The 59,537-nt window shown below is 38.1% G+C and overlaps 2 protein-coding genes across 4 annotated transcripts; one reads left to right on the forward strand and one right to left on the reverse strand.

Annotated features, from left to right (window-relative positions):
* Positions 1 to 5,671: 5,671 nt before the first annotated feature.
* LOC124211316 (ornithine decarboxylase 2-like) lies at positions 5,672 to 26,565 on the reverse strand. Of its 3 annotated transcripts, none has more exons than XM_046610266.2 (7): positions 26,225 to 26,556; positions 24,298 to 24,374; positions 22,273 to 22,445; positions 18,989 to 19,286; positions 16,658 to 16,897; positions 7,341 to 7,549; positions 5,672 to 7,255 (listed from the first exon to the last, which is right to left on the reverse strand). In XM_046610266.2, the coding sequence occupies exons 1-7, from the start codon at positions 26,397 to 26,399 to the stop codon at positions 7,141 to 7,143; spliced, it is 1,287 nt and encodes a 428-aa protein (XP_046466222.1). In that variant the 5' UTR covers positions 26,400 to 26,556; the 3' UTR covers positions 5,672 to 7,140. The 3 variants fall into 3 exon arrangements, with proteins under 3 accessions (XP_046466222.1, XP_068989424.1, XP_068989425.1); XM_069133323.1 differs by lacking the exons at positions 5,672 to 7,255; positions 7,341 to 7,549 and adding exons at positions 14,879 to 14,918; positions 15,002 to 15,055 and having other exon boundaries at positions 26,225 to 26,565; XM_069133324.1 differs by lacking the exons at positions 5,672 to 7,255; positions 7,341 to 7,549 and adding exons at positions 14,899 to 14,915; positions 15,002 to 15,055 and having other exon boundaries at positions 26,225 to 26,565.
* Positions 26,566 to 42,304: 15,739 nt separating this feature from the next.
* Positions 42,305 to 45,166, forward strand: LOC124212275 (uncharacterized). The gene has a single exon (XM_046612163.1). It carries the CDS (start codon positions 42,305 to 42,307, stop codon positions 45,164 to 45,166), a length of 2,862 nt encoding a protein of 953 aa, XP_046468119.1.
* Positions 45,167 to 59,537: the final 14,371 nt, after the last annotated feature.

Consider the following 59,537-nt stretch of genomic DNA (forward strand, 5'->3'; position numbering starts at 1 on the left):
ACGAGTGCCTTTTTTAGATGGTAGAATCGTATAAAAAATCACGGAACGAATCAAAACTGGTGAGGGGAAAAAAGGGGTAAATTTGACATGGAATGCCCCTTATATATCTCTACGGTTGTTGCGCACAAGACGGACCAACAATCCAGTTTCAAGGACGTGTCGAACGTACAGTCGGAACACAAACGTTCCCCAGTGAAGATTATCGAGTCGATATTTTAAATGCACTTTATACTTTTGAAAGTAGGTATCTTTTTAATTTTTACAACGTACAGTAATGTTCATCGATGCATGTACCGTGGCTAACTCTATTTTATCGAATTTTGTTTCCTTTCTACTCGTATTTCATGTGCCCATGGCCGGCGAAGCAGCTGACAGGAGAAGCTGAGAAACCATACATGTTATTGATTTTGTAATGATTTTTTTTGATCATTGCATTATCTTAATTGTTTTTAAAATAAAAGAACATACAATAAATTTTACAATTTGGTCACCTTATGGGTATTCATTTAATTATTTCTTTCTATAAGAAAAAAAAAATGACGTGTGACATTGACCGAGATAACATACATGATGTACCGTTATGAAATATCGGAGAATAATATAACGACGAAGAAATTAATATTTTAAATAGTGAATAAATAAATAGAATGCTTATTTTAACATCGTTGTATCATCGAGGTGCCGAAATATATTGATATTGATTGATGATATATACACACTGATCGACTGACTTGTTCAAGACGGCGTTAACGCGGCCTCGGCCGTCACACCACACCTGCACACATGAATAAACGTGCCAACGATATTCAAATTCTTAAAATTTGCAAAATCACGCGCACAGCCAACCAATAATGAAGAAGCAGTTCGTATCTTCGAAAATAACACGGTTTAAAAAGGACCAGTCATCAAAAATCATAGCAATTTATGTTCAACCATTTTTTAATTTAAATACTACCACCGTTCTTAAAATCGAATGTCATGAATATCTTACATCCAGTGAATTATAATCTAAAGGGAACGTGCGTTCCTACACGTTGGGAAAGGAATTCTTGAACCAACAAAGTAGATTTTGTTGGAGTCCATTCACTTCAATCTAATGCCCCTTATTTCAATTATTCAATTCAACAATTTCGATTCAGTTAGTTTGTTAAAATAATTTAGTCAAGCGAATTCCTTGATCCGAGAAAAGTCTTTCTTGTCGCGATCGAGTCAAGTATGGATTTGAGTGAACTTTTTGATGTAGATCCGAAACTGAGTCAACTAAATATCATTTCATTTGAAGTTTATGTATTGTTCCTCCAAGTCACATGTTCATTGACAGAAATAATTACGTACTTCAAATAAAGTAAGTACATGAATCTAGCCAATAAAAAAATGACATCGATCGAATACCATATTTTGTTGATATAACCGGAGCTTGCTTGACGTAACTGGTTGAATCAGTTCCATGAATTTGTTTACAACGTAAAAGAAACGTTATATGCTTTGAAATAAGTACAGAATATATTCATCGTGAACATCAGTATGCTAATACTATAAACGGCCACTAAGCGGTAAACTTTCTCGCTACGAAACTAGCTTCAGAGACTTATAAATACGGATAGTCGACTGGAAGTCAGATATGGATGACGTAAGATGAATTTTCCATCAGACATCAGCATAATTCTTCAAAGAATAATAACAAGTTCTTAATATATAACACTATATAATAATAACTTCATTTTCATCAAAGCATAATAACAAGTTTCGATACATCGAATTTGATATCGACAACATATCGCCGGGTCAGTGGAATACAGAGACACGTCGTTTTCATTTTCGAAAAAGAGACACGCAGATTTAGAGGTTCAAGAAAGTGACATGTCGGTTTTCAGCCTCAAAAACGTGACACCTCGGGTTTAAAGTGAAAAACAGGACAACTCGCTTTTAAAGTTGTAAAGGGGACACGCCGTTTGGATTTTCAAAAACAGGAAATGTCGTAGTTTTTCTGATAAATTCATTTTTTATTTCAAATTATAATTTCTTTGTTTGCTGAATTGTTTTTTAGAGTGAACAACTATTAATTTTGAAAATTTATAATGCAGGTGTATTATCATGCGAAATAAAAGTTGCAAAAAACGTACCATTATTTCCATCATAATTTCCATAGATAGCTTATTATTTATAGTCTTGTATATAATATTGTATGTATAGCATCAATCGCGTACATACTTTGCCTATGGTAGACGAAAATACTTCCTATTCATTTCATGCAGTTACCACTTTCAAAATAATAATAATTTTGTATTGAATAAAACTGACATAACTAAACATGTTTTACAAGTGATAAATAATGAACCTTATTTTTCAATATTGTACATAATGGATACAATTTTTCACGTAAAATACAATTAATAAATTATAATTAAAATTCGAGATTGAACTGCTCCGTTATAGAAAATAAAAAAGTTAATTATTTTGAATACGTTATTCAAAATTACGAAAAATAAATCTTATCAGAAAATAAGACGTAAAGTGGACACATATACATACAGTTAATGTTATATTTTAATTTTATATAATCTGCTGGAGCTTGGACTTATCAATGTAATAAATCGTAGTAATAATCATGGTACTCAAAAGGAATTAAACGCTTTTCGCAAAGATGCTCTTTTTTTTTTCTCAACGCACAGATCTAATTTCTTTTGATAATATTTGCGTGGATTGAATTGAATCTTTGGGGCTTTCAACGTTATTATAATATCAATATTATCTCCACCACACGAAGGAAAAAAATTATTTGAGACAAGCGATATTTGGTTGATTCAACTAAATGCTATCGTCAAATTTATAGTCAATATGATTGATTGATTGATGATAGGCTTGATTCAATTCTATATTAAGTTGTCCCAAGTTTTTTGTCCAACCAAAGTACTTCTTTGAATCAAGTAAGTATTGTGTTCGCTGCATTAGACTATAGCATTTAGTTAAATCAAAAAAAAATATCACTTGACTCAAATAATCCTTGCCCCCCGTGTATGAGCTGTGGCAGTAGCAAGTCGTGCCCACAGATGGAATATCATATAGGTATACTACGAGTGGTACTGACAGATAAATCGATACCTCTTAGACTTTTACATGCAGGTACCAGACGTGGTACACACAAAGATCGAGATTCCAATTTTTTTATTCAAACTTTGATGGAATTTTTCATTTGGGAGTCCAAGGACGGAGGTTTCAATTTGGGAAATAATTTTCTCATATCAAAGAATATATGCTGAAACATATTACCAGCTCATATTTGGCGGTACACCAATTGGAAACAGGCCACAGAATTCTTTTCGACAAAACTTCCTCGACTGCAAACTCAAAACAGTATTTTCCTCGGTAATATAGAGAAGCCTTTGAGATTCGTAAAAATCCTGATAATATTAATAGAAATATCCGGCAACAATCCCATCTCATTTGGAGCACTATCCTCATAGTTATTTTTCATTGGTCGGCGAATCATATTTTATTTATTGAGTGTTTTATTGAGGCAAATGGATATTTACAAGATAATACAGTTAATGATGAATTGGTTCACCAAGTATATGATTCATACTTGTAAAAACCAAAAATGTATACATGCAGAGCATGTAAGGTTAGAAGTAAATTGCATTAATTTAATATTTAGATTAACATATTAATGTTACTGAAAAAACGAACAAGATATACCAATTTACACGAATAGTGTTGTAGGTACAACAATTTGATTACTATGCACAATATACATTATTTGTTTATGCCTACCCTTGAGTGATTCATGTGGTATATTCCTTAGTAACACATTCGTATGATCAGATATTCTTTCAAAATTTCTAGTGGCCCAAGTTTTAATATAATTATGTATCATTTCTACATTTAATTCATCATGCATTTCGTGAATTGGCGCGAACATTCTAAAATTTTCTATCAACCTCAGAAATTTATTCTATAGAATTTATAATTTTTTGAAGTTTGACATGGACGTAAAACTTCAATCTGGGCAGACATAAGTAACTATTGACCTGACAATAGTTTTGTAAATATTAAGTTCATTGATTACACTTTGCTTGGATTTCCTATGCAATAATGGACAAAATGCTATTAGCATCCCACTGCCACGTTGTATTATTACATTAATATGGTTGATGAAAGTTAACTTAGGGTCCAAATTAACACCAAGATATTTAACAGTATTTGATCATTCAATTTAGCTACCTTTTATACAAATATTATTATTTATGTTTAGCTTGCACTTGCCAAAAATAATAGCTTTTATTTTTCCACTTTTCATTGCAATTTTCCATTTTTCGAATTATCTTACGTTTTTAACAGCTGCATTTTGCAATCTATTACAGATAGTATCAATTCTATACGAGTGGGTAAAAAGTTCTCTCTTGATATCCTTTAAGGAAGGTGGATTATTAATGTAGATAAAAAACAGAAATGGTTCAAGGATCGAGCCTTGGGATACGCCAATACAGATTCTATGTGTACAATCATATCTTCGTCCCTTAAGAACGAATTTACCATTAGTATCAAGTAATCGGGAGATCAAGTTAATCATTTTATAGACCAGTCCATCGTGCCAGACATTGTCGAATGCTTTAGCTAGGCCACGAAAAATTGTACCGGTGTATTTTATAGTATTATAATCGGTTGTGACATCGTTTATGAATCTGGCAAGTTGATCGACTGTGCTATGCTTACTACGAAAACCGCATGGTTCGTTCACAATAATATCCTTTTCCTAGAGGTGCTGGTTAGTTCTATTCTTGATAATTTATTCGGTAAGCTTACTCAAACAAGGTAGCAGACTTATAGGTCGATAGCTCGCTGGAAGGTTCTCCTTTTATTTGGTTTGGTACGACTTTGGCAACTTTCCATCCCGACGGGTAAGTGCCTGTTAGTAGAATACCATTGATAATTTTCGCAAGCATAATAATAGCTTTTCGGCTCAGATTTTTTAACACAATGCTAGTTAATCCGTCAAAACCATGAGCTTTCGTGTTTTTCAAGGTTACCAACTCGTCAGATACTGTCCGAGGGGTAGTCAATTTGACTGTTTATGTACTAATATTAGTGTTTTTAAAATAATTTTTGATAGTCTTGCCCACTAGTTTGATATGTGTAGCGTAATGACGAATATTATTAGAATTTGCCTTCGCGCCCAATTGATGTATGAATGCGTCGATCTTATCCTTGTCACAATAAGCAAAGTTACCGTTTACCATCAGAGGTGGAATAACCGTTGGTCTACGCCTATAACGTTTGACCAATTTCCAAAGCGAGCCCTCATTATCACTACATTTACTGATAGCATTATTCCATTTCTCATTATTCCACTCTCTTATTCTATTATTTACAATTTTCTGGATACTATCGAATTTTCTATCGTTACTTATACTACGGGGATTTTGTTTTTTTCTGCGAGATATAATTTTAACTGTCATTAGCGCTTTGATATCAGTCGGCAACTTTTGCTTGATCCCATTACTCCTTACAGGGATATGCAGCATAACAGTCCCCTGAATTATATCCGTAAATTCCTTAACTTTAGCTTCCCCGTCTGAGCTGCATTTGATACAAAATAGCAGGTTAATTTTGCTATACAGTAGAACCTGGATTATAGGTTGAGCCATCAATAAAATAACAACAAAAAAACAAGAAATTTCTACAAAATTTGACTTTAGTGATCTACACTGCCTCACCGGTGTGAGTTACAGTTAAGTCGTAATGGGCACTTTTGTAGAACGCTTAATCCTGAGTAATTTCCAAATTCGGGCGATATGATAGCACAAAATGCCGCCGAGTTATAGAAATTTAAAAAAAAAATTAAATTTTAAATGTAATTGAAATGAGACATCTTCTCAGGTTCTGGGAGAGTATTTAATATTAATATTAAGAGCTTAAATTTTGAGGGAATTTATATACGTGTGTGTGTGTGTGTATTTCAACGTTAACATGTATGCTAAATTTTAATACATATGTATGTACTGTTTTTATGTAAAAAGGTCTTGTTTATGATCTCGTCTCAAAAAACCCACGATTCGATTATCCGAACTTTTGATTATCCGAACCAGTCTCGGTCCCAATTGGTTTGAATAATCGAGGTTCTACTGTATAGATATGATCGAAAATTCCACCAAATGGTATTTTTAAAATCATTAATGGGTTTTTCATCCGTAATATCGATTTTTGTATTTGTAACCATGGAAACTGGATCGGAGGATAATGTGCTTTTGCCTACTGGCTACGAGTAAGTACAGAAGTTTTTAGTTAAATAGAAATCAATTACACAAGGGCGACCCTTTGTGGGATAGTGCGCAGGCACACCAGATGCTGTAACGGTGATGTATTAATCCAGGCAATAATTAACTAAGAATTTTTCTTTAGAGTTTTTCCGTTTTTTTTGTACAACAGACTATAATAAATATTTCGTTCTGGGGAGGGCCCCAACTCGGGTCGAGACGTAAACAAATATCACTTTATTCAATTTTTTGACCTTCATATCCAAGAATTACCAATTTATCATCATCCTGGGGTAAAGAATCACTACGCATATATTGAAAATCGCTGATCTATTCGCCAAATAAAATACGCACACAATAAAGAAATAGACAGTAGGGTTCGTAACGCTAGAAATCAAACGTAAGAAGATTTTTACCGAAGTAGCTCTACGAAGAGGTCTTGCGAAAATTACTTTGCAAGATGCGGCTGCCATGTTGTTGCAAGAAGTTGTAAGTGCTCTACGATAACCCGTTATGGTATTATTACCAAGGGTGAAATCACCCGTCTTACCCCCCTTTCTAATGATCTAGTAGCCATCAAAGATAAAAGAAGTTTGTAAACGTCTTATCTGTTGAAATTAATAAGGTTGCTGTGTCGACTAGAATTCTTGTAAAAACAGTCTTGTTTCAGACTTTAAACAAATAACACCGCGTTTAGCAATAAACATAATTTTCTCAACATTTTAATTTTCACTACTTATTTGTTACACAAGCTCAACTATCCACATTTTCTTTCGTAATTCTAGCGAGAGCTACAGTATATTACGAATGCACATTTGGATTGGCTACTGGCGGGCTAGTATAACGGTGTTTCGTTTCCATATAATCTACAGAGACTTGGCCTCCATCATTGGATTATTGTTACTGACGTACTTTTTGATTGTTGATCCCAGTGGTTCTCTTCAGTTCCGAAAAGAGATTTAATTTTCGGATGCATTTTTTGTTCCAAGTCTAACGATTTCCTGTGAAATCATATTTATTGAAATTAGTGCTTATCCTGGCGCTACGTGCTAATAGTTGTAATGGTATATTTGCAGACAAACTCACAACGCTTCCCTCTTGATGAAGGGAAATACAGCTGGTGGAAGGATTCCGTTAAAGGTTCCCGCCAAAGAAAGAGTGTAGGCACCCATGTTAGGCCATACTAACCAATCACCGATTTCAAGTTCGGGAAACCAATGATCACGAATAACGCAGTCATAAGGGTCGAGCGTTGGTCCCCAAATGGTTGACAGATACTTCTTTTCGCACACCGGCTATAAGGAAAAAAATACCATTAAACTTGTAAGAATTTGAATATCGTTGTGACATACATACTGTAACATTTTAATTATATTACGATACGGTAAGATAAGGTAAGGGCAATTAATCCGTTTCTTTATGGTGCAAGTTCGTTATGGCAAGAGAAATTGTAGCGTTAGGCGCCAGACACGACTGCGTCAATTTTTAGAAAAGAGAAGAGATCAGAGAAACGGTAAAACAAACCTTACGACGGTTCTGCACAACTAACTCAGACTACCAAGATACTGGTAGAGGGGTGGGGGGTAGCCAGAAAGAATACAAAAGAAAAGCAAGTATTACGTTAATAGTATCGAATCACTCAGAGAAGAAAAGTTGAATAATTCAGCAAGACAACATAATGAGACAAACAAAAGAACAGACATTAGTGCGATAATATTATTCGACAATCAACAATCAGCAGGCTTACGATAATCAACAATGAATGACTGGCATGCAATAAAAATCTGAGAAATTATTTATAATAGAGAAAATTAATACAACCAGCGAGAATTATTAAAGGTCAAAAAATTACAATTTCCACGGACGATAATTAAAAGAAAACGAGATTGATAACAGGTGTGATAAGTGATAAAGTTAAACTTAAACAGTACGTGTTATTTTATAACCATTCTATAATATAATTAATGAACGGAATAGTAAAAATGCCAGAATTCGGATAACAAATTAATTCTTGCGTAATTGACGATATTATTTTGATAGTCTAATTCAATTGTTGTTGAGGAAAGTTAACGGTATCAACGAGCATTCGCGAATACTTTTTGCGGCATGAATTGTGAGCTGAGAATTAAAATATTGGGTGATAAACGATGCGGTATGTCCTAGATCTAATAAACTTATTATTAACGACAATTTACTTTACATAGAAACCTATGTTGCGGTACTTTGGCGGTAGGGAATCGGCTTGTGCGATTATTCGAGAAGTAATTATAGAGAATTAACGATAGAATAGAAAATAAGCGCTAATATAGTTATTCTCTACGACATTTTTACAGAACGTCCACGGTTGCGATATTTAGGGTTTCCGATGTTCCAGGACTTGACCAACTCAATTATTATAGACAAGATATTAACGATAAATCAAGGTATTCACATTAAATACGGTATGATAAAGATAATTACGAAACACAAAAATACTATGTAACATAATTGTAAACAATGTAAGAGAGAAAATTGTAAGCGTGAGACACGTTAAGAAAAATTACGGCATTAGACAAGATAATGCGATATTGAGTAAGAAATTGCGATATTAGATATAGAGAGACTGACAAATCAGGCCGAAGAAATGCCATACAGATGAGAAAATAGAGATAAGGTAAGAGAAAATCACAAGATCAAGTGCTAAACTTACGAAGAAAAGGTAAGAAAATTAAGGTAACAATTCTTACTTAACTCTTTCATGCATACATTCTTCCTTACGTGCGATTCACTTCAAATTCTGTAAACATAGGCTTTTAGGGTCGCTGATTACGAATCTGAACTCGAAATTCGAAAATTCAAAATTGTGGAACCAATATGATGGACGTAAATTTAACAAGTCATTTGCTTTTGACAAAACTTAGGAGGAGAACCCGCCAATTATAATCACGGATTTGCACGACACTTCGCAGAGTGAAAGAGTGATGAAAATAAACGAACATGTATTTTGGCTTATCCGTAAACACTCGACCGTTTCCGAGAAAATAACGGTTAAAGTTTCGACGCCACTTCATGAGTCTGCTCGCACGCGCTGTGCTAAAGTGGCTCGAGTTTTTGCGCGTCGTGTCAAAGTCCCGACAAATTTTTTCTTTTTTTTTTTCATTTCTTCATCAAAGTATGCTTTACGAATGTTTCTCATTTTATTGATAGATACAAGGGCGGTATATTTGAACTACAGTTCATTATTTCGAAGCAATTGTCCGTTGTTCCAAAATATGCTGCTGGGTATTAGATTTAAAAATAATTGGAAATAACAAATGTATGATAGAAAGACGCTTAATCCTTGTGCTTATCATTACAATATTATAATTCAAGAGGATTCGGTGCATTCTTCGGGGTGATACCTATTACGAAAACATGCGAAAAATAAGAATTTTGTACATCATGAACAACGCACGAAGGCACTGTTGCCGCAGTCACATTTCTCGGTGTGAATGTTTTCTGTAAAAGCAACGTCACTGAAAAATGCAAAAAATTGCGCCATCCGTTGACAGTTTTTCAGCAAACCATGCATACCGAATCAGTTTCTCTAATGCTGCAATTGATTATGAATCAAGGCGTGTACTTGAATCACCTCACGTCTACTTGTAATGCAAGACATGTTGTCTTGTGTGTGAATGTTTCACACACCCAGAAATGTGTCTACGGCAAAAGTGCCTTGGTGCGTTCCTCACGATGTACAGAATTTTTATATGTCGAATGTTTTTATAATAGGTTTCACCCCAAGGAATGCACCGGATCCTCTTGAATTGTAATATTGTAACGATAAACACAAAGATTAAGTGTGCGAAACCTGTCGTGGCACGTGAGTGTGTGGAGCGTGTCTGATTGGTCGGTGCTATGTGTGCGAGCACTGCGCGTGCATCATTTTGTACGTGTCATGACTCCGACTCTGTACTACGAATTAGTTTGTGTCCCAAGCGTTAGCTGGCTGTCTGGAAATAAGCGGGTGGTCAGGTCCTCGATCTCCAGGGCACTCGTCCAGGGCCTGGAATCTGCCATAGGCCGACTGGTTCCCTGTTTAGTACTGCTTTCAACCACGGCAGGCCTTTTAGCACTACAGTCGCGGGAAATTCGCGATGCACTGGTGACTTTGCCGCCATCTTACATTTTGTTACATTTCACAAATGACAATGAATGTGGATTCAAGGCATTCGCACTGATAGGTCTGATATAAAAATTGATTTGAATTGTTTGTAAAAAAATATGGCTCTAAAAGCAAAGTGCTGTGTCTTAAATTATTCCGATGTAACATCTGTGCGGCATAGATTTCCAAAAAATGTAAAACATGTATTTCATACATGAAAACATTGAGCTCAATACCCGAAATTTAGCAAATTCGCGACAAACATATTGTCTATAGGACATCAAATATTTGTACACTAGTCTAATTGAATCATCTATTTAATTACCTTTTTACAGTAATAATTTTATAATACGTGAAAAAGTATTCCCTACTGTAAATTCGAATTTCAAGCTACCAATTCCTAGTTAACCTCTTTAGTACTGATTGCGACCACGGCAAGGTAAGTGACACTGACTGCACGAAAACTTGTCCCCACCTCGGAGCGCTGCGGATACGCTTCTATTTGTTTAATTCTAGGCAGCGCCGGCGCCATGCAAGGGCGGACTAGGCGGCTGCTCGGGGCCCTGTGGCTGCCTCGCCCGGCGTGTGAGCGAATGATCCCCATCACAATTTGAAAGTAGCAGCAAGTTAGATTTTGCAGATATTCTTCCAACTTTTGCAAACAAAAAATCTCGCACGCTTGCATTTTGAGTTTTGAATAGTCCAAAATTTTTGCAGGGGGCCTGATTTTCAAGGCTTGCACGGGGCCTGCCGTGACCTAGTGCCAGCGCTGATTCTAGGCACTCGTCGTCCACGAGGACAGATTGTCATCACAATGATAGTTTATGCTTCTGATTCATTCTTACGATGCAGTCCGCCAAAACAGTTTAACCTCACGTTGCTACCCGCTGACTATCTGCGTTGAGGTTCATAAAGTTATCACCCGAAGTCAATATAATCGACTGAAAGTAGTTTAGATCGTTTGCGCGTGATTTGAATATGAAAAATATCACTCGCTCTCGTTTGCGCGTTCACTCGTTTTTAAGAAAAATACAAATAAAGTTAGGTTGCTGAATTTCAGCACCCGGTTTTTGAAAATGGTATTGTGCGAAAGACTAATTGAATTTCAGACACATGTCGTGTCAATCGTTTGCGCGTCGTTTGCGCAATCAGCACCGTGAAGTAATTAGGCAAAAAATATCAAAATTACCAGTAAAAGAATTATTTTTTCTAATTTACAATGTTAGCCACCAGAATAAATTATTGCGCATGCGCCGAGAGCGGTTCAATTCCGTGTGTTCCAGATTGCAACCGGATAGACCTAAACCAATATTGTAAATAGCGGAAATAGTGCGTTTCAATCACTTAAAATCGTTCACGTGATTTGCGCATCGCCCAAACCAGAAAAATATCACAACAAGTTTTAAAAAACTAGAATGAACACCGGGTGCTGAAATTCAAAACCCTAACTTTATTTGCATTTTTCTTATAAACGAGTGAACGCGCAAACAATCTAAACTACTTTCAGTCGAGTATATTAACTTCGGGTGCTAAACTTATGAACCTTCTGCATCGCCAAGAAGTAGGTGGTTTAGTAGTCCGTTACCAAGCCGGTAAGTCTTCGGTGACAGGAGGCTGCTATGATGTTTTAACGCACGGCTGTACGCCATCACCTCGGCATCGAGCGACAGTGCGGTATGTTTTCGAAATTCTGCACCCGGCCGAGAAGTCTTCTGCCTTTGGATGTCGGGTCATGGTTTCAGACCCTGACACTGTACGCGGAGTCAAGAGAGGCATTTATTCTTCCATGGGATTGGTGTTCTATCCGCCAGGGCGACCGTTTGAGCCTCGGTGCTTTTTCGCACATGTCCCAGGTTCTACGGCGGAAATGCGCCTCGTCGTACCACGTGGCGGTAGTGATCTGCGTTGGTGACATGTTGTGGTAGTTGTTCTTATTGACGGTATTCGTTACTCGTGTCACAGCACGTTACATAGATAAGAGAGAAAAGAAGAGAAGTCCACTTAATTAATTAGCTTAGTTTAACGTAGGTTCTGAGTTGGTTTTCCGGGAAAATCAGAACACAAAACACACCAACGTGTGCGTTAAATAATCCTTATAACCGTTTCGCCGAAAAAAGTGTTACCATACATGCAGCGCTTGTGACGAGTGAAGCTGTGCTAACACCATGTCGAGAAGTCAGTCGTTTAGTATTTGTCGAAGAGTGAACACATAACTAGCTAGTGTACGACTCAGAACTAGAACGTATTGTTTGATATATTATTTTGTTACGACGTTGTTCATTCTTCTTTCTTTGAACCCTGTTGGCGAATTTATTTATAATCTATTCTGCTGATAATTGTAAATTTTGAAAACTGATTAATACGATTGCAAATACTGATGACTGTCACTAAACTTGAGACAATTCAACTGCAACAAACGACGCTTCTAAAAGATGAGCATATATTACGTTTCATTGTTAATTGTCCAAAATTTTGAATTCATAAATCAATATAATGTGTAGTAATATTTCGTCAACTGACAACTGTATATTCGGTGACGGACACTTTATTTAATGTGTCAACAAAATAAATCTATACATATAGCCGACCAATTATCCCGTTGAATGTATGCAATTATCTGTATGTTTATACCGGGACAATCTCTTGAAACTATACATATAATGCGCATGCGCGAGTTTTATCGGCTGCTCGGGCAGGTTAGCCACTCCGAGTTTCAGATGTCAAACTCTGTTTCTGGCGGCGTTGTAGTTCATACGAATTTTTGAGGTTAGAATCTCAAACAGTCGAGGTAGTGACTCGGAAAGTTGATGCTAATGCTCTTTGAAAATTGGCTTTATTCGACTAAAATGAGAAATCTGTTTAAATGTTGGGTGCTTGGAAGAAACGCAGCAGGTAGGTGCGAACACTTTATTTAATCATTTTTATTATTTCGTACATTAGAAATAACAATGGAATTTTTATCTATCAACAGGTGATACGGCTAAAATAATTACATCTCTGATATTCACTGTTATCTGCCCATTCAATTTGTCAGACGTACAAAGATCATCGCCACTTTCAAGCAACTAAGCAACTTTCTCACTCTTTTGTGATTTCAGGCGGTAATATTGAATTTTATCACTTTCGAAAATGAGACATTAAACCGAGCATTCAAGAAATTTAAATATCTCACTATCTGTAACGGAACTGTGAATCTTTTTTTTCTTGAAAATAGTTCAACAAAATTTACGAATAGTCGATAGTCAATGTATTTTTTCCGATTAACAAATTATTGCTACTACTATTTAAAATTTCCGAATGATGATCAGAATTTATTTCGCAAATTTTCAATGATGTTCGATTAAATAAATGAAGGGAACCTAATACTCAAATTGAAAATTCAAGTGATATTAGATTTATTAAAATGATTTCTGTATTTCATGTTAGTGCGGTTTGAAACAAAGAAAATCTAATCGAAAGCGTAGAACTCAGGAACGTAAATCACATCCTGTGACACAAATTGAAAATCAGGTTTCTCAAAATGCGCCTCGATGTCACAATTAGCTTCAAGGACAATCATGTTTTAGAGTGATGTCAATTTTAAAGTAATGTAAAGATTGTGTCCCTTGTTCCATCAAAATAAATGAATATCTAATTTTTAACAAAGTTTATGAAGATTTTTTTCCAAATAATGTAATCCGATACAATATCTTGTTCATAGTCCTCCGAACATCACCTTCTAACAAGGATATTTGGAAAGAGTCCCTTTGTTGCAGAAACCATTATAAAATTCTTGGTTTTCAATTCGTGCTATTGAATAACTCTGTGTTTCAGGTTCCATTTTCAATCTCAAAATGGGATTTTTTTTGCTCCAGATAATGCTAACATGAAATGCAGAAATAATTGCGGCACATGGAGATTCACAAGCTTTCAGTCTTAGCGTAGGACCCTATAAAGAGTGTAAAATTGAATTTGGTTTCAAGTTATCGTGCAACTAGCTAGCCAGATGACACCGTCAACTAAGATTAAATTTAAAGACATTTTTAACTGAACTTATTCAACAGTTCTAGATTTAGATTGATTCAGTTTGCCTAGCAAAATTCAACCCTACAATCTAATTGAGGACTTGAAAAACTATTTATCTGAATTCAATGCCAAAGAGAGTAAAAATAAATGGTATAAAGTTTGAAAAACAATGCTGGTCAATAATAATGCTTAAATTACAATGGTGCACAGAATGATTCCTCGGTAGAATGAATTGGCAACAACGGTTAAGTAACAAACTTAGCGCTATTGGCTCGATCAAAGTAAAATGATGGGATATTTAGCCATTATGATCTGTAGTATATCCCGCTCTTCAATTTTGCCTCAACTGATGTTAAGAAGGTGGCGATGGCCTGATAAAATTCACTCTGGCACCTGATGTCTGACGAAACAACCAGGTTCGATGGTTCTAATGATTGCACCGCTCGAGAAACCAGGATCCTTGCCACCTAAACGTTTTGACCATCAGGTAAGGCATAATTTTCCTCGTGTTAATTAAAGTTTAAACTTCGAGCCTGCTGAAAAAAAAACGAATTTTATCATTGAATCCATGTTAAAATATTGTCATTGTCAAAGATCACGTAATTGGAAATTTACTTACATGCTTCCATGCCTGACAAATTTAGTCCCGCTTTGACAATGAATTATTTCGTACCTGAAAATATTAGAAGCTATTATTATCAAACAGGATCTTTCGGTATTTTTGAAGGCAAAAAAAAGGCAGCACTTTTTGAAAGGCAACCAATGGCCAGACGAGGGGTGATCAGAAGAGTGGAGATTGGTCTCCCAGTGTTATCGGACGATTGTCTTGTAAGTTATTGTTTTGTTTCCTAATTTTTCATTAATAGCATGATTTACACTGTAATATTAACTGTTGTTCTTTTTCTCTTTTTATTCTTGGATATCTGGTGAACCCTCTTTGTTAACGGAACACTGATTGTTGTACAATGGAGCTGCAAAAACTTTGTCAACTAATCAATGATGTCGGCGAGGGTTTTTGTGAGTATTGTGTCGGGTACGTTTTCTGTTAATTGCTACTCTTTGTCCTCCTAAGCTTCGTGTTTAAGATGAATAATTTCTTTATTCCTTGTTGCTCATTTCTTTTATTAATTTCATGTTCATCGGCACTAATTACTGACTTCTGGAGCACTGCACCGTAACGAATCTACTCTGGAAATACCTTCTACTGGGTCTCAACCATTCATCTATTTTTAATTATATGTAAATAAAGAATCTGTTCACAATAAACATTGTTTTTACTTACCTACCTCTGTTTGTCCAGACTCCCACTTGTTAATGACATTTCACGTTGAATTTCAGATTTCTTCTTTCAATAAATAACACCCAATTTCTGTATCATTTGATATTTGCTTTTTCGTTAAATTCTTTATTGCGTCGGTTGAATATCTTCCGAAATCAACCACGGTATTGCTGAACGATACTATTCTTCTTAGACAATTCACGCTACGTAAAAATAAACAGCAGCATAACCTCAATCCACGGCTTTACGCGCGAGAGAATTACAGCTTTTGTTTCATTTTGGGTACGTTGGCGCCTTGCTCAGCAGATGAAAACATCACCGTGGCGCGATTTCACCGACCAATGAGATTAAATTATTTGGCGCATGCGCGTTATATGTATAGTTTCAAGAGATTGTCCCGGTATGTTCATATATGTGATAGTGCATCGAAATAAAGAAATACATTTTTTTATTTGGTAATAAACGACCCCCAAAAATGTGCACCCAACGGGGTGATTTCTTGATGCGTTTGATGGATTTGAATGCAACCAACACTGAAATGTTTCTATTAGTTCCCTCTAGACCGATTATTAACAAATAAAAAAATATACGTGTCTCTCAGTTTTCGATGCAGTAGAACGTATGTGAACTAGACCAAAATTGCAGGGGTCGACCTACCGAGGGTTCCTTGTTAGTAGTTCCGGGTAGGGATGAAGGGGGAAGTTTTTCTACGAATCTATCTTCACCAACTATGTACCTCCGGCCCGCAATCGAGACTTTTGCACTTGGCTCTATACATATAGCTTCGATCGCTCTTATGCTTCAAATGAAAAAAGTTTCATCTGAAGGTATACGAAATCCAATTTTATTCAAGTGCAGTTTTGCGACGTAGGAATAACAGACTGCTCGCGTCGCTTCGTAGGCATGTTGATCAAGACAAGCGTTTCAAGAGTATTAAACTACTCTCAGCATTGAGTTGAACAATAGGATTAAGCAAAACTCTGGCTAACAACAAACCTTATTCAAAGCAATCGGTGAGTAAGTCTTGATTGCCAACAGATGGTCGATGAATGATCCAAAGTTTCCATCGTTTATCCAATACATGTTCCGAATCTTGCCTTCCTCGGTAACGGTTTTCTTACCGAACACAAAAGAGGCGAGGGTGAATGCTGAGGCTACGTAATACCTCCCTGGCTCACTAATTACTCTTATCGACGGATCCACCCCTTCCAAGGCCTCGTTGATTATCTTGGCGATCTGTAACCAATTGTTTTCAATAGTGGTTAAACAGCTGGTAGTTGGTTTCAGTCACCCCAGCGAATGTGTATTTCAATACTTAAAAGAAATAGAAGAAAAATATTCATACGATGCTTGAAGAGTTTCGAAGGGCGCAGATTATATTATAGCGGATTGACTTGGGGATTGTGTCAACTCACAGATTTCGCGAATAACCCCCGGTCTTAGGCAGGGAACATGAGTGGATATGAGTGGCCGAATACTAAGTCGAAAACAAATCCCAGTGAACCAAAATGAATTGAAAACGAATTAAAAATAACCACGCCATATTTCTATCCTGTTTAACGAGGAAATTGAATTCATCAAGAATCACGTAGTTTTATTCCCTTTTTTACTAAAGTCTATTCACGGAACTCATTATCAATATTCATCTATACGAATGAATGCATGTATTCGGTCCAATTTGTGGTTCGGAACTAATTTTAAGTGCAAGACTTTAGATATTTATATTAAATATGCGTGGTATAAATTTGTATCGATTATAACAGAGAATCTATCAGCCTAATTTTTTCTTTTGTGGAACAAGTTCGAGATAATACGATTCTGGGTGAATTAGTTTGTGATGTCAATTCCCACTAATTCTACATATCAGATTCTTCGAGTTTGCAGTAGGTTCAGTTATAGATCACCAGGCGTAGAGAAGAGTTTTCACATTTTCACAAACGAAAGAGAACACTGTAAGCTTTTAGCTTCGGCTTTTTGAATTGCTAAAATCAATCGACTCCTGATTCCATAGCCGGGAGTCGGTAGATTTATGGTTACTCATGAAATATGTTTCATGCCTCTAGTTGCCTGCAATCAGACTGAGAGTTGCTAATTTGCATACTTGATAGGTTATATATCAGCAATTTCTGTACATTATTTCAGTTCAGAACAATCCGAAAGATAGAATACATTTATAAGGAGAGTATCAGCGTTCCGGATTATGGATTTCGCTGAAACTTATGAGATTGTTTCTTTGCGTTAAAATATGAAGTTTCTGATGTACAATTCCATCTGATTGGCATTTCTTCATTCGATAGAAAATTTCATATGTCATTTCACAATTATTCTTGATACTTTAGTACTCTTTAGAATGCGTGATCTTGTGTCACTTACTGAAGTCGACATGAAATACAATTGGTTTTTACAGGTGATACGTTATTTCTTTGAGAAAGTTGATGCCAGAGAGCTGGGAGATAGTATCAATTCAACATAAATTTTCAAAAGCGAAAAACCTGATATTATTGAAAAACTCAACAAATTTGTTCAAGACAGCTATGATTTAAACTGTAGAAATTCAACTTCGTTATCAATATACCATATTACATTTGGTAAAGAAAGGAGAAACAGTTATCTCGATTTTAGAGTGCACAGCTGGAAAAATTAAATCATTGCATAAGTTAGATTATATAACAATATTATTATCAGATTATTGGCAGATTCCAATTTAATGCCAATGATTTTCGTGAATGTTGCCCCGACCCTGATACTCTGTTCCATAGAATAGGAACCTGTCTTTGTCACCGAGAACAAGGAAAAAATATTTAAGTTGCATTAGTTGATTATTTATTATAATCAAAACTTTTTTATATCCATAACTAATCGAAACATCAGAAAGTATTAGAATAGCTGCATTCATAAACCTTGCTACTTGCAATAAGCGGTGTGAAACAAAATGTTTCGATTTTTTCTTTTTATTACTTTCTCTATACTTAGTAATCTCTGAGATATAACCACGCAATTTCTACAAGTTGAATTATAAACAGTAGCTGAACAAACTGATATATGGATATTCAGCTTGGCTTATGCCTTCTACACCTTAGGAGGACTTACACTCCTTCATAAAATTTGATGTAAGAAGGATTGAACAAATAAACTTACTCACTTACTAGTCACGGGCAGCATAATATTGTTAGAGTGGGAATGTTTTATGTAAGCCGAGACCTCGGAGATTATCATTATATGCAAATTGATAGAACGAGACTAGTTTGACTACCTACCGGGGCTGCGTCAAAGGAATAAGTAAATCGTCAAGGTTGGATGCAATTATTTTTAATTTTCAATGCGAACCTCATCGATGGACTTGTCGCCGCCGGGAAATCCTCCTCCAATATCAAGTAGCTTTACATTTTGGAAACCATGTGACTCCGCATACTTGAACAAATTTTGGGCGATACCGATTCCTCGGCCATAAGCCATAGGTTCGCCACAATCACTTCCCACGTGGAAACTGAACCCATGAAGATTGAGCCCAAGCTCTCTGGTTTTTTTTACTAGCTGTGGTGCTTCGATGATTGGATCGCAGCCACTTTTGGAACCCAGTTCTATCTGGGATACAGCCGCATCACACCGGAAACGGATAATAATGCTGCGGCGGGAGAAAAAAAAATACATTTTTCGAAACTGAATGTACAGAAATTACAATATTTTCTTCTTCCTTGGCTATGATCAATGTCCAGTGAGTTCAGTTCTCTCAATTTTTAACCTCAACAATATATTAAGACGGGTATTGCCCGATACGGGTGTAGCCAAGGAATAACACATTTTAACACCGAACAACGTTTATGACTAACAGAAAACCCTAGGTAGATCGCCTCCTCGACAGAACTGGACATTCTTGCCGAGTAGAAAAAATATTTACCGAGAAAGGTGAATTAAGGTACATCTGAGTTCCTCTTTTCCATGAACTATTCAATGCGATATATGTTATACTTTTCATCCCATCAATATGCAATATGTCATCAACATTAAGAATGCCAACATAATTTCTACAAAAATGGTGTACATTTAACTTACATCAATATGCAATATACATTAGTCATTGTAATCAACTATACCAGCTTGTGGTTCTTGTTATAATTAAAAATATTGTTACACCTATTGTGGTTAATTATTTACTGCAAAACATGATGGAATCTGCTTCTACATGATGTATTTGTATTGAAAGGACTATTATAACAACTGCTGGCGCAACAATTAACCTTTACTTTTCCCACACCGGAAGGAGGCATTTTTTCGTACAAACATTTGTTTTGTCAAAAAAAGATAACAATTAACCGCCAGACCACTCGTCAATCTTGGTACAAGTCCCGTCGATCAGGACAAATTTGGCCACTTGCACTCGGTCCCTATCAGTGTTGGGCATTCTTTTATTTAATTATATTCTAATCACAAATTAAAAGTGTCATTTGTAATTGAAGAAGAGAAGATCACTAATCACAATTTTAATTTGTAATTAGAAGAATAAAAAATACCAATGACAATTGTAATTTAAAAATTTCAATCACAAGTTACCAATGTAATTAGTATCGAATTTTCTAGTCACTACAAACGGCGGATGTAATTAGTGTCGCATATTCTTCTGATTACTAATTCCGAATGTAATTAGAAACAATTTTTCATCTAATTACAAATTATAAATGTAATAAGAATCGGTTTATCTCATAATTACGAATTACCAATCTAATTAGTGGTTGCGACGTGATTACTTGCCCAAAGTAATTAGTGGTACTCCATCTGATTGTCACTATTTCGTTGAAATCATGCCGGTTCTTCATTTTGGCGCGAAATACACATGATTTGGGGTCTGTCTATTCAGAATCGCTTATAGAATCGTGCTCTCATGCTCTTTTTTGAGCGAAAGGTTTGTAGGCTCAGATTTTAATCGACTTGAGTGCCACGTCCATATTTCACGTTTCAAATGGCGTAAAATTTAGTTAATATCAACTGATTTTATGCTTTTACGTAAACCTATTCTCTAACAATAAGAAAAATCCAAGGTTGCAGGCGCAAACGATTTGGATGCACCCTTTCGGAGATATTTAAAAAAATTCTGCAGGTCAGTAATTTCGACGAGGGCTCTCTCTTCAGTTAAATTTATCATATATGTACATGTTGAAGTTATGCAGTGTTCAATTGGTTGAACGATAGTCAGCATCGCAACAAGTGTGCTACTTGTGTTACGGTAGATACTTCGATTATAGTGACACACTACGTTTTTACGATAGTAGAAAAGAATTAAGGGAATGCCCTAGTCGATTTTGACGTTGTCGTATATATCACCAAATATCGAAATTCACGTATATCAAACGCAAAAAAGGTCTTAACAGCTCCATTTTATACGCAATTCCGAACAAAAATATTCCAATGTATTTTCATTTAACGCAGAAATAAAGAAATTGCATAAACTCTACGAATTTACTATTGCGATTTCATATAATCCGTGTCATTTCTTTATTTTCGCCTCAAATGAATATGTATTGGAAGATTGTTGTGAAAATTTGTATTGACGAATGTCCTCGTGATGTCAGCGGCTGGTTGTCGGCACGACTTTATCACCACATAATCTAATTTTTTAACTTCAATGGAGTCAAATTGTTATTCTTGGGGTTTCAAATTACTCATGTCACTTGAATTAATGAATTGTAACCATGTACTTGTTGTACTATCGATACGCGAAAAAACACGGCAAAAGGTCAGCTGTCAGCCTGGTTGATTTTTTTACACCAGACGGCGCATTGCAAAGTGAGAATCTCAATAGAATGGAGCTGTTAAGCTCTTTTTTTTGCGTTTGAGGTACACTTGGGGACAATGAATCTGAGACGGTTAATTTTTTACACTAGACAATTATTTTGGCAACATAGAGAGACCTACAGCGCCATAGTCGGCCGAGCGCGAAACAAACTCAATCCCAATAAACATAATATAACCCATGACCGTTAAATCGTCAAAAATGAAGTGTCAATCCAACAAATCATTATCCCCGCGGTATTCTAAGGTTAGATTCGACGATCATGGGTTATATTATGTTTATTGGGATTGAATTTGTTTCGCGCTCGGCCCACTGTGGTGTTGTAGGTTTCTCTGCGTTGCCAACATAATTGTGTAGTGTAAAAAATTAGTCGTCTCAAATTCATTGTCCTCAAGTGCACATAGACTTCGATATTTGGAGATACGTACATCAACGCTGAAATCGACCAGTGCACCCTCTTATGGGCGAGGGGGGTTACAGCTTGGACGGTCTAAGATCATACCTATGTTTAGGAGTTTTTTTGTTAAGAAAGTCAAAACGCTTGGATTTTTTATGATTTATAGTTTCAAGAAAATTTTACAATTTTTTTCATTGAAATCGATAACAAAGTGGCGGCATGTTGCAGGAGAAATTCTAAAATGTTCTTGAAACTATAAATAATAAAGCTCTCAAACGTAAATTGCTCTAAGTGTTTCCACTTTCTTAAAAAACAAACTCCAAAAAAGACGTATGATTTTGGACCACACAAGCCCCCCCCCCCCAAATACCGTCATTTTGGGTAAGGGATCTTATTGTTACGTTGGCCAATAATCCAGATACTTACTTTGCCTCGGGAAACAAGTTCTTCATTTTGTACAATTCCTCTTCGCTGTCGACGGTAAGATTGGTCACTCCTACCATCCTAGCGTACTTGATGTGCGAATGTTGTTTCATTGTATTGGCAAAGATGATGCGATCACCTGATACCCCAGCTGACAAAACCTGACTAATTTCTTCCTGCATCACATGTTAAACAGAAAAATACCTGATTACACATGAGTATTTTTACGTCGACTGTCGGATTATCGGATTGATGCGACGTAATACTACAGGTACATCATCGTAACAATCTTGCTACAGTTCCTGAGAGCATAAAGAGAATTCCGTTATAGGTAATATCTAAGAAATTATTGTTTAGATATCCGTCAAATTATTATCCTCAACTAGCGTTCATTGCCGGTGATGATTAGAAGAGATCAGAGAAAAGTGACCCCGCGAAGCAAAGTGATCCGGTTAAAATTTGTACCAATCGGTGATGAAATCAAGATTGCAGTTTTGCGTTTCGGTCGATGCGAAAAACCAATGTCCGTAAAACCAAGTGATCCTTCGTATGGAAGATGCGAAGCAGCGAATATTACTTGAAGCGAAAGCTGATCAAATACTAGTTGTCCTTCATAAAATTAAAAAAAATTATTGATAAAACAAGATTATTTCGTTTCACCACTCAAGGTAGACGTGGGGGAGACTTCTAAGCTTTCTAGGAATTAGCATTAAAGTTTCGAAAATTGTCAAAGTTTTTTGAACTTTCGGTAAATTGTATTTTATTTTACTTTTCCGTTTTTTATAGCCACTTAACGAAAAATAATTCTACTTTGTGACATGGAGGATATGTTGAGCACATTATTAATCTATTTTAGAAATACTAAGATTGTCCAAATGGGTGGGATATTTGAAAAACTGAAAATATCACTCTGACAGCGTTTACGAGTACTATATTGAGGTCAAGTACGATCATTTAGCATTGCTTTACGTTTTTGGGAATTTAAAACTAAACTTTCCAACCCGTAGGTGCTTGTCATTCATATCAAACATCAATGAGTCCTTGTAACTATTTGATTATGTACCGAGATTAGACAGTGAAACTTAAAAGGTTGATTAGGTGAGCGATATCGTGCCGCGGAAATATTTTGATCTAGCTAAGTGCAAATGTAATTTTGAAATTGTATTGATTGAACACCACAATTTGACTCTTCTAATTGCTGTTTGGGGGGGGGGGGGGATCATTGGAAGTCTCGATCCAGGTTTTCGACCCCATTTAACTTGTACTACACAAACAGACAATGTATTGGAAGTATATCGGACTTTATTCAAATTGTGTTCTTTGTTTTTTGTTCAGTGTTCAGATCGGTTTAATGATACCGAATAATTGTCAAGTATAATTGAATGTCATGTCATGTCATGTTATGTGCCGTCATATCCGGTCAGCTCATGTCATATAGCGTCATAGAGTTCAAGTCAGTGGTCCTTTAATGTCTTCTATTTATTGTACGCATTGCATACGTAAAGTTATAAGAAAGTTTTCTACCACATTTTATCATATTTAACTTTCATAATTCTTGCAGCATTTTTAGGTTAGGAAATAAATACGATAAATACGAAAAAAGCGTTTCTCTGTATACTTTCTCGTGATTGCACAAGTTGCAAAATAAAAATTTGCAACTGAAAGAGGTTACGTTCGAAAGAAAATATGGGGGTGCGGCTAAATCCGCTCAATGACTCTGTGCACACGTTACAATAGACTTTCCTAACAGCACCGTTCAATGCGGCAAACTCTCGCGTTAACTCGACACTGCTGCAGCAGTTTTTTTTTTTTTACATCAGATGCCCAGATCTGTATACAAGACCGTGCTGTGTATCGTTCGAATTGGTAAATAGTCCGAAGAAATCGGTTAACACAGAGACCATTAATTCAGCTCTCGGAGTTCGCGGTGATATACAACATAAGTGAACTGGAAATTGAAAGTAAGTAAATATAAAAATATTTTCTCCATTTTTTTATTCTAATTATATCTCTCCAAATCCGTCTTACCTTTGAAGCACAATCGAAACCAGCATTGAGGGCAGCCAATGTCTTTATCACCGTTCCATTAGGGTTGCATTTTATTGCTAAAATCAAATAAGTAGATTATAATTCCGATCAGCAGCGAGGCAATCAGGTTGAGGGATTCAGGAAACGGCAGTATGGAGGTTGTTTCAAATCAATTGAAGTGGTCAAATATCTCGGGAAAAATACGTTTCATAGTAAATTGTTTCGGGCAGAAATGTTAAGAGTTCAGAGGGGGATGTAAGGCGATGTTATCAACAATTTTCTTATTGCTAATGAATGTTGTAAAGAGACCAGTAGGTCATTTTAGATTTCTCGACCAATTGTTTTTATTACATAAGATCATAGCTGGCTTTTGAGCGAATCCGAAATAATATTTGGAAATGACTTGAAAAATTTCGTACCCATCGCCTCCTCAAGTTTGAAGAAATTTCAAACCTTGATCGCTGGTAGAGAGAAGAGGGAGGTGAGGTAGAGGAGGGGGGATGGAGTATTGGATAGATTGAATAATGTGAAATTTTCAGTTTGATGATTTATGTGACTAGAATCTAAAATGCGCAGAGTGCTTGATAAAGGCTTACAATCAAATTTCGTTTATTCGTAACAAAGAAATTTTCAGTTCATCGATAGAATACTGTTCAGCCCATTCTGTAGAACGAGCGAAGAAAAAGGGGCACTTAACTTTATTGCAGAAAATTCGAATATTTTTAGGTTCGAAATGATGAAATTACGAGCTTCAAAATAAAATAACAAGTACTGATAACACAGCTCTACAAAATAAATACTTTTTTTTGTTGCTCTGATTTTTTCTGTGAATCCTGGTGTTTGAGAACGTAAAACTTACGAATATAATTATGATTATATTAGATTGGCTCTGGTTTTTATGTTATTGTAGTATTGTATTCGAGATGACTCAATGTTTAAAGGCGAATTTCTCTTGAACGGTTAAAGTTCTATATCAGTAGTTTTTTATAGAGCGTGAAATTTCCTATAAGAATCTGTTAATACAGATAGTTTATTAGATGTACGTTTAGATGGTTTATATGTCAGACGTTTATGAGATATATTTTTTCCTAAATTTTTTTACCTGTTATTTAAATGGAAAATGGAAAAAAATCAATATTAAAAGCTCGTATTTGGCTGAGATATTCTATATAAGATGCTCTGCCGAAAGTTTGCTGCGTGTTTGAGAGAAATTTTTTAATTTTTTCTTTTTCGGAACACCCCAATACCCCCCCTTTCGAAGAAACTTGTTGTGCCCTCTTTTTCATGGCAAGAACAACAAAGTATTATATTTCTTATATTTTTTATACTTCTGCCCGAATAAAGTAAGCATAACTAAGGTTATTGATAGTATTTTTTTGATAAACTTTAGATATTAAAAAAAAGAAATCGAATTTTTCACCTAAACATTGCTTTTTTGAGTCATATATGAAAATGTCGATAAAATAAATAACTAGAGCCAATTTCGAAAAACTACGCTTACTCCTAAGGTCGTTGACATCGAATCTTTCTAAGACGACTCAAATATCAAGAGCAACAAAACCATTGTTGGCCAGTGTAATCGTATCAATATGTCGGTTCTCTTTTTTCATAGAAAAAGAGTGCGACAATTGGCTGGAGAACCACATTCACGTACATGTGTGCGTGTGCGTTCATGCCGTGGTGAGTTGAGTTGAGAGATTGGTTAATTTCGAACGACTGTAATTCGCAAAACGATAAATTTCCTATAAAAAGTAAGAAACGTTTTTAGTCGCAGATTTTCACGCGAAATACATTGATAGCCTATAGAGTGATAAACATGGGTCACCTTGTATCGAGCTGAATTGAAAATTTTAAAAAGGAAACTGTGGTATCATTTGAACTCCATGTAAATATAATATTGAATGAATTCTTGGAGTGAAATATTTACCGAAGTGAGGTTCCACCCTGGGTATTGTTGACAACCATTTTCGGTGCTGTTCTACGACATCCCCTACGTCTAATACGTAAAAGGCATCTTCCTGTTCGTTGCTTTTCGTGATTTCTGCGATGTAAGTGAAGTAGTCCTCGATATCGTCTATAACTCGAACTTCATTGAACGTCATTTTAAAAACTCGAATTGTCAATACGTGCGGGTTGAATGTGAATATTCCTTTATAAATATTGTAGTTTAAGTAATATACGCGCACAGTGTATCTATGTAGTTCAGACAATAACTATATCCGCTATGTTCGGCCAATACGGAACAAATAACTCGGTTTGCATCTGCCTATGGCCTAGCGGCGGCGAAGAAACTAACTTCCCTCACTCCATCCATAACGAGAATGTTGAAATTCATTTTTTCCGCCGTATCAGGAAGTCGTAGTAGTTAATTACGTAAAATCTCGACGAAAAAATCAAGTTTTGAGCAATATAGTCTATAAACTGGTTTCAGCTATTGATTTTTTATTGCGTATAGTCATTTCTGTACTCAGCTGTTTCTTCTCTTACTTATGGAGCATTCCACGCCAAATCGTCGATTATTGATCAATGTTCTATGCTGAATTCCGTAAAAACGGCTGATTCAATTTTGATGAGAAATGGGTCAAAAATCAAGTATAGGATAGATATGATACATGAAAATTTCCAAACTTCCAACACTTGCAGTTTTGGAAAAGTGAATTTGCGAACTTTTCAATAATTGTTTCGTGTCTATTAAATTACAGAGGAATGGGTAGAACGAAGTTTCTGGTGTTACAGAAAGTATTTGGCAGAAACGGATTGCGAACCCCTAAAACTTATCAAAGTTTTGAAACCTTTACTTACTCCGATTACGTATATCCCGGATCTCGAACGAACAGCTAAATCGATTCGAAAGAAACTTGCGAACAATCTTAACTATTTGATTAAGATACGACAATTTTTGATAATATTTCTCGACTTCCGATCACAAACTATTTGGAAAAATACCACAAACTTATGCAAACTAAAACTGCGAATGGAAATAATGCTCATAACATATCTGTAAACTTGCATACATTTGCATATATTTACTACTACGTGACTGCATTTTCCCCTGTTTTTATTGAGGACATCAAATTTAAATTCAGTATTCGCTAACATCAGCAACTGTAACCCAGGATTATGACTCATATACATAATTTAATAATTATTTGTTTCAAATTTTTTGTTCATAATTTAATTTTTCTCCATTCGCTTGATTTTATTTTGCTGACAAAATTGATGTGATAGATACAATGTTTGTGTTGTTTTTTGTACATCACGGGTACAATCGTTGATGCACCTTGAGAAATTACGTTACGGTCATGAAGGGTTTTATGGAATTGGTGCTTGTTTTATGCATTCTAGTTTATCGGTAAGATGTTGCATTCCCGTTCCCCTAATCTTGTACCCTAGATATTGGACTAAAAGTCCAGAACAAGTTACATGTTGAAAATTTAATAGGGAGCCCAGTTTCCTCAAAGCGTGACTGACACTACTTGCTGGACTTTGTCCATGTGCGTTTCGATATCTATCTATATTATTACATAACATATCCCTGACATTAAAGTACATATTACGTTGGAACGAGCTTAAGGTAGTGGGTGTGTCTTACGGTAATTGTTGATGACATTTGAATATAACAGGCGTTCGTGCATGTTAACTACGACCGGTTTTTGCGCGGCTATCGTCAATGATAACCGACAGTATACCCGCGACTAATCAAATTTTGAAAAGCAGATTTTCCTTTTGTTAGTAGGGTTTCAAGAACATCTCGCATTCTTGGTAACGGAAATTGGTCAAGCTCGATGACTTTGTTTAGAATGCTGCTGTAATTATTATTGAGCTATGGAGTGGTAAGGAATGGTAGAAGAATTCGACACTTTATCTAGCTTAACTGAAATTTTATTAGAATAAAATGTAGGATTACGTGTCCGGAATCCAAGGTTCATTAGCCAAACCGAACGCTAGCGTGGATACTAAGAATTACCAAAAATAATTGATTTTCGATTGAATTGATTCCATCGATTATTTTTCCTCATGGTCGGTTTTTTTTTTTACTCCCATGAAAAATGCAAGACAATATAAATTTATTGATATCAATCATATTAGTAGACAGTATCAATTATGATGATTGTCTTACTTACTAGGTACCTATTTGATATAATAAGTGAAATATATATTAATATGTGCACTTGGAATTAAAAATATTTTGAACGAAACTATAAATCATCAAAAAATGTTTCCTCTACTAAGACTAGATACTGACATTTATGAAATTTCCGTTTCACATGCACCGTTTCAAAAAAATACAACATAATCGATTAATCGATTAATTTTTACTGATTCAATTGAGTCGTGTTCGATTATTTTTTTGGATTCGATTCATCGATGCATCGATTATTTTTAACTTAGCTGGCCATCGCTAACTGGATACGAGCCAGCTGCTCATATGAATAATCAAGTATATCTGTTATAATGAAGACGATTTTTCTTGACCTTGATGGCTTGTTGATTAATGTTATTCTTGGATATGAAGGTCACAACTCAAAACACTTTTTTATAGTGTTAACGTTTCGGCCCTGATGGGGGCCCTCCTCAGAACAATATCTGTTATATATAAATAAAAAAAAAAATTACCAATTGAGTATTCATAAACTGTTTTCACTCCAAAAACTAATACTAATCTTCCTCTGTCTACTTGAGAATGATTACACTCACTTCTAATTAACGTACGGATAGCATAATAAATTAAGAAATTATGGTCATTTATATAATGCGACAAAACTGCAGATACACTATGCGGTAAAGTGTCGCAAGTAAGCACTAATGGCTCATCCCGATCGTAATGTACTAAAAACTTTTTGGATACTAAATGTGTTATAATTTCGATAAATGCGTTCTTACATTCTTTACATTAATGAAAACCACGTTGTTTTTATAAGCAATCACATGCAGGTCTTAATTTTGTCACAATGTCGGGTATAAAACGAGCATAATAATTTATTGTCACAGGAATATAGGATAATCGTATCCAACTCAACGTCAGAGTCGAAATCCCTAATTATAAGGTATCCACGATTAATAAACAGCTTCCGAGTCACTTAAAACCATTTAAATATTACGCGTCGTTACACCATATTGACTCGAGACGAATAGTGTACAGACATTCAAATTCAGGCTAGCGCTCAGGCGTCAAATTGTCGAGCGAATTATCGATCCAAGCCATGTGCGGCAGGAGCCGGCACAACGACTCTTGTGTCAACCCCCGTACATAGTACATAGTTTTGTAGTTTGACTCTTGTGTCAACCCCCGTGCCTTACACGATTTTGTAATTCAACTTTTGTGTCGACCTTTGTACGTGACAGTTGCATAGCTTGACTCTTGTGTCAATCTATTATTAGTACAGTATATTTTGTGATTTGACTATTGTGTCAATTCCGTACAGTTTGACTCTTGCATCAACTACTACGTAATATTGTTTTGTAATTTGATTGTGGAACCAATCCCATCGTAATTGTGAAAGTCGGATTTCGACAACAATTTGTGAGTACAAATAAACTTGTATATTCTGTCCAATTCTTTCTTCTATGCTCTTGGAAATTTGGATTCTGCCTTCCTCGGGTCCCCAAATGAACTCCCTTGCGAATAGAGTCTATAAATAAAACTATTTATTGTTATTTGTCAGCCAACTGAGCTTAGCCGTTATTTCGTTTTCGTTACTTTTGATAATTAACTGGCGCCCAACATAATATAATAAAATTGTCTGAGCCTCGACAGCACTTGACCCAGGCCGCGTCGAGTAGAAGCGATTGAAAATAAAATATAGTTCAGTATAAATTGTCAATAATCTTGATAAATTATTAAACAAATAGAAGGGAGTTAGTTGCTTCTGTCTCATTATACTACCAAGAAAACTGCTTAATTCAGTTATACATTTGCAGTGGGGAGTGCTTTTTGCACACATTACTCGATTTTATTTTTAATCGGATGAGTACCGTATTTGTCTATACGATAGCCGAAATAAGTAACTTCATTTTGCAAAAAAGAACAATTTTCGAAGTTGAATCGTAATCCGTTATCGTTTCGTCTACGTAACACTTCGCGTAAACGTAGCAAATGTTCTTATCCACTCGCTTCTGAATTGGCCTAAAATGCGCTGCTTTGCGCCATAGAAATTATGCATAGAAATTATGAGTTTTCAAAGGCGTCGGACAAAAAGTGTATTATTATTATTGTTATTATTATTATACATTGAAATCATTATTAATATTTATCCATACGAATGAATGCAGGTATTCGGTTCAATTTGTGATCCGGAACTAATTGCAGGTGCAAGACTTTAGGTGTTTATATTGAATATGCGTGGTATGAATTCGTATCGATTTCAACCGTATAATACATTGCAGTGTGCTCGCAATCGCAGAGGATCTGTCAACCTACATTTTTTTTCTGCCGAACAAGTCCAAGATAATACGATTATGCGTGAATTAGTTCGTGATATCAATTTTCGATAATTCCACACATTTGATTCTTCAATTGTCGAGAAGGTCCAGGTATGATTACCAGGCGTGAAAGAGAGTTTCACGTTCTCACAATCAAAATAGGACATTGTCAGCTTTTAGCTTCGGCTATATGAATTGCAACAATCCATCGACTCGTGATTCCAGAGCTGGGTGTCGGAAAAATTATGGTTATTCATGGATTGTTTTTTATGTCCCTAGTTGCCAGCAAACATGATGTGAGAGTTGCTAATTTGCATACTTGATAGGTTAGGCAACATTAGATTGTCCTAGGTGTATTTAATTCGTATGTATCCGCTATTACGGTACATTTCAATTCAGAACAATCTGAAAGATAGAATACATTTACAAGGAGAGTATCAGGGTTCCGGATCACGGATTTCGCTGAAACTCATAAGATTGTGTCTTTGGGCTAAAGCATGATGCTTCTGATGTATAATCTTATCTTCTCGGCATTTCTTTACTCGATAGAAAATTTCACACATCAATTCAAAATTATTTTTGGTACTTTCCAACTGATTTGACATAACCTATTCAAACCTGATTATACGAGATTTTATCACTGAAATTTTGTTATTCGATGGTAAAACATCGTTTCAAAACGTAAACTTACTTTAACTGACGTTAACAGCCGCGGTAAGTCCGACGTGCACTATTTCAAAGCGAAACAAAACCAAATTTTGTATACCGCTCATTCGCATTTCTTTTCTTTTTTGTTGCGTTTCTAACATTATGAAAGTTTCATCTTTAGATGAGGTTTTCAAGTCATTAAACGTAAGTTCACTTTAAAATGTTTTTTATGTAAAAGGATATTTAATCATAATCAAAGTTATTGTTACCTTGATTAATTGAAAAATATTTTTAGTTTTCTGCTGAGGGCATCCCTTAAAGCCGAAACGTCAAAAATTGACTTTCATTTATTGACCTTTGGCACCGAGAATTTCTACACGTTATTATCAAAGTCCACGGATCACTGTTTTGAATGTGCTGAAGTCAGCGTGGTCAAGAAATGCATTCCTGTTGTTGGATCACCACTTACTGTAGAAAAATGTTACATGACCTTATTCTGGCATAAAACAAAAAAAGGTTTTGGATATTTTTGTACGATATTACGTATAGAATTGCGCTAACGGCGATATTTTCAGATCGGTGATGCGTGGGCTTTCATAATAGTAGCAAAGAGTGAAATTTAACTGTGTCAGTGAAGACTGACCATATCATCCTTTTAAATTAGAATGTAGTCTAGGATTTAGATCCTGTTCAGAGTGCGGAACAAGAGGTCGTATCTCAAGATATGCCGAGCAAAAAGCAGCAACGCCACCAGAAATTGGTTCGTATCGCCAGAAGAAAACATAGCTAATCGAAGGATGAACGACAATAAACTGCAAGTAGAAAAGATGGCAAGGAAGAATAAGGCAAGAAAAACAAGTTGCGTGCTAGAGTGACTTGTAACCACGCTATGAGTTGTTATTATACTGAAAGTTATCCATTTGTAATACTTGAATCACGCAATTCTAAAATGTATGCCTTAAATGGTGAATTATTATAATCTTCAGTTTGTTGTAATATGCATACTTTGATAGTGACGGGTAGCATAATATTGTCAAGGTTGGAATGTTTTATGTAAACCGAGACCTCTCAGGTTATTATTACGGACAAGTTGATGCGACAAGAGTGATGCAAACCTACCGGGACTAGGTTAAAGAAATACATGAATTGTGAAGGTTAGATGCAAATCTCATTAATTCTTAATGCCAATCTCGTCGATCGACTTGTCACCGCCAGGAAATCCTCCTAAAATATCAAGTAGCTTGACATTTTGGAAACCATGTGACTTCGCATCTTTCATCAAGTTTCGGACAATACCGATTCCTCGGCCATAAGACCTCGTCTCGGTTCACCGCAATCACTTCCCACATGGAAACTGAACCCATGAAGATTGAGCCCAAGGTCTCTGGTTTTTTTTACTAGTTTTGGAGCTTCGATGATTGGATCGCAGCCACTTTTGGAACCCAGTTCTATCTCGGATACGGCCGCATCACACCGGAAACGGTTAATAATGCTGGAAGGAGGAAAAAAATACATTTTTTGAAGCTGAATGTACAGAAATGAAAATATTTTCTTCTTCCTTGGCTGTGATCCATGCCCACTGAGTTCAGTTCTCTTCAGTTTTTAATCACAACAATATATTAAGAAAGGTATCGGGCGTAGCCAAGGAATAATACATTTTACACATCAGGCGCAGCCAATGAACGATATTCAAACATCTAATAACGTTTGTGGCTAACAAAGCACCCTAGGTAAATTGACTCCTCCGATTTTGATGTAATGCAGATATGTCGTAGTGCTTCGAAAACTAATAGACGCGTATATTTTTCTGCTAATAAATAGTTTAATGGGCTCTCCCCAATTATACTTCAATTACAAATTCAACAGGCAATATCGTACTGCCTATTCAAGACAGAAGAGACGTAAAGAGGTAAGGGAAAGTATTTTGTTTCACGTTTTATAAAATTGGCGATTACATTACGGGTAATGAATCGCAATGGATGTCGATCCAATCTGCTGCTGATAAGGTCTTCATGAAAACAAATGGGAAAGCTGCCGGTGAAATCTTATTAACCGTGGGAAAGTGAGGCACAGAGCGCCGACATCGAGGTACGCGAAGCGTGTAGAAGTTGAGCCTCTAGTGTAGAAAAAAATGCTCAACCTGTGAGTCAACAGAATAGAACTCGTATCCAATTTTACTACACTAAATGAGACGGTTCAGACCACATCAAAGCAACGTCAATATTGATATCGGGGTGAAGTTTCAATGTTTTGAAATTAGCGGTGTTTAACGACTAAAATACTCTCTACGATAACAGGAAATCTTTTAACACTGATGTTCATTATTTCCGATAAATATTTTCAAACTGAGAAGCGTGAATACGACATCGTTCGGCATTATCTTTTGATATCCTAATCATCAGAACAGTCTACTGTATTAATCACATACGAGTTGGTAAGTGGAAAAAAAAGTATAGTGGCAAAAAACATTAGCTGTAATACATTTTAATGCAAACGCATGTAACTATTTCGTCATTAGTACCAGATATGCCTAATCCTTATAACTGGATTGATGGAAATCGTCGGTAGTGTGGCGTATTATAATTATTTCTACGGAATCGGTGTGTATTTAACTAACATCGACGTGCAATATACATTAGTTAGTGTAATCAACTACACCAGTTCATGGTTCTTGTGATGATTAAAAATATTGTCACACCTATTGCAGCCAATTATTTACTGCAAAAGATGATAGAATAAGCTTTTGCACAATGTATTTGTATTGAAAGGAAACATTTCTGCGTTCGTAATTAATTTAATTTTGTTGGATAATGACATGGATAAGCATGGAGTTGCTATGGGTCAGTAATATAGGAGAGCTCTATTATAGAATCATATTTTCAATACCCTGGGCGCCTCAAATAGCTGAACCTTATACCGGGTGTTCCAGAACACCCGTCCACTAAAATCTAGAGAACTGATTTTTTCGAAACTTTGAAAACCTAGTATGGCTATATCGGGCCTGCCCTATTGAATGATGATATTGACGACCTCCTGTGTAGACCAGATATGCGTTTTTTGAACCGGAAGTTATTTTTTTTTAAATACGACATGCATATTTTTATGACAGATTCGGATTCTACGTCAAAAAATATGCATCATTTGTTTGAAACATGTTTTCCTAAAACGTCATTCTTGAGCCCTCAATGACCTAAATGACTTCAACTTGTGACCGTTCCGCACGAAACTGCATCGAAACTTAGCATGACCTCTCTGAGCTGTATACGATCAGAAAAAAGCAAGTAGCAAAATTACGAAGTGACTGAGAATGATCAGAAAACACTGTCGATTCTTCTTCAATCCGATTTCTTAAGATCAAAAGAGCTTTCGTGTGGATCGATCACAAGTTAAATTGTAAAGATCATTTAGGGGTCAAGAATGACATTTTAGGAAAAAATGTTTCAAAAACGCATATCCGGTCTGTACCGGAAATCGTCTATATCATCATTCAATAGGGCAGGCCCGATATAGCCATACTGGGTTTTAAAATTTTCGAAAAAATTAGATCTCGAGATTTTAGAAGGGGTGGGCGGGTGGTCTGAGATATCCGGTATGTGCGATTCTCTTTGTCACGAGAGAGTTCAACTTGCCTGCGTGCCCCGTGGTTGACTTCGAAAGCTTTTAAAACAACTTGACTGTCGTAATGATATATTTCGAACATCATTTTTATTTCCATGCACAAGTCGTTGTAAAATGCGCAGTAATTCTGTCATAACTGACACGTCAGATGACGTTACAAGGACATGTATATATCAACTGTTAACGATTCAGCTTAGTGCAGTAAATTATATAACGTGAACAGTCGAATATAATGTATGTTATTTAACAACATGCTTCGGTAGAATCAACAACTATCATTTTTTTTTTTTTTACATTTACTGAATTGTCAAGTGCATCAATATTTTTATCATTGCCCCGACATAATTTTATCACCATTCCATTTTTCCGCGTAGCTTTCGGCGTCGTCGAATACAGAGATATGCTCCTTATTTATGGCGATAGCAATATTGACTTTAGTCTATTTGGTCTGCCTAATGAGTCGTCTAATTCGCAGAGGGCTGAACCTGTTGATTAATTCAACTTCCCCTATTTTCGGAGTTTGTAGTAACTCACCCTAAATAGAATCCAGGTTTGAGGAGATGCTTGTATATGTCATTGTTTAGGCTATCGGAGTCTAGCTATTTTTTCGATTTGGCTAAGTAAACGTTACTGACCGTTTCTTCATGAGCAATCAGGACAACAATCGGCAATCGTCAATCAACAACGCCACTGTAGGGTTGCCAAGTGTGTCATCTCTCGGACGTTACCGAGAACACCCAAAAACTCCGATTACCATGGTTGCAAGGTGAATCCTTCATTTGTGGAAAATCGCCGATTGTCACTATTTCGTTGCAATCATGCCGATTCTTTATTTCGACGTAAAACAGACATGATTTAGGGTATGTCTGTTCAGAATTGCTCGTAGAACCGTGCTCTTATGCTCTTTTTAGGATAAAAGGTTTGTAGGCTGAGATTTTAATCGATTTGAGTGCCATGTCCGCATTTCACGATTCACGTGACGTAAAATTTAGCTAAAATCAACTGATTTTATGCTTTCACGTAATCCTATTCTCTAAGAAACATTCAAGGTTGCAGGGGCAAAAGATATAGATGCACCCTTTTGGAGATATTTAAAAAAATTCTGCAGGTCAGTAATTTCGACGAGGGCCCTTCCTTCAGTTAAATTTATCATATACATGTTGAAGTTATGCAGGGCTCAATTGGTTGAACGATAGTCAGCATCGCAACAAGTGTGCTACTTATGTTACGGCAGATACTTCGACTATAGTGACGCACTACGTTTTTACGATAGTGGAAAAGAATTAAGGCGATGCCCCAATTGATTTTGACGTTATCGTATATATCACCAAATATGAAAATCCACGTATATCAAACGTGAAAAACGGCTTAGCATCTTCATTTTATACACAATTCTAAAAAAAATATTCCAATGTATTTTCATTTAATGCAGAAATAAAGAAATGGCACGAATTCTACGAATTTACGAGTGCGATTCCGTAGAATCCGTGCCATTTATTTATTTCCGCCTCAAATGAATATGTATTGGAGCGTTTTTATGCAAATTTTGAATTGTTTTTAATTTTAATGGAGTCAAGTTTTTATACTTGGGGTGTCAAACTACTCATGTGACATGAATTAATGAAACGTTATCAATAATATACTTGTTCTACTATCCATACGCAAAAAAACGTGGCCAATGGTCTGCAGCTGTTAGGCTAGCTGCATTTAATTTGATTTAATTTGAGGGCTTTATAATTTATAGTTTCAAGAATATTTTACAATTTTTGTGGTGGCATGGAGCATGAAAAAATTCTAAAATGTTCTTGAAATTACAGTACAACCCCGATTAACGGAGGGGGGGGGGTCGGGACTGAGAGGTCCACGGATAACTGAAACCACAGTTAATCCGAAGAATATTAATACATTTCTGTTTCAGCAAAGTATCGGTTTAGTTAAATGTGAATCTCGCGGCACTCAAAATCGTCCTCACGCATGAACGCACACTCGCGTGCAATGTTTACTTGCCGTCTCTGCGTCAAATCTCGCCGCATGCCCGTGTCGCGACTCAAAACAAATCAGCTGTATCTCATGTATTGTCACTGTCTTAAAATCATGTATGTGTATTATCAATGTGTATTCTCGCCTGTAAAATCATCAGTTCGTTCGGAATCGAGCAGCGATCGGGAGCGGACGTATCCCGCTAACGCTCCGGTTGAGTAAGCTCACACCCCACAGCACGTAACTCCGGGCAGTAAAAGTATAAACCATCAGCGAACATAACACTATCCAAACAGGCACTAGCGTGGCAAGTGGCAACGATAACCAAAAAGGGGAAGGGGCAGACGGTGGATTCACCATGCACCCCGTACGCGTAACTCCTCCCCCAACACAAAAACGAACAGCAGACCCCGCACTCAGGCCAATCATAATAAACACCAAAACGAACACAATCCATAGAAAAAGAAAAGGTGAAACAACCGACGCAAACACAATGGACCTCGAAGACTTCGGATCCCATACCTCACTGGCCTCGTCGGCACAACCAGAAAATCTGGAGCCGATCCCAACGAAAAAACGCAACGTAGCCAACAACAAAAACCACAAGGGTCACCCACCCCCAATCATAATTCAAAAACCCGACCTGCAAAAGGACAAAATCAGACGCATGGCTCTCCACGAACAAGTGAAGAAGATAAACGCCAAATTTCGCACCGATAGAAAGGGCAACTGGCGAATTGACTGCGAGACGCAGCGACAATGGATATCCATGGACAACTGGCTCGACGTAGAGAAAATCGGACACCACTCGTACGGCCAAAAAGAAGACCGCACTAAAAAAGTAATCGTAAAAGGATTCCCCAACACGGACTACGACGAAGAAGAGCTGAAAACGATGATCGAAGAACACTGGCAAGCACTACCAATTAAAGTCATAAAGTTCACCTCCGGCATGTCAACAGTCGTCATACTGCCAAAAGAAGTCGACCTGAAAAACATCTTGAAGGTAATTAATAGGTTTAGGTAGATAGGTAAGCAGGTAAGTGAAAGCACACAAGGTTAGCGTACGACTACGTTTAATAAGGTATAGTAAGTATGTGCGTTAAGTTACATAGTGTATGTATATATATATGTGCATGAGTATCAAGTGTAGTACTATTATATGTATGATACTATATTTTATCCCAACACATCTACGAACATAAATACCTAGAAGCATGTAAGGTACACATCGAAAAATACAAGGAACAAGAAGACAACAGACGACCCCTGGTGTGCAACAAGTGCCTCCGCATCGGCCACCGAGCCGCCTACTGCAAATACGAACCAATCAAAACATCCGAAATAACGCAAGACGGATTAACCTGCACCGCATGCAACAAAACCGGACACGCAGCGCACTCAACCCAGTGCGAGGTGCTGCAAAAGAGAATCATCGAAAAAGCAGGAATATCAAACGATCCCGGAAAGTCCTACGCCGATGCCGCGAAAGCAATCACCAAACCCAGACAACCAAGAACCAAGAGCAACATTAACAAAAAGAAACAACACATCGGCTCACAACACCCGACGCGAACCCCCCAAAAGACCGAACAGAGCGAGCCTCACACACAAACACAAGCAGAACCAAACAAGTCAACACCGTCAACACAGGACCAACAACAGCCTAATCCCACAACAATACGACCGAGAATGGACACGGCACACCGAGCACGAATCGAGACATGGAAAAAAAACGTGGATCAAATCACCGCAGCAACGTTTCGCCTACTGGAAACCACAGGTATCACCAACGACGACATCACGACAGTCCTGAAAGTAATGGACATTATTACTCTAGCGTTGAAAAACACCCAAACAAGTGGCGCACGAAGCACGATCACAACAATAGTAACCGCAATAGCCCAAGTATGGTAAGAAGACTCAAAATATTGCAAATTAATGCACGAGGTCTCAGCAATAAAATGCATGAAATCATAGACCTAACAAACAAATACACACCCGACATAATAATAATAAACGAGGTAAAACAGTCCACTAAAATAAAAGCAAACATCCCGAACTACTGCAAAATCTCAGACAAAAAAGACAAAAACTGGGGCACAAACATGTACATACATGAATCCCTGCACTGGACCCAAACAGCGTCGATGCAATATCTTGAGTCATGTATTATCACACTTGAACTCGAAAATAATAGAAGAATAACAGTAGTGGGAATGTACGCAGCCCCGTACAAACCTTCCAACTCGGAGCTCTACAACAAGATAACAAAAGACCTAGAAACGCTTCTCAGAAAAACAGAAATAGTCATATGCGGTGACTGGAACGCCAGACACAGATACTTCGGCCACTCAACAGACACAAACAGAGGGAGAACGGTACTCAACGCTATCAACAACAGTGGATTTTATTACCTAGGCCCCCTAGACGGCAGCAGATCTGACATCCAGACCCACAACACAATACTCGACTACACACTCACAGACATGTGCACAGAAGGCGAGGGCGATTTCGAAACACTGACAGACATCGGAAGCGACCACCGACCAACACTCACAACAATAAACATTGAGACCCTACGAACCCAACCGGCGAGACGAACACTCAAAAATGTCAACTGGACAGAATTCCGCGAAAAAACTAAAATACTCCCACTAGAAGCCAACAACACAGCAGAGCTAAGCATCGCCATTAAGTCAATCACAGAAAAAATCCACAGAACCACCTCCGAACTGAGCGAAAAAATAACAGCAGGCACCAACAATCCCCTTCCCCCGGAAATCAAAGACCTGATCCGTAGCAGAAACAGAGCCAGACAAGCCATGAAAACTAGATACGCAAACCCTGAAAACTTCCTCATAGCCCGCAACACCTATCACGAACTTAGGACAGAATGCGTGACGAGACTGACAGAACACAATAATAAAAAATGGTCGAATATCATCGAGTCAAAAGACGACCACCACAAAAAACTCTGGAGAATCCAAAAAGCCATGAAGAGACCGCCCACAATAGCCCCAATTTTCCCTGACTGCAACTCGCAAAAAAACGTAGCAACAAAACTCCTCGATACTGCCATGATCACGCATACGAACGTCAAGGACGAGCTGAAAACCGACACTAAATAATGGCCTAGCAAACCCCTGGAACGAACGAACACAACCGAAATAAGAAAAGCAATATCCAAACTCAAGAACGGCAAAGCCCCAGGCCCGGACGGCATCACAGCTAAACCACTAAAAAATGCACACTCCACCATTTACACAACACTCGAAAACATCTATAACTACTGTCTCGAAACAAATCACTTCTCACGCGAATGGAAAACAGGGACATGCATATTCCTGCATAAGCACGGGAAACCGCCCGAAAACCCATCTTCCTACAGGCCAATAACACTAATCAATCTGTTGGGCAAAACACTCGAGCGCATCATCCTCAACAGAATGGAAGCAATAAAATCCCTAACGCCAAACTCCCAGCATGGCTTCCGCGAAAAACTAGGTACGGCAACCCAATTAACCAGAACAGTCAACTTCATATAAAATGTAAAGTCCCGTGGCAGATCCGCCTGCGTAGTGTCGCTAGACTTGTCAAAAGCGTTCGACAGCATAGACCACCTCGCCCTAAACACAAAATTAACAAGAAAAGAAATAGACTCCGGACTAATCAAAATACTACAGAGCTACCTGCAAGACAGAACAATCCGCGGCAAACACCTGAATGAACTTAGCGACCCAAAGACACAAAAATGCGGAGTATCCCAAGGCTCGGTCCTAGGCCCCGTAATCTTCAACGCGTACATCGCAGACATCCCCAAAGAATGCAGCTTACTAGCCCAATACGCCGACGACGCTTGTATAATATCAGAATCCACGAACGCGAGACTAGCAAAATCAGAAGCCGAAAAAGCGACACGAACCCTCACGAAGTACTACGAGTCCTGGGGACTCCAGTGCAACGCTAGCAAAACACAAGCGATGATAATAGGACACAAACAAAACCAGCGCACAATAAAAATAGGCAACGTACACATCCCGATACGCGACAGCATCTGCTACCTAGGCATCGAACTCTGCTGCACACTGAATATGGCACGCCACACAAAAACTATCACAGACAAAGCACGCAAAACAACACACATGCTATCCGGGATCCTAAGCTGGAACAGTAAAATAGACGAACACATAAAACACAAACTCATAAGGGCCTGCATACTGCCCATACTAGACTACGGCCTAGGCTGCCTCTATCCACTGTACAGCGAAAACAACCTAAAAAAGTTAGAAATAACCTACAAAAAAGTAATCAAAATAGCAGGAAACCTACCAAGGAGTTTCCCAACCGCTGACCTATACGAAATGCTTGACGAAGTAAGCTTCCGCGGAAGAGCCAAAACAAACTTTAAATCGCACCTGGAAAGAATAGCAACCCTACACAACAACCTAACCGGGATAGACAACGGGGTCCCGCGATTGGGTAACTCCGTACTCACCCCACCGCGTCCCTAGCAACGCCCACCATCACATCATTTGTAAATAAATCTCACCTCAATCATCATCACCTCCACCCTTAGTCGCGAAACACCGAACCAAAATCACCAGCCACCAAAACAACAAACAACGAAGCAGCGTCGCAAGACAAACCCAACACAATCACCAGGATATGATCACACATGTTTTATCAACAAAAGCCAAAACGGCATCATGTATAAATGTAACTACGAGAAACTGTGAATAAAATTACATAAATAAAAAAAAAAAATCATCAGTTATCGTTCTCTTCTCTTGCGATACAGATCACGTCTTCGCATCATCCTAAAATGAAGTAACCTCGAATTATTTATCAAATCTAATCTATTTCATTCATTATCCCGCTTCCTCACTATAGTCATTCATCACTAATTCGTGGATCCCACGTCGATGATCCATATCTTTTTGTCATCTCTCTAAACATTGTTTGGTCCTTCGCGCCGGATCAGTCGCGAATCGAATCGGATCATTCGCAAATCGAGTCGAATCTTTCGAATCGTTGCGACTTACGGGAAAACGAATTAGCCAGTGAGTGAAACGGAACTATCGCGTGTGCATCAAGTTGCGAAAGTTCACGTAATCAAAGTGAACAATATCGTTATCGGTGAAAACCATCACCAAAATCAGTCGCGTCCCTTAAATTCAAACGTGCGGTGTCCTCTGTAGTGACCGTGACTAAGATCTGAGCGTCAACAACGCCGATCTCTCGAAGTGTGTATCGCGACGCTCTATTATCACTGTGTGCGTATCTCGTTCGTGAAAACTCTGTTCGTCGCGTGAGTTACACTTTCTCGTTTGTCAAAATGACGATCGACGAATACATTGAACGTCAGACCGATCTCTTCAGGCGCATCTGTCGCACTCTCGAAAACTTGCGCAAGCTCGGTGAAGCAAAAACAACCCTCGGGCAAGTGCAATCGCGATTAGATGCTTTAAATTCAAATTGGCTGAAGTTCCAAGGCATGCACGAGACAGTCGATCAAATTAGAATCGCAGCAAAAGGTGATCAACTCGACGCTATCAAAAGACTTTCGTATTTCGCGAAAGACTATTACGGACAGTGCGAAGAGCAATACTTGAACGCGAAGGGAGAGATGCTCGATCTACTCGAAACTCTCAAGACTCTATCGGCACCGATCGTGCCAACAGCCGTAGCCCCCCAACTCACAACTGGAGGAGCCTCAAAACGGCTACCACGCATCGAATTGCCTACGTTCTCGAGCAATTACTCAGACTGGAAGTCTTTCCACGACCTCTTCACATCAATCGTTCGCGAAAATTTGCAACTCTCGGAAGTGGAAAAACTGCACTACCTAAAAACAAGTCTTACCGATAAACCGTCACAACTCATTAAAAACATCGCTCTTACCGCTGAAAACTTCCCTCGAGCCTGGGAAACTCTCGTATCGCGGTACGAAAACAAGAGACTGTTGACGGATTCTCATCTCGCGACACTTTGCGGGATTCCTCGTGTCACGAAAAAATCGTCATCGGAACTAAAAAGCTTGCACAGCAACACTTGCGAAGCTCTTGGCGCGCTCGAACTTCTCGATAGTCCCGAGAAATCAGGGGATCACATCATCGTGCACATGACGATTCGCAAGCTCGACCCAGCATCTTTAGAAGAGTGGGAAAAAAGTGTCAGCGAGAAACTCGTGCCCCCCTCGTTTGCGGAGCTCAAGGCGTTTCTCATCGGTCGCATCCACACCCTCGAAGCCGTAGAGCAAGCTCATGCTCACAATCAAATCGCGACGTCGAAACCGCACTCATCGCAAGGAAGGTCAAATTCTCAGACGACAAGGTCACATACGTCGCAATCAAAGGAACAGTCGTGTACTTGTTGCAAAGGCAACCACTACATCGCGTTCTGTTCGACCTTTCGCGACAAGTCTCTCGATCAAAAAAGGGAAGTGGTTTCTGCGAAAAAGCTTTGCTTCAATTGTCTCGGTCCACATCAGCAGAAGGACTGTCGATCCAACAAAACGTGTCGCGTGTGCAACGGTCGACATCATTCCTTGCTGCATCGAAACTCTTCCTTAATCTCGACAGCTGCCAACAGCGGCACATCTCAAGGACAGGCTGCAGTAGAGCAACCTGCAGTGCAGAACGCACCGATCTCGAACAGCGCCCCTCAGGTGAGCAACCACTCAGCTCAGCCTACAATGATCAAGCGCTCTTCAGTTCTTCTCGCCACAGTGCAATTGATCGCCTGGAATCCGGAGACTGGAGAAAGAATCATCGCTCGCGCTCTACTCGATCAAGGATCCGAAAGTTCATTCGTCACGGAGTCGCTAGTGCAACAATTGCGACCACGTCGGCATCAAGCAACGATACCGATCATTGGCGTCGGAGCTCATCAATCGGCAGTGACTCGCGGCATCGCGACATTGCAACTCCAATCTCGTGCTCACACCTCGTTCTCGTGTCAGGCGGAGGCACTCGTGCTTCCACGACTCACATCGTATCTACCCTCACGTCGACTTCTCGTCGAAGACTGGCCTCATCTACGAGAACTCAACCTCGCGGATCCAAGCTTTGCACATCCCAGTCAAATCGACGTAATTCTCGGAGCTGACATCTACAGCAACATCATTGGTCAAGGAGTTCGAAGAGGAGCACCAGGAACATCAATCGCGCAAGAAACTCAGTTCGGTTGGGTCCTCTCCGGCTGCGTTTCAGAGGAAGCAGCAAGCCCCTCGTATGGCGCAATCCAAGGCTTCCAATGCTCCCTCGATCACGAACTGCTCGATCTCGTGCAGCAGTTTTGGAAGCAGGAAGAAGTGTCGAAACTTTTTGCACTAACTTCCGAAGAAGAGCGTTGCGAGCAACACTTTCGCGAAACGGTTTCTCGAACTGCGTCCGGTCGTTACGTAGTTCGGCTGCCGCTCAAGGACAATTCGGTAGAGCTCGGCAACTCGCGGAATCCCGCGCATCAAATACTCCTTCGTTTGGAGAAACGGTTCGGTAGCGACGCGAAACTCAAGGAAGCTTACTTGAGCTTCCTTCGTGAATATTGTGAACTCGGGCACATGCGTCGTGTTATCAATATACCTGAAGACAATTCCCGCGTGTTTTATCTTCCCCATCACGGTGTAGTTCGTGACAGCAGTTCAACAACAAAGTTGCGTGTCGTGTTCAACGGGTCTCAAAGAACCAACTTCAGACTCTCTCTCAATGACAATCTTCTCGTCGGTCCAAAAGTGCAAACCGACCTCGCGGACGTTCTCTTACGCTGGCGACAATATCCAGTCGCGTTCTCATCAAACATCGTCAAGATGTACCGACAAGTTTTGGTCCACAATGATGACCAAGATTTTCAGCGAATCCTCTGGAGGGAAGAACCAGAGCTACCGATTGAAGAATATCAACTGACTACGGTAACGTACGGTCTTGCAAGCGCTCCGTATCTCGCGATCCATGTCTTCATCAACTCGTTCAGGACGAAGGTAAGCAGTATTCCTTTGCGAGCCACATCATTCTCGGAAACACGTACGTCGACGACATCCTCTCAGGAGCAGACGACGTTGATCAAGGTCGCAAGAAAATCAATGAACTCAATCAATTGCTCAAGGCGGGCGGCAATGAACTTCAAAAGTGGACTTCAAGCCACCCAGAAACTCTCGTTGACATTTCTCGAAACCATCAAGAGATCGCGATGCATCTGAATCTCGATCAAAGTCCATTCTTTCGGGCTCTCGGTTTTGCGTGGAGACCAGACATCGACGCGTTCGCGTTCTCTCCACAAATTCATCAAACTCGGGACAATTTCACGAAACGAAAAGTTCTCTCACAAACCGCACAGCTCTTTGATCCTCTCGGATGGCTCTCGCCGATCACGATCAGAGCCAAAATCTTTATGCAGGAATTGTGGGCACTCGGTTTCGACTGGGACGAGCCGCTCTCAGCTTCATTGTCCTCGCGATGAATCGAGTTTCTATAAAATCTTCAAGGCATCTCAGCTATCACCATCCCACGATGGATCGGGTTAAGTTCAGCATCTCTCGGGATAGAGATCCACGGTTTCGCGGACGCCTCTCAAAGTGCATTAGGCGCAGTGATCTACGCGCGAACGTATATCAACACTCACGAAGTGCGCGTTTCACTAGTGTGCGCGAAAACTAAAGTAGCGCCGCTAAAGAAGGTGACAATCCCTCGTCTCGAACTCTGCGCTGCGAATCTTCTCGTCCGGTTGATGTGTCATGTGGAAAAGACTCTTAATTTCGAAAATACCCCGGTTTATCTGTGGACGGATTCCACGGTCACTCTCGCGTAGATCAAAAGCCACCCATCGCGGTGGAAAGAAGTGTTCAGCTCGGTACCCACAGCATAATTTTGTTCATTTTTATTGATCACAAATTTTACCTCAAATACGGAAGTACATCCACGAGACTTTCTTAATTGAGTTAGCGTCAATCTGTTACACATTTCGAGAGTCATTCTTCCGGCCCAACTACAAATGATAAATTAGGAATAAATATTCCAAATTGAATGTGGTTCCACGGATCAACTGAATATAATTATATTCCCTCTATTGCGAGCTACGTTATTCTAAAGAGAGAGATACAATTGTATAATAACTGTTCAACTGTAAAACTAATAGTGGTTCAGCATAGATGTTTCTTGGTATCGATTATATATGATCTACTAAATATGATTAAGATACTACATTTTCTGACGAGCGTAAACGATGCAGTTAAGGTGCCGCTGACCTGGATCTAAAAGTTGTAATCGATCGAAGCGCCCTCTGCGTAAGTTTCCTCGGTTCCAAACCATTCGAAGGTGGTACTCTCCACCGGGGAGTAGCGCAACACAATATTAGACAAAACGCGGTCGGTAAGAGGCCTGAATCTGAGTCGGTAACCATACCAACAGGATTGACCCGAATTTTGCATGCAAATGATGACGTCATGTGTGTAGCGATTGCATCACGACCGAACTGATTATTTTGATGGTTTTACGGTGAATATAGCAAATTCAATTTATTGTTCCGTGAACCACCCTTGAATATGTGACATTCTTTGACGAATCGGAGAGATTTAGATAAAAATCGACCGACACAATTTTGATGTAGCTTAAAATTTTTTCACGGGTTCTATATCGAAAAAATAGGGATACGTATTTGAGGATTTTTTTATTTTACATATTTCGTAACATAGAGGGGATCGAAAATTTGATAATTTGGTGTTTTCTGGCACGGAGAACTCATTTTCAAAAATTCATAACGCCGGTTCTGTTTGAGCTGAAAAGTTCGTTTTTTCAACCCAAAGCTAATAAAATGAATTTTAATGCAACAATTGTTTCATTTACGATTATTCCGAAATTTATATTGTTATAAATAATAATATGTTTAAATCGATTTTTAGCAATTGCCTTCACCTCGTAGCTAGTTCTCAGCACGACCATCGTATTCTCCATCAATTCAAAATACGTTATGGATAAAAAATTTGACGTAGAATACGATGGTTGTGCTAAGAACTCGCTACGAGGTTGAGGCAATTTTTAAAAATCGATCAAAACATATTAATTGTTTATAACAGTATAAACTTCGGAATAATCGTTAATGAAAGAATTGTGGTAATAAAATTCATTTCATTAGCTTTGAGATGAAAAAAACGAACTTTCCAGCTCAAATAGAACGGGCGTTATGAATTTTTGAAAGTGAGTCTTCCAAGCCAAAAAACACCAAATTATCAAATTTTCGATCCCCTCTATTTTACGAAATATGTGAAATAAAAAATCCTCGAATACGTATCCCTATTTTTTCGGTATAGAACTCGTCAAAAAAAATTTCAGCTGAATCAAAAATGTGTCGGTCACAAAGGTGTTTGGTTGTAAAAGATTGTCCCATATACATTAAAACATATCGCGCAATATTAATTTTACACAGCACGAAGTATTTTCAAAATGATTTCATAAATATCACCATTCACCATTTGTAAATATTTGGAAATATGTTCGAAAAATATGATTGAAACAAAACGGGTACGAATCGTTGTGGTCTCGTTTTATGAAGTTACGCCATCGGTCGTCCCCCCCCCCCTCCCCCCCCCGCCCAACTCCGCTTCTCCTTGTCGCAAACTTGAATGGTCATGTTTATTTTCCGTCCGTGCATTACATTGTATTCGATTATTCGCTCAGTCTACGGATAGTGACTGTGCGCGAGAAAAAAAAATCTTTGTGTCGGCAGACGACTGTGCTCGAACATTTTGTATTTCCAAAATAAAGAGTATTTCTCATTCTTCTTCAGAGGTTTTCTATGAGGTACATACATGATTATCTCTGGTGAGTATTTATACATATATATATATGTACATTATACAGTTGTATAAAACGTGCACCCCGACTTACGTTTTTTTCGACTTACGCCGTCAATGCCGGAACGACCCATAGCGTAACTTCGGGGTATTACTGTATCGGAATCATTCTGAAATTGTACATCGCTTGTTACACACAACTCTACTGACAATAATGAAATAATTTTATGTTCGAAGCTATTTTACTAGTGAAAAGGGTTTCAAAAAATTATTATATATAATATTGGAACACTTTATTCATGTTACTATGGATATATGAAACAATTGTTGACATCGACGTTGAGGATTATTTTTATACCCTCTGAAATATTAAATGCAAGGAAATAGTATCTGAGATTCGAGGTAACTATGAAGCTGCGGGTTGTGCGAAACAGTTCCTCCTCCCGGTTGATGGGAGTTTCTAACATCCTTTGCGAAGTAATGTAATTCGAACATAGTTCACCACTCCATGAAGATATCCTCGCGGCATGTGACATTGCGTCCGTCCAACGGTTACGACGGATTATCCTGTAAAATATAAGCGTGTTCATTTGGTTGTTTCGCTTTTTCAATGCAGAATCCATAACATGATTAGTACTTGTCGATAAAAATATACTTTGGCAGAGAATTCGTGCCCTCCCCTCCTTATCTTATAAGGACACATACAAATACATGGGTCCTCTTCTGTTCTCTTACAGCCATGTGTTGGCGCCATCACACTATACCCAAAAATGTTAAAAGTGAATAGTCGAATCTGACGAAATGGAATAGTGTGATTAAAAATTTTGATCATCTTGAATAATCCGAAAAGTTGAGATAATTCTTTTGAAATTAAGATATTCATTTTTTACGAATCACTCTAAATTTCACCGTGTTCAATATTTTACTACCGATAGCAGATATCTAATGTATGGTCATTTGGAATGAATATGAATGGGAAATTCCTCGTCAAACCCGACGGATTATTTGTAATCGGAAAGATTTTTTACAGAATATATAAAATGGTAGAAGCCTCGCCAAAAAATGGTACCATTAAACAATTCGTTCGTTAATAACAATTACAATGTTCAATGTTTCCGGATAAACCAAAGTTTTCTACGAAAGCTTATCCTCTCTGCTCGCGAATGTGCTGTGAATAATTTTTCTACGTCAAGTAGAACCGGAGATGAGATATTGATCCTTCAAGTTTGCTGCGCGCTCATTTTGCAACAAAATTGAATGACTCGGTGCTTCCGGAAAAAAAATCGTAGAAATATGTTTTGACTTTTTATGCTCACATATCACTTCGAAAAAGCTTTCATTGTTTTGGAAAATACGCGGCCACATTTTGTCAGAATGATATTTCTGACTCAAGAACCTAAATTTCGTCCCAACTGACTTTTTATGGTTTACATGATGAAATAATAACAGTCGAGTAGTATAGCAAGGGGGGTTCTGGATAGAAACACCTTCTCTACCGACCGAGCCGACCAGTCCGCCTATACATTCTCCCCAGACTCAAACCCTTTTCCGCTCCGCGCAGCTCAGACTCAAACCCTTTTCCGCGATGACGTCACAGTCTGCCGTACCGAAGGTCAATTACCGACAGTTGTATCGATCGAGGGTCAAAATCGTGCTGTTTTACCTACAATCTTACCGACAGTTGTATCGATCGAGGGTCAAAATCGTGCTGTTTTACCGATAATCTTACCGACCGAAGGTCTGTAGTGCTCGCCTGTCCCACGATAGGACTGCTGATGTGTAACATGAACCACTCCGAATTCCTTTCCCACGGTAGGACTGCTGACGTGTAACGTCAACCACCTCACATTCCTTTCCCACGTTATCAACCACGTGACATTCCAAAATTAATGGTTCCGAGAATTGTTTGTCTCAACGTCGCACCGAAATCCTTTGACCGCATACCGCTCACCGTCGAAACTTGTCGATCGCATTGTTTTGTCTAACCACCTTATCAACCACGTGACATTCCAAAATTAATGGTTCCGAGAATTTGCTGATGTGTAACATGAACCACCTCACATTCCTTTCCCACGTTATCAACCACGTGACATTCCAAAATTAATGGTTCCGAGAATCGTGTTTCACTTATTCGGTTTGATATCCAAGGTCGACCGATAGTCGCGGTACAGAGCCTGCGGTGTCGGGTTACTATCGCTCTTGGAATGCCAAAAGGTGCGCGCGCATCCGTACAGCTGCCTTATAAAAAAGGACGCTCATCACTGCAAACGATCATTACGTCACAAGCTGTCAAGCATACGTGAGGAAAGAGCTCAAGATGGAATCCGCGAAGTGTTTGAGATTGATCGATGTTATGGAATCGGCGTTCAAGATTTTATCGGAAAAATCGTCGCCGGCAGAAATTGCAAAATGGATTCGACTCGGAACCCAAAATATCAGGCTTTTGAATAAAATCTTACGCAACAACGCCTCAACGATCGGGGAGAAGACAAGAATTTTGACTACAATTGGAATTCTGAAATCGTTGACAGTCAAATTTCAACAATTGCAGAAAGTGGGTGACGGATTACGAAGCCGGCGAAGAAGCGATCGAGTACGGTGGGAAGATTTGGAATCAGCTTTCGAGAGGAGAATTCGAACTGGATCCATCGTCAATTTGAAGCATAAAGATGTGGAGAGATTTCTAGAAGACGCAAAGGTACTAGCTGTGACGAGACTGAAAAACGCTCTGAAGAAAGACGGGAGCTTGAAAGCCAACGTTATCCTGGCTTGTAAATTTGAAGTTAGAAGAGATGATCGCACGGTGGAAGAGATCAAATTTTTTAATACGAGAAATGAAATCATCCTCCAGACAACGGATATCAGCGAATGGTTCATCGAAAACGCGACGGAGCGTTTGTTGAAAAAGGTGGAAGATTTCCAGGAAAAGGATTCAGGCTGGTCGCTGACCGAAATAATCAATTTGACTGTGAATATCAACAAGTACGTGCCACTACGAGGCGGTGTGTTCACATACACACCACTACCGAAAGATATTCAAGATAAGAAGGCTGTCGTCAACATCCGTAACAGCGACTCGTATTGCTTCCTCTGGTCGGTCACCGCAGCCCTGTTCCCAGCCGACAACAATCCCAGCGAAATCACTTCGTATCCACATTTCAGCTCAGTGCTACGGTATGATGGTATAACGTTTCCTATGTCTCTAGACAAAAACACCATTTCAAAATTTGAGAAGCTTAACGGCCTTTCAATTAACGTTTATGGTATAGACCAAGGTGATCGGAAAAAAAGTGAAATAGTACCGATTCACCTGAGTCAGAATAAGTCTGATAAACCTGTAATTCATCTTTTGGCGATAGAAACTGAAACCACTGACGATGACGATGACGATGATATGGTAAATTATGAAAAAAATAGAATCTTTCATTTTACATGGATTCGAAATCTGTCTCGATTAACAAGATCTCAAATTTCCAAGCATAAATGTCAAACTTGGTTGTGCGATAGGTGTCTGTCTCATTTCAATTTCGAAAGATGTTTGTTGAAGCACCGAGCTGATTGCATGAATTTAAACAAAACCAAAGTTATTCTACCTACAGATGAGGAAAAAATACTGAAATTCAAAAATTTCAAGCACAAAGAAACCGTTCCATTCTGCATTTACGCGGATCTCGAATGTTTACTGCAACCCACGCGTGAAAGTTTTGGGGAAAATAGAACAATTTATCAGAAGCATCTTCCGTATAGTATAGCTTACTATCTGCATTGCGCGTTTGACGATTCGCTTTCAAAATTCAAAATTAATCGTGGAGAAACTTGCATCCAATGGTTTGTGAACGAGTTAAAGGAATTGGCACTTTCGTTAGATGGATATTACAAGACTGTTGTACCGATGGAACCACTAAATTTCAATCAGATCAACGAATTTGATTTGTCGGCGGTCTGTCATATTTGTGAAAAACCGTTTACGCTCACAGACGTGAAACATCGGGATCACTGTCATTTCACAGGAAAGTACCGTGGTGCTGCTCACCGCAGCTGTAATCTAAATTACCAAAATTCGCACACCATCCCAGTGATATTCCACAATCTGTCGGGTTACGATTCACATTTCCTGATCAAAGCACTGGCTACATCGTTCGAGGGCACAACTGAGCTTCTACCCGTAAACAAAGAAAAGTACATTTCATTTACAAAATACGTCGAGGGGACAGATATAAAGTTTAGATTCGTAGATTCGTACCGCTTCATGCCCAGTAGTCTTGAGAAATTAGCAACGTATCTCGGTGATGATCAGAAATCAATCACACGAAAATTTTATCATAGGTCAGATAAATTTCAGTTATTGACCAGAAAAGGAGTGTTCCCGTACGAATACATAGACAGTTGGGAGAAGCTCGAGGACACACGGCTACCATCCAAACATCAATTTTACTCAAAATTAAATGATCGGGATATATCAGACGACGACTACGCACATGCATGTAAAGTTTGGCAAACTTTTAACGTTCAAACTTTGGGAGAGTATTCGGACTTGTATTTACAGACGGACGTGTTTTTACTGGCCGACGTTTTTCAAAACTTTCGACAGAGCTGTTGGACGACGTACAAACTGGACCCGTTACATTACTACACAGCGCCCGGTCTGTCGTTTGATGCAATGTTAAAATGTACAGGCATCGAACTCGAGCTTCTCACCGACATAGACATGGTTATGTTTATCGAAAAGGGTATTCGTGGTGGTGTATCACAGTGTTCGAACAGATACGCAAAGGCCAACAATAGATATATGGGAGAGGAATTCGATCCTGAGGTCGAAGAATCTTATCTCATGTACTTTGACGTTAATAATTTGTACGGTGCTGCTATGAGCTTTGCTCTGCCATACAGTTCCTTCGAATGGTTATCAGACTTCGGACAATGCGACGTTCTAACCATCTCGGACGACGCGGAGTTTGGTTACATACTGGAGGTTGATTTGGAATATCCTGAGGAACTGCATGAAACTCATAAGGATTTACCACTGTGTCCGGAGCACTATGTACCTCCGATTTCGACCAATAAACAGCCAAAATTGACACCCACGCTATTTTCTAAGAAAAACTACGTTGTTCACTACCGCGTTATGAAACAATGTTTACAATTAGGTTTAAAATTACTCAAAATTCATCGAGTTCTCAAATTCAAGCAAACTCCGTGGCTGAAAAAATATATAGATTTAAATACCGATTTGCGAAAGAAATCTGACAACGAATTTGAGAAAAATTTTTACAAGCTAATGAACAACGCAGTTTTTGGCAAAACTATGGAAAACGTGCGAAAGTACAGAGATGTTCGATTGATCACGAAATGGGATGGACGGTACGGTGCGAGAGCTACCATAGCCAAGCCTAATTTTCACAGCTGCACCGTGTTCGACAAAGATATAATTATCGTTGAAATGAGTAGGACGAAAGTCAAGTTGAATAAACCATTGTACGCAGGTTTCTCCATTATGGATCTAGCGAAAACGTACATCTATGATTTTCATTATAATTACATTAAACAGAAATTTGGCAACCAAGCAAAATTAATGTACACGGATACCGATAGTTTAATTTACAATTTTACCGTCCCCGATATATACGAACACATGAAGGAGGACTTACATAAATTTGACACGTCGGATTATCCGCTTGACAACGCTTACGGAATGCCTCTAGCGAACAAAAAAGTTCTCGGTTTGATGAAAGACGAGAACAACGGCAGAATCATGCTCGAATTTGTAGGGTTACGAGCTAAACTGTACGCGTTCCGAGTCATGGGAGATGAGACAGACACTAAACGTGCCAAAGGAGTCAGAGGATCAGCGTTAAGAAAAATAACCTTTAACGATTATTTGGACTGTGTTTTGAACCACGAAAATCTATCCTCAAATCAGCATTTGATCATGAGTCGAAAGCACGAGGTATACACCGTAGAACAGCAGAAAGTAGCACTGAGCTGGAATGACGACAAGCGGATCGTGTTTCAAAATACAACCGACACGCTTCCGTGGGGCTACAAGCCTAAGCTTTGTAATTTATAACTGTACCATGTCTGTCGATTGTCTAAAAAAGACGCATACTTGTTGTGTGTCGGATATAAAATAAAGAGGGACATACGTTTTTACAAAAAATTTATTAAAATGTTACATGTCCGATTCGTTTATCCAACTGTTGTGTGTATTGTCAAAACCTAACCATTTAACGTATATTTTTCTTCCACGCTTCTTGAGCACCTTCTCCACCAGATAGATATCCGGATGCTTAACCTTGAGGAGCTCTTGTTCGTAGAAACCACCAGCGATGGGTTGATCTCGGTAGTCTTTGAGCTTGTACGTCACAGGATGAGTATTTTCCACTCGACTTATCGTGAATATTTCGGTCGTCCAATTGGGAGTGTAACCTTTCTCGAAGACATTTTTGAATTTGCTGATTCGAACTTTGTCGCCGGATTTGAACTTTGCCGATACGGTAGGTATCGCTCGAAGCCCTCCGTAAGCCTGACGTAACAACAGCCTCTCGTTTGCAACGGTGACATCCGACGGTTTCATTCTTATGGTTCGGTGTTTGACGTTGTTGTAAGCCGAAACCAAATCGGATAAGATATCGAGCCACTTGTAGCTTCCTTGCATGCTGAACCGTGTCCACATTTTACCTTTCAGCGTGCGATTGAAACGTTCACAGATCGAAGCCTTCAAATTACTGTACGTCGAGTAAAGTTTGATTCCGTAGCGTGTCATAAGCGATTCGAATTTCGAGTTGTAAAATTCCGTTCCTCTGTCGACGTGTAAATTTTTCGGTACCCGTCCTTGGACAAGCACAGATTCCATTGCCTTCGTAACATCATCTCCAGACTTGCTCTTTATCGGTACAGCCCACGCATACTTTGAAAAGACATCAATGACTGTGAGCATGTACTTGTAGCCTTTGTTTTGCCCAGCGTACGACGTCATATCAACAAGATCCGCCTGCCAGGTCTCGTCGATGCCGCGCACGTCTACACGTCGACGCGGGTAATTCCGGCGTGCAGGCTTATGCAGTTCCGTCACCAGTGCTTGCTTTTCCTCGTTCATATTCCAACGCTATTAGTCTGGTGTCCAATTTGGAAATGATTTCCGCGTTTCGAATCGACAAGTCTCTGCCTGTTTTAAAGTCTGTGTAGAAGGTATCCAAGGCTTTCTCCGTGGTGATCTCCAAAGCTTTGATCATTTGATCGAGGTTGTCGATTCGTTTTTGCAGCACGCTGAATTTTCGTCTCAAGGTTTTTAAAGTTACAGCATTGTTCGGCTCTGCGGGATCCGCGACGTTGCACAGTCTCTTGTTCCGTATATCGTAATGCCCGTCCGCTGTTATTTGAAACCCGACACCCGGAGGACCGCGAGTGCTCGCGGTCGTGTTTTTATTCAGCTGACGTCCAAACACGTCGACGCTCATCTCGGTAATGAATGCAAAAATGACGGGAGCTGCTTAATAAATGATTCCTGCTTCGCGTAGCTCTTCGATAATGGAGATTATTTCGTTATTGTGACTCGGATTTCCCGCTGCCTGAGATGCCAGGAGTAAACGAAGACGCTCCACCAACTCGTTTGGATCATCCCAGAAGACGTATTCCATTTCAACACCTTGTCGAGTGATCATAGCTTGCGGAAGTAGACCTTTACCCTTTCGGCGAGGTGACGGAGAATAATCCATTAATTCGGCAATGACATTTCTAAATTTGTAACTGTTATCGTTTCGAACAGCCCCGTCGGATGAGTAATACTTCTTATGCGCGTTCGTTGCGAGGATTATGTTTTTAAAATTTTCCCGATCTCCGGCGCTCACAGAAGAACCGTCGGGCTTCTTTTTGAACAAAAGTTCCAGCAAACCCTTCGTTTTCGGGTAACGCGTGTCGCCAATACGAACGTAGTCACTCTCAAAAGATATTGTAACGGTTTTTTTTTTTTGAGGTTCAACCGATACGTTTTGATTTTATGTTATATTAGAAATCTAGATATATTCAATAAACAAAATACATTAAATCAGGAGGAAACAATGTAGAACACAGATTTATTGAGTTTTGGTATAACCTTTTAAAAGAACAGGCAATCATAGAAAATCTCATTCACTCTTTCATTCACACGTTAAAATTACTCAATGCGATTACCGACGTTTTGTATATAATTATTCTGGTAAAATTTTTGTACCATATTAACGAAAGACTGGCTCTCTTTTCCTTTATGGTTCAAATTTAAAAATGATTCTAGTGAAAGAATGAATCTACTGACAAAGGACTCTAAATTATGGTGAGATTACAATAAAGTTAACAGACGAAGATATAAAATACTGACTTAAGAAGGCTATTACAGATTTGTGGCACAATCCACCTACAAATCAGTAATGAAAAGATGACTTAGCTCGGAATATCTCTGATGAAGAGAGGTGGCCTAACGGCTCCGTAGATGATCATGGATGTTGAAGTTCTTTGATATTCCTTTTATAGAATCGGTCTTCACCGATTATACTGCGTGGTCGTTCGTCGATCAGATATTTGGATTTGTTCTTTAGGCTCACAGGCTCCGAAAGATTGGGATTGCGTTGGGTTACACTTCTTGTATGAATCGTCGTCTCAAATTTTTTTTTTTTGGCTTGTTTTGTTTTCCCAAATGTTAACGAAATTATAAGAATGTGAATATGACAGGACTAGACTTTATATCGACCGTTCGCTTCGACCCCGGCTCGCAGAGAGAGAGAGTTACACTTATTTCACCGGATAGGTGATCTTGACCGACGTGACACCTAGAGTTAAGCGTTTGCCCTTTATTTTGAAACGTTGTATGTGCTTAAGGCGCGTACATACGAATTACTTTATATTCTATGTGACTCGCATGTAATATCGTTACATCACCCCCCCCATTTTCGAGATTGTTGTGAGAACGAAAATATCGAAAATTACTCGTTATCCTATATTTGCAGTAAAATCTAAAAACCTCTCTTTAAATTACTTCTTACTTATCAATCATTCAATCCATTCATCCTTCATCATTCATCATTAAAATTATCATTTTAAAATCTAATCACATTTTCTTTTAGCAAACATTTTGTTTAACTGGACTTACATCTAAAAAATTCTATAATCTATGCATGTTGGACTTATTAGAACATTTGAAGGTTTCATGACGAGTTTTTCGTGAATTTTCATTACAAAAAATTATCTGTTATTTAGCACTTGGATTTGTGGGCTGATAATATTTGCGTAAACTCACACGATTGAAAGTTCCCAAGTTTTTGTTTTTATTTTTTGTATCTATTAAATTATATGCATTTTCATTAACTTTTTTGTTTATTTTGTACGGACCTTTAAACAAATGGAAGAATTTGTGTGTTAATTTATTGATAGCGGAGGATGGATATGGTACACGTAGTAAAACGAGATCTCCTTCATTTAAAATTACAGTTGAAATTGATTTTTGATTCCGGCTTCTATATTCAAAATTTTTCTTCAAGTTTTCTTTGGCTAACAATATTTTAATATCGTGACTATTTTCAATTCTGTCTGGAAATTTTACAATTTTTGTTAATTCATCATGCGCTGTTTTATTAAAATGAAGTTCGTATGGAATAAAACCGGTGCTATGGTGTGTTGTTAAATTTAATAATTTTTCGATTTCTTTGACATATTTTGCCCATCTAGTATGCTTATCATTGCAGAAGGTACGGAAAAATCTCCCCAGTTCTCTCATCACTCGTTCAGTAGGATTGGATTGTGGGTGTCTAATTGATGAATAGCAAACTTCTACTCCTTGTTTTTCTAATTCGACTTTCCATCTAGCAGCTGTGAATTGAGTTCCATTGTCGGATAGCAATCTTTTTGGTTTTCCTACGTTTTTAAAGTACTCGTTGATTATTTTATTTAATGCTATTGTTGTAGTAGCTCGTTTTATGGGGTATAACGTAACTAGTTTTGAAAATGCATCTATTGCAACTAACAAATATTGGACTCCCCCAATAGATCTCGGCAGAGGGCCATAGAAGTCAATTGTAGTCAATTCGTTCGGGTGATCAGCTGTTACCTGCTTGTACTTTCCTTGCATGCTGTAGGATAATGCCTTTGTTCTTTGACATGTGTCACATGCTTGAATACGTTTTTTGATACCTTCTCTCATTTTTCGCCAGTAATAATATCTGTTAATATATTGGTATGTTTTATATACACCCATATGACCTATTTTTTCATGTACAGAAATTACGAGTAAATCTACTATACTTTGTGGGATTACTACTCGCCAATTTTGATCGAATTTACTTTTATAAAACAACAAGTCTTCATGTACTTTGTAACAACCATCAGATGAATCTGTATTGCATTTATTTATGATATTTTTCAATTCCTCATCTTTTATTTGCAATTGTTTTAAATTTTTCAGGTTTTTTATCAACGTTGGATTCATTTTAATAGTTTGAGATGCGATTTTGTTTAGTTCGAGTTCTACATTATCTACTAGCAGTTGGTTTATTTTTGCTATTAGTAACTTGTTACGTTCGTTTGTACTTTGTTTCCCGTTGATATTTCGGCTGAAAAAATCTGCCACCACATTATCTTTTCCTTTGCAATGCTTGACTGTGAATGTGTACTGTTGTAAGATTACAACCCATCGTGATAATCGTGGACTTAAAAACGGTGCTGTATTTATAAAAGTTAATGCTTTATGATCTGTTATTATTTCAAATGGACTTCCAATTAACCAAATTCTAAATTTATCTAATGCATACATTATTGCCAGTAATTCCTTTTCCGTAGTTGTGTAATTTAATTCTGCTTTCGACAAACATTTACTTATAAGTGAAATAATTTTATGGTTATCTTCCTCATCAATTTGGTACAAAATCGCACTTATTCCAAGATCGCTTGCGTCTGTTTGTACTCTACATATGACGCCAGGTAAATAGTGATTAAGGGTTACACAGTTTATAAAACTTTCCTTTATCTCTTTAAATGCTTTCGTATGTTTCTCTGTCCATCTAAACGGTGTATTGTCTGTTAATAAATCTCTCAAAGGCGTGACATAGTTCGAATATTTTATGCTAAACTGCCGGTAAAAGTTACACGCTCCTAAAAATCGTTGTAAAATCAATTTACTTGTTGGTACTGGAAATTCTCTAATCACCTTGATTTTGTCTGGGTTGGGACTAACTCCCTCAGGTGTTATAACGTATCCGAGAAATGCGATTGACTTCTTACAAAAAAGTGACTTATTTAGACGAAGTGTAAAATTGTGTTTCATTAAACGATCAAATATTAGGCTTAGGTGTTTCATATGAGAATCAAAATCAGTTGAGGTTATTAAAAGATCATCTATATAACAAGTCAGAAAGGAGGTAAATTCATTACCTAATGCCATATTTAGGGCACGTATGAATCCACTTCCTGCCGTCTTGAGACCAAATGGAATTCTGCAAAAGTGGTATAAAGTGCCACCGTGTAAAAAAGCTGTATATTGACGTGAATTTCTCTCTAGCGGGATTTGCCAATATCCATGTGTTAGATCAGTAGATGTCATGTATTTTACACCATGATATTTTCTTAATAATTCATTTATTGGTGGTGGACATTCGTTATCAGACTCAATTATGTCATTTATATATCTGGCATCTAAACATAACCTCACTCCATTCTCCCTCTTTTGTACTATTCGCAATGGATTGCAGTATTGACTATTTGATCTTTCTATAATTCCTGCTTGAAGCATTTTCTTTATCTCTGCATCTACTGCTTCTCT

Source organism: Neodiprion pinetum, chromosome 2 (genome assembly GCF_021155775.2).
Source record: "Neodiprion pinetum isolate iyNeoPine1 chromosome 2, iyNeoPine1.2, whole genome shotgun sequence".
Taxonomy (NCBI): domain Eukaryota; kingdom Metazoa; phylum Arthropoda; class Insecta; order Hymenoptera; family Diprionidae; genus Neodiprion; species Neodiprion pinetum.

Bases quoted from the DNA above. Each gene is read 5' to 3' on its own strand.
- LOC124211316 (XM_046610266.2), bottom strand. From the start codon at position 26,399: ATGACGTTCAATGAAGTTCGAGTTATAGACGATATCGAGGACTACTTC. The intron at 24,375-26,224 runs GTAAATATTTCA...ATTTGATTTTAG, and splicing joins CAGGGTGGAACCTCACTTCG to CAATAAAATGCAACCCTAAT. The intron at 16,898-18,988 runs GTTCGCATTGAA...AATTGGTTACAG, and splicing joins GCGACAAGTCCATCGATGAG to ATCGCCAAGATAATCAACGA.
- LOC124212275 (XM_046612163.1), top strand. From the start codon at position 42,305: ATGACGATCGACGAATACATTGAACGTCAGACCGATCTCTTCAGGCGC.